This window comes from Pistacia vera, unplaced genomic scaffold (assembly GCF_008641045.1).
Source record: "Pistacia vera cultivar Batoury unplaced genomic scaffold, PisVer_v2 Contig36, whole genome shotgun sequence".
Classification (NCBI taxonomy): Eukaryota; Viridiplantae; Streptophyta; class Magnoliopsida; order Sapindales; family Anacardiaceae; genus Pistacia; species Pistacia vera.
In genome coordinates this window covers 766314-825587 of record NW_022196179.1, presented here as the reverse complement: position 1 = coordinate 825587, position 59274 = coordinate 766314, and the positions used below count along the sequence as shown (strand labels likewise).

General features: G+C 36.2%; 8 protein-coding genes, 1 long non-coding RNA gene and 1 pseudogene across 9 annotated transcripts; 5 read left to right on the top strand and 5 right to left on the bottom strand.

Moving 5' to 3' along the window:
- The first annotated feature begins 4612 nt into the window (after nt 1-4612).
- On the top strand, nt 4613-23601 carry LOC116139851 (annotated as a pseudogene).
- A 726-nt stretch (nt 23602-24327) lies between these two features.
- Nucleotides 24328-26060, top strand: LOC116139902 (6-phosphogluconate dehydrogenase, decarboxylating 3, chloroplastic). Its single transcript, XM_031425535.1, has one exon. It carries the CDS (start codon nt 24363-24365, stop codon nt 25851-25853), a length of 1491 nt encoding a protein of 496 aa, XP_031281395.1. The 5' UTR covers nt 24328-24362; the 3' UTR covers nt 25854-26060.
- Nucleotides 26061-27032: 972 nt separating this feature from the next.
- LOC116139887 lies at nt 27033-28367 on the bottom strand. The gene has a single exon (XM_031425520.1). It carries the CDS (start codon nt 27985-27987, stop codon nt 27118-27120), a length of 870 nt encoding a protein of 289 aa, XP_031281380.1. The 5' UTR covers nt 27988-28367; the 3' UTR covers nt 27033-27117.
- Nucleotides 28368-29048: 681 nt separating this feature from the next.
- Nucleotides 29049-32551, bottom strand: LOC116139888 (BTB/POZ domain-containing protein POB1-like). Its single transcript, XM_031425521.1, has 6 exons — nt 32226-32551; nt 31761-31913; nt 30967-31088; nt 30818-30881; nt 30403-30682; nt 29049-30034 (listed from the first exon to the last, which is right to left on the bottom strand). The coding sequence occupies exons 1-6, from the start codon at nt 32467-32469 to the stop codon at nt 29221-29223; spliced, it is 1677 nt and encodes a 558-aa protein (XP_031281381.1). The 5' UTR covers nt 32470-32551; the 3' UTR covers nt 29049-29220.
- Nucleotides 32552-40998: 8447 nt separating this feature from the next.
- Nucleotides 40999-42170, top strand: LOC116139960. The gene is made up of 2 exons (XR_004129534.1): nt 40999-41599; nt 41716-42170. It is a non-coding gene; the product is annotated as an uncharacterized LOC116139960 (long non-coding RNA).
- A 3957-nt stretch (nt 42171-46127) lies between these two features.
- On the top strand, nt 46128-48336 carry LOC116139850. The gene is made up of 7 exons (XM_031425493.1): nt 46128-46421; nt 46512-46678; nt 46763-46865; nt 47012-47128; nt 47214-47384; nt 47585-47708; nt 47783-48336. Exons 1-7 carry the CDS (start codon nt 46164-46166, stop codon nt 47920-47922), a joined length of 1080 nt encoding a protein of 359 aa, XP_031281353.1. The 5' UTR covers nt 46128-46163; the 3' UTR covers nt 47923-48336.
- Nucleotides 47947-48903, bottom strand: LOC116139939. Its single transcript, XM_031425583.1, has 3 exons — nt 48610-48903; nt 48097-48229; nt 47947-48003 (listed from the first exon to the last, which is right to left on the bottom strand). The coding sequence occupies exons 1-3, from the start codon at nt 48771-48773 to the stop codon at nt 47947-47949; spliced, it is 354 nt and encodes a 117-aa protein (XP_031281443.1). The 5' UTR covers nt 48774-48903.
- Nucleotides 48904-49083: 180 nt separating this feature from the next.
- On the top strand, nt 49084-50835 carry LOC116139849. Its single transcript, XM_031425492.1, has 7 exons — nt 49084-49310; nt 49371-49562; nt 49647-49749; nt 49897-50013; nt 50099-50269; nt 50470-50593; nt 50668-50835. The coding sequence occupies exons 1-7, from the start codon at nt 49084-49086 to the stop codon at nt 50805-50807; spliced, it is 1074 nt and encodes a 357-aa protein (XP_031281352.1). The 3' UTR covers nt 50808-50835.
- Nucleotides 50761-51783, bottom strand: LOC116139911. Its single transcript, XM_031425551.1, has 3 exons — nt 51495-51783; nt 50982-51114; nt 50761-50888 (listed from the first exon to the last, which is right to left on the bottom strand). The coding sequence occupies exons 1-3, from the start codon at nt 51656-51658 to the stop codon at nt 50832-50834; spliced, it is 354 nt and encodes a 117-aa protein (XP_031281411.1). The 5' UTR covers nt 51659-51783; the 3' UTR covers nt 50761-50831.
- Nucleotides 51784-52438: 655 nt separating this feature from the next.
- On the bottom strand, nt 52439-56418 carry LOC116139944 (uncharacterized protein At5g41620-like). Its single transcript, XM_031425587.1, has 3 exons — nt 55808-56418; nt 54830-54955; nt 52439-54237 (listed from the first exon to the last, which is right to left on the bottom strand). Exons 1-3 carry the CDS (start codon nt 56198-56200, stop codon nt 52735-52737), a joined length of 2022 nt encoding a protein of 673 aa, XP_031281447.1. The 5' UTR covers nt 56201-56418; the 3' UTR covers nt 52439-52734.
- Between the last annotated feature and the right edge of the window lie 2856 nt (nt 56419-59274).

Below are 59274 nucleotides of genomic sequence, written 5' to 3'. Positions count from 1 at the left end.
CATTGCTTATAGTGTGAACAAGTTGAGTCAATTTATGCAACAACCCTCTGAAGATCATTGGCAGTGAGTTAAAAGGGTCCTAAGGTATTTAAAGGGAACTTTGGAGTATAGCATTCTATACAACCCAGGGGGAAAGTGTGAAATCCAAGCCTACTCTGATGTAAATTGGGGCTGTGACACTAAGGATAGGAAGTCTACATGAGGCTATTGTATTATGTTGAATGGAAATCCAGTAGCATAGAGCTCAAGGAAACAGAAAGGGGTGTCCAGATCAAGCATTGAAAGTGAGTACAGAGCTCTTACTAAAACAGGAGCCAAAATAGCCTGGCTAACTTCCCTGCTCTCAGAACTAAAAATCTGCAATAATTCAACACCAAGAATCTGGTGATAATAGTAGCCCTCACTCTAAATCCTATCTTGCACGGGAAAACCAAACATATTGAGGTGGACATTCATTTTATAAGAGAAATGGTGAGTAATGGAGAAATTGAAGTCAGCTACATTCCATCAAAGGAATAGGTAACAGACATATTCACTAAGCCAAGTCGTAAGGACCACTTCGAATGGATGAGAAACAAACTTAAGGTCATACACAGAGACCTTAGTTTGAGGGGGAATGTGAAGAAGATGTACAATGAACAGATGGTAACACACTAGGGAGACAACATTGGTGACATGTGTCTCCATCCTCTAACTCCCTAATAAATTGGGATTCTTGTGGTCCTATGATTGTTGTCCTGTCATTCTCTTTTACTATTCATTCCCACCAAGTTTTGTAAATTGATTGTGAAACTTCTTGAATTTGTAACGTATATGTGTATAAATTAATTGTTTTGCAATAATGAAAAACAGCTTCCATTCAAGCTTAATATTCATTTGTCTCTCTTTGGATGCTCTTTCTCTTTTTTCTCACTGAAAGGGTATGCAAGAATAAAGGAGGGCAACAGGAGCATCAATCCCAGGCAGTGGATAGGAGCATCAATCCTAGGCAGTGGAGAATCAACAATAGACTCAAGAACCCAAGCAACTATTTGTGGCTTCAGAATGTGTAACTGGTTGTGATCAAAAGGTGTGGTTAATTAACAGTGGTTGCACCAACCATATATGTAACGCCCCGCTTGAGGTACGTACTTAAGATTTGCTGTATTACTTAAAAGTTCATTGATTCAGTTTCAATTGAGTTTGTATGTTGTCATGGTTGGTTGGTGAGTCTTTAATTGAAATGGTATGTTGAGTTGGTTGAATGGTTGCCTTGAAATTGGTTGAGTTTTGGTGAAGTTTGGAAATCCAATCTTCGCCGGGGCAAAAAAGAAGCTTCGTCGCAACGAGGAGGAGCTGCACCCACGGGTAGGTTCTACCCTGTTTCGTCGAGGCGACAGAAAGTTCTTCGCCGCGGCGACGAGCCTAATAAAAAGTTTCTTGAGTTTTCTAGAGAATTCTTCCTTTGGGGCACAATGACCATTCTACCACTAATTAGTGGGAATAGTGGGGAGTAAAATGTAAGGAAATTAAGTAGAGAATGTGTTGGTAATAAGGGTGTATTTGCAAAGAATCAAAGGATATGGATGGGATTTCTAAGGAAGAGCAAGGGCAAAATGGGAAATGATGGTTATAATATGAGCTAAAAAAGAGTTAAAGTGTAGAGAAACCCTTTATTCATTCATTTCCACCGCCTCTTCCATTGTCTAATTTCTCTCAATTTCTCCATCCAATCTTCTAAGATTTCTAAGGGGTTTAGGAGAGCTTTTGAGTAATTTTGAGTAGAGATTTCATCTAAAGCATCCTAAGGTAAGGATTCATGCTTTAGATATGAGTTTGCTTATAGTTATAGTGAAGTCTTATTTGGTTGTTATTGTTCTTGTTGTTGTTTTGAGTTGTAGAGAGGAGACAAGACAACAAAGGAAAGGAAAAGTGCTAGAGAAGTCACTTTTTCACAAGGTAAGTAAATCCAAACTAAATTGAGAGTTCAGAATTTATTTGAGTAGAGATTGTGTATGTATATGTATGTATTATGCTTGCTGAGAAATTGAGATGTCATGAATATTTATCTATGTTGATATGAATTTAATTGAGTTATGAGAAGTGTTGTGATTGCATAATGATGAGTTGAGTTTGATTGAAGTTGGAGGAAGTTTTGAGCAAACCCTATGGGAGTGTTTTGCCTTGATAGGAAATTATAGTGTATGAGGGAGTTTTCCTCCCATTTTGGATGATTAAAGAGAAGAGTAGAGTTATAGATAAGTAGAGCTTTGGTATGCACATGAGTTGTTTGAGGAAATGCCTAAGTGAAATCTGCCCTGTCACAGATGTGACTTTCTAAGTGAATTTTGGGCATCTTAAGGATTGAACTGGGCTGAGATCAAAACATAAAAGTTGTATCCCTGTTTTTAAGCTTTAAAACTAAACCAAAACCGTAGTAATCCGATGTGTATAACGCAAGTTATGCCCTTTTTAGTGCAACCTATGCAGAATGACTATTTTGATGCGATATTGCATTTGGCATTTCATAAGTGCATTAGTGAGCATGAGCTGTCCATATGTTTTTTTTTATGCACTTAAGAAGTAGCTTGAGACATAGTAGAGAATTTGAGTAAAAGCTACCTTAAGAGTAAAGAGAAAGAGAGAATGAGCACTAGAGAACAAAGAGAAAAGAGAATAGAGTAGGTTATACGATGGGGAACCCGTGAGTAATGGGTAGAGTTTCCCGCATGTACGCCGCATTGAGAGAGCGGCATGAGTATGAGAGAGAGAAAAGTGGTCTAGCCCGTGAGAGTGCATGTGGATGAGGGCTATACCAGAGAGAGAGATTATACACTCACATGGCCAAGGTTTCCGAATCCATGCATAACCGAGTCTGATCGGCTAGAATGAGTAGAAGTCAAGTAGAGTGGGGGTGAGTCCCGGTCGTGCCTCCGGTAAGATGAGGCCGTGATTACTAAAGAGAGTTAGTAGAAAAGAGTTATGAGAAAGAGAAAGTAGAGAGAAGTATAAATAGAGAGTAACTGAGAACTGTAAGGAAAGAATTAGAGAGAGATAGTTACGGGGATAGATGCGTAGAGGATTTACTTACTGAGCATTAGTTGTGCTCACCCTGTTGTTTTTCATGTTTTGCAGGGTCTAGGTGAGGACACGGTCGGATGGGCGTCAGCAAGCGAAGGGAAATGGCTACACTGTCCACCTTGTTTTGATGTTTTGTACATGATACAACTTTTTGTATTTAAGAATGTATATATTTAATAAAAGAAAAATTTGGGCCCAACCTTTTATACTACTTTATATGTATTTTATTATGTACATGTTTTATGAGAATTTGAGTATAAAGCAACTATTACAATATGTCACCAAACATGTCCAAATTTGTGAGCTTGGATTAAAACTACAAGTTCAAAGTCAAGGTGGGAAATGGTGAGCTGTTGGAGGTTAGAGGCAAGGGAAATGTTGTTGTCCAAACCAAGGCAGGTACCAAGATTATAACTAATATTTTGTTTGTTCTCGAGATTACTCAAAGTTTTTTACGTGTAGGCCAAATGCTTGAGAAGAATTATTCTCTGCATTTTGAAAAAGCATCATGTGTAATTGTAGAATGTGATGGGAATGAACTGATGAAAGTGAGGATGCAAGGAAAAAGTTTTCCTTTAGTGTGGGATAAGACTAGTTTTGAAGGCCATTTGGCTAAAATAGATGAGTCAAACTTATGGCATAGGAGATATAGGCATTTTCATTACCAAGCTCTTAAAGAATTAAGACTTAGGAACCTTGTTTAAAACCTGCTAGAGATAGAACAAGAGGAAGGGCTATGTAATACATGCCAAATTGGGAAGTTGAGTAGGCCATCTTTCTAGCAAAGAAGGCATGGAGAGCAAGTGAGAAACTTCAGCTTGTGCACATAGACGTGTGTGGACCTATGCAGCAAGCTTCCTTGAATGGAAGTAGGTATTTCATTCTCTTCATAGGTGACTTTTCCAGGCTGACATGGGTGTATTTCCTAAACCAGAATAGTGAGGTTGTTGATGTCTTCAAGAGATTCAAGCTACTTGTTGAAAACCAAACAGGTTTGACACTCAAATCTGTGAGGAGTGATAATAGGACTGAATATGCTTCAAATGAGTTTGAAGAGGTGTGTAGGGGAGTTGGGATAATGCATCTATTCAGCAATCCATACACTCCACGGAAAAATGGAGTCAATGAAAGAAAAAACAGGACTACAATGGAGATGGCCAGGTACATGTTGGCTAAGAAAAATCTACCTAAAGTCTTCTGGGCTGAAGCTGTCAACACTATCATTTATTTGTTGAATAGACTTCCAACAAAAGCTCTTGAGAATATGACACCTTATGAGGCCTGGTATGGTGTAAAACCAAGGGTGGATCACTTGAGGATATTTAGAAGTGTGTGTTATGTATATATCCCAGCAAACAAAAGAACCAAGTTAGATGAGAGGGCTAAAGTGGGAATCCTAATTGGGTACAACAGCCAATCAAAGGCATATAGGATGTACAATCCAATCAATAAGAAAATCCAAGTTAGTAGAGACGTCAAGGTGGATGAGTGTGCTGTTTGGAATTGCGAAAGAAATCAGGTTGAAGTTAAGCCAAGCTTTTAGCAAGATAGAATGCTTGAAAACCAGATTGAGGAAATGAATTCAGATGAAGTTGATGAAGTTCCAATCAGAGGCACAATACCATTATCTGAAATTTATGAAAGATGTAATGTGGTTGAGTTAGAACCAACAAGCTACAATGAGGCGATCAAATTTGATGTTTGGAGAGCTACAATGAAGGAGGAGTTTTCCTCAATAGAAAGAAATAGAACTTGGGAGCTGGTTGATAGGCCTATAGGCAAAAAAATGATTCAAGTCAAGTGGATTTTTAAGAGAAAATTGAACCCTGATGGGTTAGATAACAAGTACAAAGCAAGGTTTGTTGTGAAGGGCTTTGCACAACTATATGGGGTGGATTTCATGGATATCTTTGCAGCAATTGCTAGACATGACACCATTTGAATGCTTATTGCCCTTACTGCTCAATTCAAGCAGAAAATCTTCCAACTTGATGTAAAATCAGCTTTCCTAAATGGGTGGCTAGATGAAGAGATCTATGTTGAGCAGCCCTAAGGACATGAAGTTAAGGGGAAGGAAAATCAAGTTTATCTACTCAGAAAGGCCTTGTATGGCCTAAAGGAAGCTCCTAGAGCCTGGTACAACTAAATTAACGAGTATTTGGGTGACTTGGGGTATGAGAAGAGCCTAAATGAGCACATTCTTTATGTAAAGGTGTAGAGAGGTGAAGTAATGATAGTGTCTCTGTATGTGGATGATCTATTGGTCACCAAAAGCAATGTTAATTACCTATTAGAGTTCAAAGAGGCAATGCAAAAGGAATTTGATATGACTGACCTTAGGGAAATAAGCTACTTTCTTGGCATGGAAATATTTTAAGGCTCCAATGGTTTATTTGTATGCCAAAGGAAGTATGCAAATAAGGCTTTAAAAAAGTTTGGTATGGAGAATACCAAATCAGTGGACACACCATTGGTTCCAAGTCAAAACTTGAGTAAAAGTGATGGTGCAGAAGCAATTGATGAGGTTGTTTATGAAAGTTTATTTGGTTGCTTGTTGTATTCAATAGCAACCAGACCAGTCATCATGTACTCTACTAGCTTGCTGTCTGGGTTCATGAGCAAGCCAAGTGAAACACATTTCAGGGCAGCCATTAAGGTATATCAAGGGTACTACAGACTTGGGAATATGGTTTAAGAGGTCTGAAAATTTTAGTTTGAGAGGTTTTTTAGACAATGACTGGGTTGGTTTCATTGATGATATGAGGAGCACTTCAGGTTACGTATTCTTCTTGAATGCAGGAACCTTCAGTCGGATGTCTAAAAAGCAGGAGACTGTTGTACGATCCACAGCTAAAGTATAGTATATCTTTGTTACAGCTATTGTGAATCAGGCTATCTGGTTAAGGAAAATTTTGGATGATGTAAAGCTTAAACAGAGTAGTCCAATGGTTATCCTCTGTGATAATCAATCGACTATGGCAATAACAAAAAATCCTGTGTTGCATGGTCGAACCAAGCATTTTAGGATCAAGTATCATGCTGTAAGGGAGGCTGAACTAATTGGAGAAGTTAATTTAGTTCACTACAGAGGAGAGGACCAATTTGCAGATATTATGACTAAGGCTCTAAGCAAGTCCAAATTTGAAGAACTTAAGCTGAAGCTTGGTGTTTCTAGTAAAACATCAAGGAGGAGTGTTGATAGCAGTGATGTTTTACTGAAAACATGAAGATAAGTAGCAGGTTTGCAGGTTTTTGGCACCAGGTTTGAAGTTTGTAGGGCTGAATTTGAATGATGGAGCTATTAGATTTTTGAATTGTAATATGATGGCTTTAGGTGATAGCAACCGGTTGTTAAGGCTTTAGTACCAACATTAGTTTTGAATGAATGGTTAAGAATGTATTTTGTAAAATATTCTTATAATATTAAGTCGAACAGTTGATGATATTTTGTATAAATCACCCCTATTTTATGAATAAAAAACATAGCAAAAAGCTCAATTTAAATTTTCCCTCTCTACATCTCTCTCACGTCTGTTTTGGTCTCTCTCTTTCCTTAGTATTCTCTAGCCAAAAATCCTACAGAAAATTCTTGACGATAAAGATATCCCATAATTAAGGCCAGCAGATCAAGCATAGACATGCTACTCAATGTACATGGAGCAAATGAACAAATAGAAACAAAAAGGATCATCAGATCCCTCATCATTGTTTTCAATAATTCTGTTGTGCCAATGGAAAGCTATTTTAGTTTCTGGATTCTTCACTTTGATCAAGGTTCTAACACTCTCCATTGGCCCACTATTTCTTACTGCCTTCATTGCAGTTGCTTCAGGGAATTAATCCATTAAATACGAGGCTTATGCATTGACTTGAGATCTCTTCTTAGCCAAATTCTTAGAATCATTATCAGAGAGGCAATGGTACTTCCGCACCAGACTGATTGGAATCCAAGTAAGATCTTTGCTATCTGCAATAATATATCAGAAGCAACTCTGACTCTCAAATGCCTCTAAGCTGGCTCATTCTCCTGGCAAGATAGTGAACTATGTCATAGTCGATGCTTTCAAAATTGGTGAATTCCCATATCTGTTTCATCAAATATGGTCAACAAGCCTACAAATTTGTCTTGCATTAGTTATTGTGTACTATTCTATGGAATGGCTACTATTGCAGCTTTAATAGCCATCATATTGACTATGCTTGTAAGTTATCCATCGACTAGATTACATCACAAGTATCAAGCAAAGTTTATGGTGGCACAAGATAAGAGACTGGAGGCCATTATTGAGGCCCTTACAAATATGAAGGTTTTGAAGTTGTATGCGTGGGAGAGACATTTCACGAAGGTTATAGAAGGTCTAAGGAAATAAGAATTAAGTGGATATCGAGAGTTCTTTCACAAAAAGGGTACAATCTAGTTTTGTTTTGGTCACCTCCCATTGTAGTACCAATTGATACTTTTTGGACATGCTACCTACTTGGAATGCCTATTAATGCAAGTAATGTTTTCACATTTCTAGCAAGTTTACACATTGTTCAAGAGAAAATAAGGTTGATCCCTGAGGTAGCTAGAGTGTGTATTAAAGTAAATGTTTCATTTGATTAGATTGTTAAGTTCCTTGAGGCACCAAAGCTATAGAACACAAATATAAGGCAAAATTATAAGGGTGAAAATATTGATTGGTCCATTTTAATTAGATCCTTTTGGTTTTCCTGGAGAGTGCTAAGAAGGATAAAAATTCAGTAAAGAGAGAGAGACGGCTGGCTGAATATTGCTCTATTTTGCATTCAATAAACATGGGTGATTTATACAAGAACTAGTCTATTGTTTCACCTAATATTTTACAAATTTGAATTTGAACTAAGCACATTCAACTAATACACATACAAACATATCAAATACATTACTTAAATAGACCTAATTCACCTAAACACATCACTAACGTCATTCTAAATAGTGACAAAAAAAACTACTACTCCATGCACAGTAAAAGTTCAAACCTTGGTACCAAAAATTTGCAATTCTACTTTCAGTCAACTTCATCATTTCTAGCATGATATCACCATCTTTAATACTCCTCCTTGACATCATTGTTGGAAAAACTAAGTATGAGCCTTAGATATTCAAACTTGGCTTTGGATAAAGCCTTGTTCATGATGTCTGCAACTTGTTCTTAACCCCAACAATGCATCAACTCAGCTTCTCCATCTTGATCAACTTCCTTTACAGCATGAAACTTTATCTTTATATGTTTGGTTCAACCATGATGAACTGGGTTTTTAGCCATAGCTCTTGCCGATTGATTGTCACACAAAATTGCAGTGGAACTCCTCTGCTTCAGTCATAAATCACCAAGAATTTTTCTTAACTAAATGGCTTGATTCATAGCAACAACAGCTGAGATATACTCTGCCTCTGCTGTGGATTGAGCCATAGTTTCTTGTTTCTTAGAAAGCCAGCAAATAGCACCAGAATTCAGGAAGAAAACATACCTTGAAGTGCTTCTCATGTCATCCATGAAACCAGCCCAATCACTATCAAAATATCCTATTAATTTGAAGTTTTCTGACCTTCTAAAACACACTCCAAAATCAGTGCTTCCTTTTACGTATCTCAACACTCTTTTGGAAACTTTAAAATGGACTTCACTCGGTTGACTCATGAATCTGGAGAGAAAACTGGTAGCATACATAATATCTAGTTTGGTGGTTGTTAAATATAGCAAACAACCAATTAGGCTTCTATACAACCCTTCATCAATCTTCATTGCACCATCTTCTTTGGAGAGTTTCTTATTTGGAACCAAAGGAATGTCCACAGATTTGCAACTTTCTATACTGAATTTTCGTAGGACTTCATTGGCATACTTCTTTTGGTTGACTAAAATTCCACATGGAGTTTGATTAATCTCCATTCCGAGGAAGTAAGCCATCTCACCCAAATCAATCATTTCAAACTCAACATGCATAGCCTTCTTAAATTCTTCTCCTTGAGCAAGATTACTCCTTGTCACCAAAAGATCATCACATAAAGAGAGACAATAGTTACATCTTCATCTATCTCCCTTGCATATAAGGTGTGCTTATTTGGACTTCTTACAAAGTCCAAATTGATTAAGTGATTATTGATTCTACTATACCAGGCCCTTGGTGCCTATTTTAGGCTATATTAAACCTTCTTCAGGAGGTAAAGTTTGTCCTCTTTTCCTTTAATTTGAAACCCTTCAGGTTGGTCCACATAAATCTTCTCATTCAACCATCCATTTAGGAAGGTTGATTTAACATCCAACTGAAAAATTTTCCAACCAAATTGAGCTACCATAGCAAGCGATTATATCATACCTAGCTATCGATGCAAAGGTGTCCAAGAAATCAACTCCATATTGTTGAGCAAAGCCTTTGACAACCAACCTAGCTTTATGCTTATGAACTGAGCCATCTGGGCTGAGTTTTCTTTTCAAAATCCACTTAACTTGGATCACTTTCTATTCTCAGGTTTGTCCACAAGCTTCTAGGTCTGATTTTTCTCTATCATTGCTAACTCCTCCTACATAGCAACTCTCCAAGCTTCCGATTTTGCTGTTTCATAGAAGTTTGTTGGTTCAAGTGAGGCTATGTTGCATCTCTCATACACCTCAGCTAAAGGTCTGGTGCCTCTAACCGAGAACTCCTCTTTTGCATCACTCTCATTTTCTTCAAAAGTTTGATCGCTAGCAAGTCTTGTCACTTAAGACCTTACTTTTACATTAGCTTTGCTTTCTTCCCAATTCCACATGCCATCCTCATCTATTTTAACATCCTTGGAAATCAAAATATTCTTGGACTCTGGAATATACACCCGATAAGCTTTGGATTGGCTGCTATAACCAATGAAGATTCCAATCAAGGCCTTATCATCCAACTTAGTTCTTCTTGCGGCTGGGACTAAAACATAGCATAAACTCCCAAACATTTTGAGATTATCCAATGATGGCTTCACTCCATACCAGGCCTCATATGGAGTTTGATTAACTAAGGTCTTAGTGGGAAGTTTATTGAGCAAATGGACTGCAGTGTTGACAGCCTCTGCCCAAAAACACTTCGACAACTTCTTCTCAGCAACCATACATCTTGCCATCTCCATAACTAACATGTTCTTCCTCTCACTAACTCTATTTTGTTGTGGAGTATAGGGATTTCTGTATTGGTGCTTAATTCCTGCTTCTTTGCTAATTGTCTCAAACTCCTTTGAAGTATACTTAGTCCCATTGTCACTCCTCACTATTTTAATACTCAAACCAGTTTGGTTTTCAACTTGCAGCTTAAATCTCCCAAACACAGTAGCAACTTCACTCTTTTGTTTCAAAAAATGAACCCAACACATCCTAGACCAATCATCAATAAACAAGACAAAATACTTGCTCCTATTTAATGAAGGTGTTTGCTTAGGTCCACACACATCTGTGTGGATGAGTTGGAGTTTCTCAACAACCCTCCAAACTAGCTTTATGGGAAAGGGCTGCCTACTCAACTTGCTAAGTTTACAAGCAGAGCATACAGCCCTTGTTTCTTCAATTTCAGATAGATTTTGGACCAGGTTTTTGGTTTTAATTTCTCTAAGGCCATGGTAATGGAAATGGCCAAATCTCTTATGCCATTTTTTATATTCATCTACTCTAACATTATAGGCCTTAACTTTTGATTTTTCCCTTTTATTGGGGAAGCTTTTTCCCACCATTTTTACCCTCATGAGTTCACACCCTTCATTGTCTAGGATTTTGCAAGTTTGGTTTTGGAAATGCAGGACATGGTTCTTCTCTAACATTTGTCCTAACTAAACAAGCTTTGGCTTATTGTTGGTACATAAAGAACATTAGAGATTAGCTTAATACCTGATAGAGTTTGGACAACCACTTCGCCCTTTTTTTTTGATATCCATAAACTCACCATTTCCAATCTTAACACTTGACTGATATGTTTGATCCAGGCTAATAAAACTTTGCAAATTTGGCATCATATGGTTTGTGCACCTACTGTCAATTAACCAGGCCTCATTGCAAACTTGAGTTGCATAACAAGATGCCACAAATAGTTGCTCAGTCTCCTATCCTTGTTGTTGGTCTTCAACCATTTGAGCTTGCTGCAGGGAGTATTCTCTTTTGTTTTTGCAAACTCTCTTTATATGACTGAATTGCTTGTAGGCCCTACATTGAATTCCTGGCCTAAACTAGCACCTCTTCTCGAAATGGCCCTTCTTCTTGCAGTGAGAGCACGGTGGGTACTCTTTCATCCCACTTGATTTGTTCCACTGACTATTGGCCTTTTCCTTCCCCTTTTTATCTCTAGAATTCTTCTTATTGCCTCCCTGCATAAACTTGACTTTGTAGGCTACCATTATAGCACCCTTACTTGCATCTTCTTGTCTTAAGAGTCTCATCTGCTCTTGAGCTTGTAAAGCATGGACCAGCTTAGTGAGAGTGATTTGAGACAGGTCCTTAGAGTTCTCAAGAGAAGAGATTTTGGACTCAAACCTTTCAGGTATGCTCACCAACACTTTTTCTACTATTCTTTTATCTGTCAACTCCACCCTAAGTAGTCTAATTTTGTTAACCACACTCATCAACCTATCAACATACTCTCTCACCTTCTCAATTTCTTGCATTCTTAGCATTTCAAATTCCCTTCTCAAGTTCAACACTTGCATGCTTCTTGTTGTGTCCCTTCCCATAAACTCCTCTCTCAACTTATCCCATGCTTCCTTTGGTGTTTCACACGCCATAATCCTTGTAAAAACAAGTTCAGTTACGGCTGCATGGATGTGAGACAAAGCTCTCGGTGCCTTGGCAGCTTCTTTTTCATGTATCCTAATCTAATTCAGGGTGGGATTTGGTCCCAACTGAGTTGGTTGACGATTTTCCTCTACATACTACCACAAGCCTTATCCTCAGAGGAATTCCTTCATCTTGACAACCCACATGTGACATTGTTCACCACAGAAGATTGGAGGAATAAGGGAAGCCGTAGTTTATGCCATTGAAACAGGGTATTTGGAGTATTTGGAGTCTGACAGTGAAGATACGAAATAGGGGTTGAAAAGTTGAATAAGAAAGATGAGTGTATCAGACCCTTTAAGATCAATATGAGCTATGATACCAATTGTTGGTTTTTCTGGAGAGTGCTAAGTAAGATAAAAATTCAATAAAGAGAGAGGGATGGCTGGCTGAATGTTGCTTTGTTTTGCATTCAATAAACATGGGTGATTTATACAAGAACCAGTCTACGGTTTCACCTAATATTTTACAACTTTGAATTTGAACTAAGACATTCAACTAATACACATACAAACATATCAAATACATCACTTAACCAAACCTAATTCACCAAAACACATCACTAACATCATTCTAAACAGTGACAAAAAAACTATTGCTCCATGGATAACAAAAGTTCAAACTGTGGCACTAAAAACTTGCAATTCTACTTTCAGTCAACTTCATCATTTCCAGCATGATATCACCATCTTTAACAGATTCAACAAAATTTCGTGGGACACTAATTCTTCATCAAAGGTCACATTGGGGAAAATCAATTTGGCAGCTAAACTAAGAGAAAAGGTTGCTATTTGTGGAGAGGTCGGTTCAGGCAAATCAACGCTTCTAGCTGCAATTCTTGGAGAAGTTCCAAAAATTGATGGCACAACAAGTCCATGAATTAAACAAATCTTCCCTGGCACATTATTACATTTGTTCTTTCTTCAATAACAAAATTTGTGATATAATTGGAAGAAATCCATGGCTCGTATGATATTTTAATTTCTACATTATGGTTCCTTAAATTTAAATGCTTCCTAAATATGTATACATATTTAGATGTTTTCAATAAAATGTACATAATTCTTTCAAAAGTCTTAACAATGTATAGAAACTATAATTGAGAGTTAGATTTCTAATGGAAGCTTTTGATTGCGATATTCTAAGGTTAAAGTTTACAGAAAGATAGCATATGTTGCTCAGACTGCATGGATCGAAACAGGTACAATACAAGAAAACATTTTGTTTGGCTCTCCCATGGATCCAATCATATACCAAGATGTTCTTGAGAAATGTTGCCTCGCAAAAGACCTTGAAATGCTTGCATTTGGGGACCTAACTAAGGTGTTAATTTAAGTAATGGGCAGAAACAATGGGTTCAATTAGCTCGTGCATTGTATCAAGATGCAGATGTGTATCTCTTGGATGATCCCTTTAGCACTGTTGATGCACATACAGCAACCAGCCTATTTAATGTAACAATTATTTTTTTTTCATTCTTTGCAATCTATTCCACTAATAATACCACTCTTTATTTGGAGCTAATATGTGTGGTTACAGGAATATGTTATGGAAGCTCTATTAGGGAAGACTGTCTTACTTGTGACTCATCAACTGGACTTCCTACCAGCTTTCAATTCAATTTTGGTTAGCAACCACTGCACTATTTTTATTACTATACTTTTCTAAAACTTTGACAAAACTTGATACCAAACTTCAGGTGTCTCTACATATTTGTTTCGGTTACCTAAAGATATTGTTTTAGCCGTCAGTTCTTAGAAATCTTATTTTCATAGTAATTGATGTCTAGAGGGGAAATCCTACAAGCAAATACTTATGATCAGTAGTTGAATTCTTCCCAAGAATTTAGAGACCTTGTAAATGCACACAAAGATAATGCTGGCTCTGAAAGGCAACTTGAGGTTGTGTTGGGCATAAAACCTACAACTTCTGAAGGAGAGATCCAGAAAATTAAAATTACTAAAGAGTTAAAAACACCATTAGGTGATCAGCTGATTAAGAAAGAAGAAAGAGAAACTGGAGACACTGGTCTCAAGCCTTACATACAATATTTAAAGCATAAGAAGGGTTTTTTGTACTTCTCTTCGGCAGTAGTACTCCACCTCATATTCATAATTGTGCAATTGATATAAAGCTATTGGTTGATTGCTAACATGCAGAATTCTCTTGTAGGTAGAGCGATATTGATTGCAGTTTACTCAATCATTGGTTGTATCTTAGCAGCCCTTTTGCTCTTGAGATCTTATTCTCTAGTTATTTTAGGTTACAAGACATCAGAATTTATTTTCTCTTCTTTGTTGAGATCCCTTTTCCGAGCACCAATGTCCTTTTATGATTCAACACCTCTGGTAAGAATACTCAATCGGGTAAGAGTTTAAAGGCATTGCTCATTGCCATCTTTACTACAACTTACTGAACTTGCATTTGCATTTTTATTTTCTGTGACAGGTTTCCTTTGATATGAGTATTGTTGACCTTGATTTGGCTTTCAAGTTATCAATTGCAGTCGATTCAATTATGAATGCTTACTCTAGCTTCATAATATTGGGAATTCTTGCTTGGCCAGTCCTATTTGTCATAATACCCATGATTTATCTCACTATATTCTTTTAGGTATTACATACAACCAATCCCATTTTTCTATAAATAAATAAGAAAAACCGCCATAATTTGCCATCTCTAATTGATCTCTAAGCTCATAATATGCACATATTGGTTGGGTGTGGTATTACATATACAAAGGATTTTGTATCAAAGTTTCCTTTCTCCCTTCTTCTCAACTAATATTTTTGTTTTCATCTTTTTATCTGAAATAAAAGCGATACTACTTTGCTTTTACTAAAGAGTTTATGCGAATGAATGGGACGACAAAGTCTTCACTAGCTAGTTACCTTGCTGAATCCATTTTTAGAACCATGACAATCAGAGCTTTTGAGGATGAAAATCGATTCTTTTCAAAGAACCTACAATACATTGACATGAATGCAAGTACAAGCTTCCATAGTTATTCTGCAAATGAGTGGTTAGTCCAATGTCTGGAAATGATATGTGCTGTTGTTCTCTCATCCTCAACCCTTGCCATGACTTTTCTTCCTCTTGGACCTTCTGCCTCTGGTTAGTATTCATAAGTTTCAACAACAAACCATTTAACTGTGTTTTAATTTTTAGTTCAGATGAAGTTACATGCTAACAATGCCAATAATTTTTGTAGTATTGATTTTCAAAACTCAAGCTGAACACAATAGTTCCTGAAGGTGTTTTGGCCGGAGAATTCTAAGGAAACGAAAGAGAGAAACTGATATAGAGAGAAGGTTGATACTGATGTTCCACTAAACTTTGAATTTATACAGCAAAACAGCCCAAAATATCCACTATTACAACAACTTCTGCAGGGATATTTTACATATTTGAATTTAAACTTAAACATTCAACTAATACATGTACAAAGCCTTTCAATTACAAGTCTTAATCACACCTAAACATATCAGCAAAATACACCAAATTTAGCAGCTCAAACACGTTAGGCTACATTGCAAAAACATATAACATTTGGCGCCAAAATTTTTCAAACTCCTAACAGAAATTCAGTTGCATTTCCAGCAAAATATCACTGCATCAACACTACTCCTTGATATTTTTGCTGGAAACACCAAGTTTGAGCCTAAGATCTTCAAACTTGGCTTTGGACAATGCTTTGGTCATAATATCAACAATTTGATTTTCACCCCCTACAATGAATTAAACTAACTTCACCATTACATTTAGCTTCTCTCACAGCATGAAACTTTATCTTAATGTGCTTGGTTCTGCTATGAAATATAGGGTTTTTTGCCATGGCAACTGTGGATTCGTTGTCACACAAGATTAGAGTTGGACTTCCTTGGTTTTGCTTCAAGTCAGGAAGAATCTTCCTAAGCCATATGGCTTGGTTCATGGCTGTAGCAGTAGATATATACTCTGCTTTTGCTATGGACTAAGCCACAGTCTCTTGTTTCTTTGATAGCTGATGCGTGTTTTCATAAACATTCATATGTAGCAAGTGCACTAATCGCAAAAAGTAATAAAGTGATAAGTAGAGTATCGTTCCCATGAGGATAGTGTTACTAAGTACCAATTTCTCTAGTTTAAGTCCTAATTGAAGCAACAAGAAATTGGATTGATGGAAAATTAACAAACAAAATATAAATGAATGATAATGAAATTAAAGCAAAACCCAACAACTTAACTAATTAAACAATGCTAAAAAATGCTAGGGTGTTGATTTCACCGAGATACACTAACCCAATTCATAGAATCTATTAACCAAGTTCTAATTCCTTGATTGAAAATCGAATTCCCTAAGTTGTAAAACATACCTTCTCAATCTATATTTTCCTACTTATCTCTATTAAGCTTCCGCACCCAACAAAATGAAGATTAATAGTTTAAAGTCTTTTAAGCTTTATGGAATTCTATCTAGATTTCATAGATCGCGTTTATCTATCTCTAGCTTTCGCTCAATCTATGGTATTTATCCCAAGAGGCATAATCACAATCACTTCTCAGTCTCATTGTGAACAACATACATTTGAATGGTGATCAAGCATCCAAAAGTCATTAAGCAAAGAGATAAACACTCAATCATGAAATTAAAACTCAAAGTAAATCAATTCATATAAATTTGAATCATTGTATCAAGGTTACATCAAACCCTAGCTAAACAACTCAGTTCATACTCAAAAACAAAATAAAATAACAAAAACAAATTGAATCAAGGTTCATCATTGAAAAACAAGCAAAAGATGGAGAAATCTTCTCTAATTTGAAGCCGAAATCTTCAATAATCTTCTGCTTCTTAGAGCTGCCTTCCAAATGACGAACTAAGACCCTTTTCCCTTCCTTTTCATGCTAATTTATACCTCTCTCACTTAAGGATAAAAGCCTAGTAAGCTAAAACGCGTCGTTTTATTTTTCACATCTAATGCATTTTCACAGCGGCGAGAATCTTTCGGGCCAAATTTGAACATGATAGAATCTGAATCTGGAAAAGTGGTAAACATATGAATTGTATAACATTCACTTATATTTCTAATAGTTCAAGAATCAGCCCAATCTCAGGTCTACAGATCAAGTTATGGCCAAAATAATGAAGCACGTCCAAAGACCTTTTCTTCAGTTTCCAACGTACTATTCACAACTTCAAGCCAAGTTTTCACCCTCGTCCAGTCCGAATTAGGAAAAACCCAAAGATGAAAGTTGTAGCTCTGCTTCTTAGATTTCCAAAGCTTCTAAATTCATATCATTCCGAGTTTCCAAGCTCAAGTTATGCAATTTACGCTCAAAACTATCATTTATGCTCAAAATCATCGTTTAGGCCTGCAAAGAAAAATTAATAGAATTAGGTAGCAATTATGGCCCAAATTGTATGAGAAGTATCCTAAATCCTATCAAAATTCAATGCAAAATCATAGGGAAAAATAGGATTATCAATAGCCAACAAATTGCACCAGAGTTTATGTAAAACACATAACCAGATGTTCTCTTTAGGTCATCAAGAGATCCACCCCAATCACTGTCAGTATACCCCAGCAACTCCAGGTTTTCTAATTTTTTAAACCAAATACCAAGCATGGTGCTCCCTTTCACATACCTCAATACCCTCTTGGCTGCCCTGAAATGCAGCTCACTCGGATTGCTCATGAACCTAGAAAGATAATTGGAGGCAAACATGAGGTCAGGTCGTGTAGTTGTCAAGTATAGAAAGCATCCAATCAATCTTCTAAACAGCCCTCATCCAATCTCATTGCACCATCATCTTTACTGAACTTCAGTTTGGGAACCAATTGAGTGTCCATTGGTTTGCAATTCTCCATGCCAAATTTCTTAAGAACTTCATTTGCATACCTTTCTTGGCACACAAAATTCTCATCACTAGACTGATTTATCTCCATACCAAGGAAGTATGTCATTTCCCCTAAATCGGTCATCTCAAATTCACTTTGCATGGACTTCTTAAACTAATTCAGTTGTTCAACATTGCTCCCTGTAATCAGTAGATCATCTACATACAAAGAGACTACAATCAAGTCATCTTCAGCCTTCCTAACATAAAATGTATGCTTATTAGGACTTCTAGTATGTCCTAGGCTGCATAGATAGTCATTTATCTTGCTATACCAGGCTCTGAGAACCTGCTTCAGGCCATATAAAGCCTTCTTCAGTAAATACACCTTATCTTCTTTACCCTTGACTTGATAGCCTTTGGGTTTCTCCATAAATATCTCCTCATTCAGCCAGCCATTTAGGAATGCTAACTTAACATCAAGCTGGAAAATTGTCCAGCCAAATTGGGCTGCTAATGCAAGAAGTAACCTGATAGTGTCATGCCTGGCCACCGGAGCAAAAGTGTCTGAAAAATTCACTCTTTGCTATTGTGCAAACGCCTTAACCACTAGCCTTGCCTTGTGTTTGTAGACCAATCCATCAAGATTAAGTTTCTTCTTGAAGATTCACTTCACTTGGATCACTTTTCTATTCCAGGTCTGTCAACAAAGTTCCCAAGTGTTGTTCTTTTCTATCATTGATAGCTCCTCCTGCATTGCCTTTCTTCAGGCCTCTAACCTTGCAGCTTTAGTGTAGTTCCTTGGTTCAAGCACAATCATATTACTCTTTGCATACACATCAACCAAAGTTTTGGTCCCTCTAACTAAGAACTCTTCATCCTCTTCAGTTTATGCCTCATCAATCAGGTATTCAGTTGGCTGTTATGGTCTGAATTCTTCATCAATCTTCTTCTCTTCCTAGTTCCAGATTGCTCTCTCATCAACTTTTACATCTCTTGTAATTAGAATTCTCTTAGAGTTAGAAATGTAGAGCCTATAGCCCTTGGATTGACTGTTGTACCCTATAAAGATTCCCACTTCTGCTTTTGCATCTAACTTGGCCCTCTTGTTTGTTGTAACCATCACACAACAAATGCTCCCAAACACTTTGAGATTACTCACTATTGGTTTGACTCCACTCCAAGCTTCAAATGGAGTATGATTCTTGACAGCCTTGGTTGGGAGTCTATTAAGAATATAGACCCCTGTGTTGACAGCTTCAACCCAAAATATCTTTGACAACTTTTTCTCTACAATCATACACCTTGCCATCTCCATGAGTGTCCTATTCTTCCTTTCACTAACTCCATTTTGCTGTGGAGTATATGGAGTAGTAAATTGATGCTTGGTCCCTGCTTCTTTGCAAATTGAATTAAACTCATTTGATATGTATTCAATCCCATTGTCACTCCTTATAGCCTTGATACTCAGCCTTGTTTGATTCTCCACCACTAGCTTAAAACTCTTAAACACTGTAGCAACTTCATTTCTTTGCTTTAAAAAGTACACCCAAGTCATTCGTGTGAAATCATCAGTAAACAACACAAAACACCTGCTTCCACTCAAGGATTCTGCTTACATATGGCTGCATACATTAGTGTGGATCAACTGGAGTTTTTCAGTCGCTCTCCAAACCTGATCTGAAGGGAAAGGTGTCCTGCTGAGCTTACCAAGTTGGCAAGCATTGCAAAGGCTCTTCTTTTCTTCAATCTCAGGCAGGTCATTGACCATATTTTTGCTCTTAAGTTCTTTGAGGCCATTATAGTGGAAATGACCAAGCCTTTTGTGCCAAAGCTCAGACTCTTCTAGCCTACTAGTTAATGCAAGAGTTTCTGATTTTTTCCACTCAATCGGGAAGCTCTTTTCCAACATCTTCACATTCATCAATTCATTTCTCTCGCTATCTAATATAACACATGATTGATTTTGAAAATGTAGAGAATAATCCTTCTCTAACATTTGTCCAACACTAAGTAAGTTTTGACTGATTTCAGGTAAAGACATTAGGGATGATTTTAGTACTTGATTGTGTTTGGACAGCAACATCTCTTATGCCTTTGATCTCCACAAAGTCACCATTCCTTAGCTTAACTCTAAAGCTATATGACTTGTTCAGGTTGATGAATTTTTGCAGGTTTACAGCCATATGGTTAGTGCAGCCACTGTCAATTAGCCAAACTTCATTGCTGATCTGAGATGCATAGCAAGAGGCCATAAAGAGTTGTTCAGCCTTCAGACTTGTGGTTGATCTTCTCCAACTTGTGCTTGTTTTGGTGGCTGACTTCCCTTGTTCTTGCAAACCTTTTCTATGTGCCCAAACTGCTTCCAACCCCTGAATTGTATCCCTAGCCTGAACCAGCACCTCTTCTCGGAATGCCCTTTCTTTTTGCAATGAAAGCAAGGTGGATACTCCATCCCTCCTGGTTTTCCCCACTGACCATTACTTCTTTCTTTCCCCTTTTTATCTCTAGCATATCTCCTATTATTTCCTTGTACATGGTTACCTTTGTGAGTTGTCATCATTGCACCCTTTCTTATGTCTTCTTGCCTCAAGAGTCTTCTTTGCTCTTGAGCTTGCAAGGCATGAACTAATTTAGTAAGTATAATCTAAGACATGTCCTTTGAGTCCTCAAGAGAAGAAATTTTGGACTCAAACCTTTCGAGCAAACTCACCAAAACCTTTTTCGTAACTCTCTTATCTGTCAACTTCACTCTAAGCAACCTGATTTTGTTGACTACACTCACCAGCCTATCAACATACTCCTTCACCTTCTCTGATTCTTTCATCCTCAACATCTCAAACTCCCTTCTTAAGTTCAACACCTTTATATTCCTTGTTACGTCACTTCCCATGAATTCCCCTCTCAACTTGTCCCACACCTCCTTTGTAGTTTCACATGCCATTATCCTTGTGAATACAAGGTCTGTTACAATAGCATGAATATGGGACAACACTCTTGGAGCCTTAGCAAGTTCTTATTCAATGATTATGATCTGATTTAGAGTTGGATTTGGTCCCAACTGTGATGGTTGCCTATTCTCTTCTACATATTGCCACAAGCCTTAGCCCCAGAGGAAAGCCTTCATTTTTTATGCCCACATGTGACAGTGTTCACCATTAATAACTGGAGGTGACATCAAGGTTGATTGAGTAGCCATCGGTTCAGGTAAGTGGTCTAAAACAAGAGAGTTCTTGAAGACAAAGTGGAGTTCTTGGTGACGAAGTAAAAAGTTGATCGTTGAGGAAGAGTTTTTTAGGTTTTTAAGCTAGCTCTAATACTGTTTGAAGGTGTTTTGGCCCGAGAATTCTAAGGAAAAGAAAGAAGAAACTGAAATAGAGAGAAGGTTGATATTGATGTTCCATTAAACTTTGAATTTATACAGCAAAACAGCCCAAAATATCCACTATTACAACAACTTCTGCAAGGATATTTTACATATTTGAATTTAAACGTAAACATTCAACTAATACATGTACAAAGCCTTTCAATTACAAGTCTTAATCACACATAAACATATTAGCAAAATACACCAAATTCAATAGCTCAAACACGTCGAGTTGCACTGCAAAAACAGAGAACATTTGGTGCCAAAATTTTTCAAACTCCTAACCGAAATTCAGTTGCATTTCCAGCAAAATATCATTGCATCAACAGTTCCATTGAAGTATATAATTCTGAATCACACTAGTTAGGCTGGCAATACAATCCCTTGCCTTTTTTCAGCTTGTTTGAATATAGGCCTTCACTTGAACTCTTGAGTACTGACATCACCTTCTCTGTGAAATTTCTCCTGCACATTTGGTCATTTTCCTGAACATGAACTTACTTAACTAAAGCACATTTACTACCTCATTCGGACTACTTAAGATACACTACTCTTCTGAATCATCTATCATATTTCTGGGAAAGATGGATTATAACTAACAATTATGCTTATATTAATCATTTGATGGCAGGGTTTATTGGAACGGCATTGTCATGTGGCTTCGCACTGAATGTAATCCTCATCTTCTCCATCCAATTCCAATGCTCTGTAGCAAATTTAATCATTTCTGTTGAAAGACTAGAACAATATATGCATATTCCTAGCGAAGCTCCAGCATTCATAGAAGACAATCGACCACCTCTCAACTGGCCAACTTTTGGTAAAGTAGAGATCAATAATTTGAAGGTAAATATGTTCCCTCAAAAAGTAATGCCTATCTATCCTATGTCAAAAACTTGAATATTTCTGCAAAATTCTATATTACAAAGTAAATGTCAAGCAGGTCAGATATCAGCCAAATGCCCCACTTGTCCTTCAAGGGATAGGCTGCACAATCGAAAGAGGGCAAAAAATTGGGATTGTGGAGCGAACTGGTAGTGGAAAGACAACTCTTATCAATGTTTTGTTTCATTTGGTAGAACCAACAGAGGTAGAAATTAACATTGATGGCCTTAACATCTGCACTCTTAGTTTTCATGATATAAGATCACATCTCGGCATCATCCCACAAGAACCAACATATAAAAGTGTGAAGCTAACGTTTAAGTCTAACACTACCGTTTTGGTCCAAGCTTCATGCAATCCTGATGGTTGATTCAAGGTTCATCCTATGGCTGAAATTTCCTTGAAAAATCAAAGGTATAAAAGAGGGCAGCTCTCCAATTAAAGACACTATAAAAGAAAATCAGTTTCTCTCTTCTTCTTCGACTCTGTAACATTCTACCTTGCTGGGTTCTTTGGTTTACTTTAATTTTTGTAATCTTGGTGCAATCAATTGGGTTGTTGAGTGAAGGTGGTGTTTCCTTCACGGGTAGAAAAGCTTAAGGAGTCTTTCTCTTAGGTTTGAAGGTTACGGTAAAAGAGTTGAGTGACAGATTAGCAAAGTGAGTTGGGTCGTGTTTGAGATTCTGAAATTATACTCTATAAACGATATTGATCTTCTCAGTGCAGTGAGCCTCGGTGTTTCGGAGCTCAACGTGGACGTAGCTTGCTCAAATCTTGCGCAAGTAAACCACAGTAAACTCTTATGGGTGTTTGCTTGTTCTTGATTTCTTTTGTGATTAATTGGTTGATTAGTGTTTAGTTTAGTCTCAAAACGCAACACAACACTTTTTAGTGGATCTCTCAGATACAATCTTGACCCTTTATTAGAGCACACTGATCAGGAGATATGGGAGGTAAAGTTTCTTAGAATTATGTTGGTACATAAACATCTATATAGTGATCACATTCCCAAGTTCAACAAACTTGAACCTTTTTTTCTCATTTCTTTGTACAAGGTTCTTGGAAAGGGTCAATTGCAAGAGGTCATTCAAGAGAAAGAAGAGGGTATAAATTCCTTTGGTAAGAAATTAACTTCTTTGATCTCAGGCACAACATATGTCCATAATTTTTTTTTAAATCTGAATTAGAACTGGTAACCTATTCCTCTACTGATTGCAATTTTTCAAGATGGATCAAACTAGAGCACGGGACAATGACAATTATTTTGCTTGGGACACGCATTACTTAAGAGGAGTCGAATACTGGTGCTTGATGAAGCTACAACATCAATCGACAATGCAACAGACATTATACTTCAAAAAATTATATGAACTAAATTTGCAAAGTGCACTGTAATTACAGTAGCGTATAGAATTCCAACAGTGATGGATTGCAATGTAGTGCTAGCCATAAGTGATGGTGAGTTTGAGCTAAACAACCCCAATAGCAATTTCATATGTTATGTTATGTATGTATAATAACTAAACAGTAATTTTTGTGATGCGTTGAACCGAACAAGGAACTTGATGGAACATGATAAGCCATTGAAGTTGATGAATAAGGAGGGCTCACTATTTGGGCAGCTAGTCAAAGAACACTGGTCTCACACGCCAAATTGAATTGTCCTTTTGGAATACTAGATTAATACAAATGTGCTAGTTGAACTTGAAAGTTTTTAACTTGTCATGGTATTAAATGATAATAAATTGACAAATCTACGTTTACAACCCAATCTCACAATTTTCTCTTATAACCCTAAAGTGGTAGCTGATTATAACCCTAAAGTGTCAGCAGATTGGCACAGTCACATCAACTCCCAACACCTAAGACACTACGAGAATCAAAAGATTGTTCCTTCAGAAGGAACGACATTCCTTAAGGAACAGCGTTGTACATTGTTCCTTGAGGTGGGAAACAACCTTGTTCCTTCATAAGGAACAATCATCGTGAGAAACGATCATTCTTTCATAGGAAACTATTAAAATTATTTTATGCTTGGATGTGGTGTAGTCGACGTGGTAGTACCAACTCAGATAGGTTGTGGGCCTTGATACATTAGGATGCTTTTACATATAAAACGGTACGTTTTGAGTTCTTTAAAAAAAAAAAAAAAAACCACGGTATAAATTAAATAATACGCCGTAATGCATTGGGGCCATTTGATTGTCCCTCGAAATCATCGAGCCTCTGGGTTGGTGGTTAAGTCAGTGGCTTTTCGTTCCCTCGACGAGTCCGTCACTCCTCAACCGCCCCATTTTTCTTGCTTCCTTTTTTGTTTTATATAAATTCTTTGCAACTCCTCACCACTTCATTTCTCTTCCTTTCCCTCTCAAATCAATCTCAATCTCAATCCCTCCCAAATTTCTCTTCTTTTCTCTCCATGGAAGCCTCCACTGCTCTCTCTCGCATCGGGCTGGCGGGCCTCGCCGTTATGGGCCAAAACCTGGCCCTAAACGTCGCCGAGAAAGGCTTCCCAATCTCCGTCTACAACCGTACAACATCCAAGGTCGACGAGACTCTAGATCGGGCCCACCGTGAGGGTGAGCTCCCTTTGACCGGCCACTACTCCCCCCGTGACTTCGTTCTCTCCATCCAACGCCCCAGATCTATCATCATCTTAGTTAAAGCCGGTTCCCCCGTTGATCAGACCATCGCCGCGCTATCCGAACACATGGCTCCTGGCGACTCTATTATCGACGGTGGTAACGAGTGGTACCTAAACACCGAGCGTCGTATCGAAGAAGTTAGCCATAAGGGGTTACTTTATCTCGGCATGGGCGTGTCCGGCGGCGAAGAAGGCGCGCGTAACGGCCCATCGTTAATGCCTGGTGGGTCTTTCGAAGCGTACAATAACGTGAAAGATATTTTACAGAAAGTGGCTGCTCAAGTTGAGGACGGGCCGTGTGTTACCTACATAGGTGAGGGTGGTTCTGGTAATTTCGTGAAAATGGTTCATAACGGAATCGAGTACGGAGACATGCAGTTGATTTCTGAAGCTTACGACGTGTTGAAACACGTGGGAGGGTTAAGTAACAGCGAGTTGGCGGAGATATTTGCGGAATGGAACAGGGGCGAGTTAGAGAGTTTCTTGATTGAGATAACTGCGGATATTTTTAAAGTGAAGGATGAGTTGAGTAATGAGGGTGAGCTTGTGGATAAGATTTTGGATAAGACTGGAATGAAAGGGACGGGTAAGTGGACGGTGCAGCAAGCTGCGGAGCTCTCGGTGGCTGCCCCGACGATTGCGGCTTCGTTGGATTGCAGGTCCTTGAGTGGTTTAAAGGAGGAGAGAGAGAAAGCTTCTGAGGTTTTGAGAGAGGCGGGGTTAAAGGATGGAGTGCTAAATGTTGGAATAAATGTTGATAAGAAGAGGCTAATCGACGACGTTAGACAAGCTTTGTATGCTTCCAAGATTTGTAGCTACGCCCAGGGGATGAATTTGTTGAGGAGTAAGAGTAATGAGAAAGGTTGGAATTTGAATTTTGGTGAATTGGCTAGGATTTGGAAAGGTGGATGTATTATAAGAGCTGTGTTTTTGGATAGGATTAAGAAAGCTTACCAAAGGAATCCTAATTTGGCGAGTTTGGTTGTGGACCCGGAGTTTGCCAAGGAGATGGTGCAGAGGCAGGCAGCGTGGAGGAGAGTTGTGGGGATGGCAATTTCAGCCGGGATTAGCACGCCAGGAATGTGTGCTAGTCTTTCCTATTTTGATACATATAGGAGGGCAAGGCTGCCTGCAAATCTTGTTCAGGCTCAGAGGGACTTGTTTGGGGCTCATACTTATGAGAGGATTGATCGCCCCGGTGCATTCCATACTGAATGGACCAAACTTGCTGGCAAGAGTGGCACTGGTGTTGGTGCATTTAATTGAGCTCCTCCTGCTTGTTTATCTGTATTTTTGGTTCCTTGTTGAGTTGTATGTTTCAATTGGGTGTTGACAATGTTGGTATTTAAGTGAGGATTGTATGTCTCGTTGAGAATTCAATGCTAAGCATTATAAAGGCGTAGCAAAATCATTGTTTAGCCTCACAGTTTTTGCCAATAATAAGAAATGCATGCCTTCTTCATATGCAGTACACAAGATAGAATTCGCTCATGCCTTTTGTTAATTCTTAGCTTTCACCATCATGTTCCTGTCAGTTTATTTCAAAGGAAACTAATACTCATCCCTCTACTTACTTATGGATGTTAGAAATTTATGAAATATTGTATTTTCAATCTCTTTTATCATATAAGATATGTAAGTAGTTGGTTGAAAATTAGGTTTATATAGCAATGATAGTTAGCTTGGAAGTTTATGGAGCAGAAAGCTCTGTGTATCGGTCATTTGATTTCTTAATGCTGGAGCTCGAGTATATTCTTTGGGTGGACTTTTATGGTGGTTTGGTTGGCCAGTTACAAGTAATGGAAGAATTGGTATGATTCTTTTTAATCATAGGTATGTGTTAAATATATGATGCTATGTGTCATCAGAGGACATCTGATTGCGTTAAATATGACTTTGCTTGTATTCTTAGAGATCACATTTGGTTTAGCGTGTTATCACTCTTCCCTCTTAGTTACAGGATCTTATAGTGTTTCTAGTGCTTAATCATTTGACTCCTGATGCTCACTCTCTATCTTCGGTTTGCATACCTTTTGGCGTAATTTTGTCATAATTTATGACATTTAAAATCTGTTTCTTGAACTTCTGATGATGCCCATGGTTGAAATGGTATTAAAATGTGGAAGCTATGGTTGAAATGATATTTAAAATGTGGAAGCTATGGTTGAAATGATGTTTAAAATGTGGAAGCTATGTACAGAGCCTATAGTATATTTGCATGCACTTTTAGGTGAGTATGAATTATTTGACATACGCAGGCCAATTGGATTCCTGAATAATGAATATTACCTGGGCTCTTTGTGCAAGATGGATGCACCAAAATCTCTAGCTCTTGCGAGGCCTGTTAAATCCTCAAGTTCCCATAATGTTTCAAATTTTCGTTTTCAATTTTATAACTATCATTTATTGCTCATGCAAATCTGAATGCAAGTATCACATTGCTGTATAATATGTAGATAGTATATTGATGTGATAGAACAGAAAGAGCAGCATGAGGCTAAAACAAAATTTCATAATGTGGAAATAAGTACTATGGGAAACCTCCATCCTCGAGGGTTGGCTGAGTTCTTGTCACCGTTGCAGAGGGCATTTTGCTCCTACCAACCCATACGGTATCAAGTACGAAATCTTCATCAGCCTGTCTCTCCATTACTTGAATCTTCTTTGTCTTCAAAGCTTTCATTGACAAAATCCCAACGTAACCTATCAAAATCAACCCAGCAAATCCAAGCCCAAACCCAATCACCCACAAATACCACAGAGCATGCTTCTTCTTCAAATTCAATGGAACTACTATGGAGAAATGACCCTGATCTTGAGAGTAACATACATTAGGCTCACTCATTTCAGTCATGAGAAGAGTACCATTTGGGCTAAATGTTACACATTTCGCTTTTGAGACCCTTCCATCTGATAATGATGAATTGAAGAAACGAATCACTATAGGCTTTCCCATTGTATTGAGACTAAGCTTTCTTTTAGCCCGTATATTCCATGCATCAAAAACCATGAAACCAATCACAGGAGTGACGATTGAGTAACCTGGAACACTGTAGTAGTGGGAAGACCAATTGCCAAAGTCTTGGTAGACTATAGCCAGCCTTCTGGCATGAGGCTCTGTTATGGTTCTAGATGGGATATGAAAGTTGCTAAAATTAGCACCGATGTTCCATAACCTCCGGCTTCTGAGCCTTACAATTGAAACTCTCGTACCTGACAGATTAGCCGGGAGAATTGGTTTGTATAGAGCGCCCGAATGGTGAGGCCGGTGATGAACCAAAGTTTTGAAAGCAAAATCCTGAAGATATTCGTCCAAAGAATTGGTAGTGTAGTTTTTTGAGCTATCCACAAAGGGAAAGAAATATAAACAGGGAACCAACCAGATGATTTTGAAGCTCATGTTGAGGCTAAAAAGAGTGGCAAACCAAAATGTTTATACCCTGCTAATGAGAACAATGACAAACAAGACATGGAGTTGAAGTATCAGGAAAGTTGAGGAGAAGAGGCTACAAACGGCAACTTAGTTTGTGGTTTGTTGATGATGATAAATTTCTGGGCATGGCTGGAATGGGACCCTGTAAGAGAAAACTAAAGTTGTTTACATCCTGTAACGAGTTTTGCTGTTTGACTTGAGCCGTTGTGATCCCCATCACTCGTTGAGGTAACAGCGGCTTGATGCTTTAACCACTCCTGTTAATCATTCCCGTCAAAAAAGAAAGAGAGAAATTCCAGCCCATGAACTGCGGGATGCTAGCACTAAAAACGTGCGCTGATTGCTCTCTTCTCTTCACTGACTTACGGGAATAAGCTTTTTGTAGGTGTAGGGTCTCATGGGCACTTGTGTTGGAGTTATGACTAATAATTTCTCAAAGAAAGAAATACATATGAGAAGTATATGCATCATGTGGGCACCTTCTATGATTCTCTTGCACTAATGCATCCCAGAGCCTCTGCCTTATGATGATGCTTGTCTTTCATGAGCAATGTTCTTATGTTTCCTCTCATTTCATTACATGTGTTTAATTTTTAGTTCTTACAATTAAAATTTCCTTTTTTTCGACAACATTAAACTGCAAGCTTACTAATTCTCAGTACTTCCATTGAGGAATAAACATTTTATTTACAGTTTAATTTAAGATTTAGAGAACAATAAGACGAGCTTTGGATGCCTTGAATACGCATAGGTTTAGATTAGAGGTGGGCAGAAATTAGTGCCTTTGAAAAGTAGCCCTTTTGCACATGTTTGAACTCACAAACTTATGACACGGCTTAGCTCAAAAGAACAATTGTAATGCTTGTAACTTTGAAGCAAAAATTTGAAAGTCCAATGAAATTTGCCTCCAAATTTGCATAATTTGTTAACTCTCAACAGAAAGTTTGGGCTGCTTTCTTGTCCAAGTCATTTAGATCTATTATCAAGTCAGAAAATAAATAAATAAATACTATCAGATATATTCTAATCACAATACAATAATACATTTGTAAAATGATGAATTATTTTCTCTGAAATTTTAGTTTTTACAGTGCATAGCCCAAAAGCACCTATACCTGCTGATATTTTCTACAAAGGGCCGTTAGACAAGCAAAAGACCAATCGAACAGGTCTCTATACCCAACATTTTGTGAAAAATACTTATTGCCTGATGGTAAGTTCAGCCCTTAGATGAAGAACTCCATTAATAAAAAAAAGGCTGTCCTCCGCCATAAATGTTGTCCAGTGTACACCAAAAAGATTTCTATACCCAACAGCCTTCCCTCCTGTGAAAGTGTAATTCCCTTTGTATTTGCTCAAGTATTCTTCAGATGGCTTTGTTCTTGCAGCAAACTCATAGTCCACAGTAAATGAAACTGATCCTTTCTCTTGCATCCCCAAAAACAAACCAAAACAGTGAAACGAGCTTTGTTGGTCCATATTGCAGTGTGCTGATAGAAAAAAGCCCTGCCCACCAAGGTGAAATGCCTGTGAATAAACCCGTCCAGCTGGAAAGAGATGTGCACACTCTTCCCGCTTAAGGTCCAGGTACACAATACACTGCTGACGAGGCAATTCGAACTCCACCACCTTCACAGGACGATACTTGTAAGCCCGCTCCACAAAGCGACGATGGATTGCATTGGCCTCCTCTGCTGCAAGAGAGCGCTGCCGGTATGGTGTCTCAGCCTTGAAAAAGAGAGACTCAAGCACAAGCTTGGATGCAAAATCAGGATCAAAGTCATTGCAGGTTAAAACCTTCTTCAGCTTTCGACAGGTCATGTATGGAAAACGAATTAGTCGGCCGAGTCGAGAGCCAAGGACCTCTCGTCGTTCCTCCAATTTTGGATAATGAGTCCGAGCCCACTTCAGCACAAAATCATAAACAGCATCCTCTGAAGCTATCTGGAGATCATCACTGGATAATACTGCCTCAATACCAGCCAAGGGCAAGTGAAGAACCTCTTCCGAAAACCTGCAAAGAAAGACACTGTCTTTAACACTGATTCATAAATTACGAAGGTTTTAGTCAACTAAAACAAAGACATGAATAGCGCATGATTTTCCACTGATTTAACAAGTAAACGAGTGCCACAAGCAGCCCTTTAAACAAAATGTGGTCAAACAATTTGCTCCAATATTATCAAGCCAGCAAAGTAAGAGAAATTTTTGCCAGATAGTATATCTTCACCCATCACATCATATTGATGAACACAAATCAAAATTATCATTGTACCAAAAAAGAAAGAAATTCATATTCAAAGGCAAAAGAGACAACACATTTTTAACGATCAAGAAATTGCTCAAAGAAAGAAAAAGGATATGGATTGAAGAGGGGCTCACTTAGTTATGTCCTTGTATCGTGCAGCAAGAAATTGTTTTGCAGCATCTGTCAGTGGCTGCACAGCTTCAGCCATTAAAACACTGGAAGGGAGGTCCAGATACAGTAAAGCAGACTCACAGGTCATTGGCAAGTCCCTTAATAACCTGCTGCAGTATCTCATGCATGATGCAACCTCAAATTTGTCAGCAGCCATCAGCACGTCCAGCAAAGCAGTAGGAGTGATTGTTGATAAGGTTCTACTATACATGAAATTAAGGAGGTCCATAAGGGCTGCTTCTTCTGCTCAAGGGAAAACAAACAGAGAAGAGACTGAATTATAAATGTTTGTACCAAATTTTTACCAGAAAAGTTCAAAAAATATCTACATTAAGACAAACAAAAAGCATACAGAATTTCACATGTAATTGAATTTACCAGAGGCATGTATTCGCAGAGTTACATGTCGTTGCTCTGACTCTCTCATCCCATTAGAAAATAACTGCAAGAAGCGACAAAGAAGACAAGTCAATAAAGGGAGACACGGTACAATTACAGACAACAAAAAACAGGCCAAGACCACGCACCTTATAAAAAAAGGGACTCTTTGCAGCTAAAATAGGAGAGCTAATATGTACAGTCTTGACCCTAAGAACTGTTGAACAATCCATGCTCCATGATGCATCATTGCTCTGAGTGGCTTCCTCATCTAAAATACATTATATATACAATGAATACAAGATCCCACACAGTGCAATCGAGCAGTAACTAATACATTACAGAAGGTTTGGCCAATATTAAGATCCCAAATATTAATACGAAGGTGGTAAACCCAAAAAAATATGAGAATTAACACTGTTGATTCAGACTAATAATGAAAACAATAATACTACNCTCTTTGCAGCTAAAATAGGAGAGCTAATATGTACAGTCTTGACCCTAAGAACTGTTGAACAATCCATGCTCCATGATGCATCATTGCTCTGAGTGGCTTCCTCATCTAAAATACATTATATATACAATGAATACAAGATCCCACACAGTGCAATCGAGCAGTAACTAATACATTACAGAAGGTTTGGCCAATATTAAGATCCCAAATATTAATACGAAGGTGGTAAACCCAAAAAATATGAGAATTAACACTGTTGATTCAGACTAATAATGAAAACAATAATACCACACTCACAACCTTTTTATACAAACTTTCTCTCACAAACTTATGTGGCAAAAGATGATTGCGTGATTTTAAATTTAAAATAAACTTTCACTCAATCATTTTTTGCCACATAATTTTGTGAGACAAAGTTTGTATAAAAAGATTGTGCGTGTAGTATTACTCAAAAAATATTCGAAAGAACCTAAGAAACAAAGAATGTACCATCACAGTTCAAGTTCAATCCACCATCAACAGGTGATTCCTCAATCATTGCCACAGGTTCCTCATCCTGATTCTCATAGGCCACACCATCCTCGGTGTCTGGCATGATACAATGCAAAATCTGCTCCTCACGTTGCATGAAAAAATCCACGCCTAATGCAAAAAATAAGAAACCAGGTTCTAAAGAAGTGGAGACAAAATTCACAAGAGATTGATAACTAAATCATGCGTGCATGTCTCATATAATTATGCCATAAGCCAACTTAAACACAAAATTCAGAGTATTCGATTAACAGTCTGATTCTAGTACTCGGGAACATCAAACTAAGAGTTTTGCCAATCATTTGTTACCAAATTGAAATTCCATCAAACATAAATCAATCAATTTTATAATAAACGACAAGAAAATCAGACAACGATTAAAACTTTGAAATTTGAATATAAACAATAACGCACAAAACCTACCAGTGTCTTTCTTGATCTCTTCTCTCCGTCGTTTACGGTTGCGGACCCAATCGGCGATGGTGGAGAAACCATCGCCTTCGGATTTAGAATCAGGCAAATCAGGCACGATCTCGATCCTCAGGACCCGATCCGAGAAGTTGCTGTCGTTGAACGCGAATCCAAAATCCGAGTCGGGCGCACCCGGAGAGAAGTCTGAATCCATGATCGTTCGCGGGTCGAAGAGATCGACGTTCGATACTTTCATTCCCAACAATAAACCCTAGGCCCTGATTCAAAACTAAGCAAAATATTCTAAGCTTCCGAAAATGACAAATGTAAGACTTGGATAGTCATAGATTAGTAGGATAAAATTAATTTAAGGGTGACTTTAAAAAGTTTCTTTTTTTTTTTTATTATTATAGAAAACAAAAAGATTTATTGTATTGACTAATAAGGAATATTAATTAATTAACCAAATTTAGGGTTTAAATTAAATTAAATTTATGTATATCATTATACTATGTTATTCTTTTATCCATATTAAAATGGTTTTTTAAAAAAAAAAAACTGTGTTTTAGTGCACCATTTTGATTTTGACTTTAAAATTATTTAAAAAAAAAAACTTTGAATTAACGTAAATACACCCATTTGTGTAAGCCTTATACAAACCAATAAAGTTTACACAAGTCACAAACTATCAAAAAAGGGCAACCGAAGAAGTAAAATAAAACATTTCTACAGTCATAATATTAGGACTAACTAATTTTATTACTATAAAGAGGTTATAACTTAATAGATGTGTAATTACAAAAATTATAGTTTTGATTTCTTATTTTATAATTCATGTTTTAATAATACAGTATTATGATTTTAATTCACATTTTAGTAATATTAGGATTTCAATACAGTGTTTCAATTGCCTATTTTTGAAACGGATAAAAGATCATTTCTTAAAATCAATAAAAATAAGCGACATTGATGGAACTATAAATACAGTTGATGCATGGTCAATTGATGTAAAACCATAGATAATTGTTAATGGTTTTAAGTGCTGCAAAATTGGAACCATTAATGTTAATGAATTGTAAGTTACAAATGAAGTGGATGAGGAGAATAAAAGAGTCACCATAGAATTGAGTGATCAGATTCGACAAATTCACTACACTAATCGAATATATATTATTGTCTTCTTCGATTATCGAAATGAGCAACAAATCATATATACTTTAATCAAAGGAGAAATCATTGTTGCAATTAGACAAAAAGAGAAATGAAATAATCCTAAGGATAATAGTATGGAAATCCAGAAAGTCTTATGCCATGAAGCTCTAAAAATGCTTGAGAAATTAAAAATATTTTGGTTTCAACAAGAAGGTATCCATACTAACGAGCTATTATGTACTCGTAAGGTAAAATATGTGATAACAACTCTAAAACATAAATCATTGTCTCAAACAATTTTAAAGAAATATTTTATTTCATTTTAAACCTTTTAATTTTACATAACATATATTTTTTTTTGTAATATATATATAATTATTACTACGTAGAGGCAACTTTCTTGAAAGTGTGAATTAGAAAAATTATAACTTATTATAATGTAGAGTTTATTCTTGTTTATAACTATCCCAAATTGGGACTATAATTTTTTATAACTATATAGAGTTTATTCCTATATAGAGGTTTTACTGTATATATAAAATGTATAGATAGCTTTGAAGTGTTAATCTTTTTAGACCCGAAAAATATGAGTAAATTAATTAATTTTCATTTAATTATAAATGTATAATTGCTTTTAATAAATAAAATTTTGGGATTTAATATTAATTAACACACTAATGACTTTCGAACCAGGAGAGTAATGGGCTAAATTAGTTAAAATTGTGAAGGGCCAACCCGGCAAAATCTACAGAGTTAGAACATGGATGAGCCCATTTAATTTGGGCCAATATGGGCTGAGCCTAAAGTGAGAAAATTTAGTAGAAAGTAGGATTAAATTAAACTTTAGTAGTGTTGATGTATGCCGAATCTAAACATGGTAGGTGGGTTTCCAGAGGTATTGTCTATATCAGATCCAGACACATGGTTAGGCCATCCTTCTACTGGATCTAGTGGGTTCTGGAGGTATTGTCCTCTTTAGGCCCTAGGTCCGCACGATCTCAAAAGACGCATCTAGATGGTGTGAGTATTCTTGTACTATATAAGACTTTAATTTGGGTCAATATGGGCTGAGCCTGAAGTGAGAAAATTTAATAGAAAGTAGGATTAAATTAAACTTTAGTAGCGTTAACATATGCCAGATTGAGACATGATAAGTAGGTTCCCAGAGATATTGTCCGTATCGAATTCAAACACATGGTTAGGCCCTCCTTATACCAGATCTAGTGGGTTCTGAAGGTATTATTTGTTTTGGACCCCAAGATTTGTATAGTATTGTCCTGAAAAGACGTCTCTAGGTGGTGAGGGTTTCTTTGTGTTATACAAGCAACCAAAACTCTCGTCTCTTGACTGACATGAGACTTTGGCATCAATAAGTGGAATTAATTAAAATAAAACACAGAGTAATGGTTTTGATTCCCACATCTGATTTTTAATTCTAAATTTTATTGTGAAGTCTGCTTCAATAGGATATGAGGGTATTAAGCACGACCCAATTATATAAATGTGACTTTGCATAATCTCTAGATTTACGTCTAAATTCTTCTTGAACAATCCAAAGTGGTGAGCTTTTTCTTTGATATATATCTTATAACTAAAGCTTCATTTAACTTTTGATACGAATAATTCATCAAGTGTTGGCGTGTCTTCCTCATCCCCAAGTACAATGTTTGTTGATTAATCAAATCTTTTTTCTTAATTAATGCTAATTAAGGGTAATTAGTAAGGCCTTTTTAATGTGAATCTTTCTTTTGCTAAATTGATTCCTCACTTTAATTACTTATAATTACAAGTGGAAGAACAGTTCAAAGTTACAAAATTCTGTTTCCCTTTTGTTACAATAAGAAATTTAAGTACCAACTTTAATAGATCAACATGAAGTTTGTTAATATTTTGGAAACACTTTCTTTATTGCCGACTCCGGCATGAGGAATTGAAACCATGCGTTTGCTTGTGGAATATGAGTAGCCGAGGCATCTTAAAACAATTTTAATTTGATTTCTTGGATACAATAGCAACCAAATGAAGTCTTGTCACATTTAAGTATTAAGCAAATAAGGATTCCTTTGAGAGCAATGAAAACAAAGAGCAACAAACCACCATGGGATGACATATCGGTCAACTAGAATTATTGGATGTATTATTTAAAAGGTCTTAAGTTCGATTTACCTGAATTTCTAATAGGGGTGGCCATTGAGGGGATTTACTCGACTGTCAATTTCAAGATCCTAACAGATTAGTTGAAATATATATAAACTAACCTGAACACCTCGATCACCAAAAAAAACAAAAAAATGTTTTATTATATGTTCGGTGTTTATTTTTTATTTACAAAAACATGTGTACTCAAATTCAATTGATAGGTATATCTTAAGTGGACGCACTGGTATGAAGTTCTCTATTTTAATTAATTTAGGCCTTCCATCTTATGACAAGTCTTGCTATGCGTTAGAATTATGTAATTAAACTTAATTAGGTAATTAGCACACCTGATGAAATAGTTTTATTGATTTGATACATGTCAAATTAATAAATTCAAATAGAAAAAAAAAAAAAAAAAGAAAAAACTTTGAGAAGAAAGCACCATGACACCATGTCTACTACTTTTTCGAAAAAAGATAAAAACAAAAACCAACAAATAAAATTAGTCCCACTTCCAGGTAAGATGCATCATCATATGCTGGACTAAAATCAGCAATAATGCCAGAAATTAGCTGAGAAATTTGATTGAAAATCTGACTAAAGGTTGTGTTACAGCTACTAGAGAGAATATTAATAAATCTGATATTATTAACATTTAGTGAATAGTTAAAAGTTGCAACTGTAACTGAAGAAAGACAGAGGGAAAGAAAAATCCAGGAGAAAGGGGTGGCATAAATCCAATTTTGCAGATTGCAGAAGAAAGAATAATGAAAAGAGATCCCAAGGAGCATGCATGTGGCCGTGGGCAGGTAAGAGTGATTATGGCAATGCCCATTACGACAAAGAGATGGATATAAAAATTAAAAGAAAAATGATGATAATAAGTTGTAGATTATATATATATATGGTAGAAAAGAAAAAAATAATATTGACAGAAAAAGGAGAAAAAGCTAGCTGGTGAAGCATAAGGTCATTTCATGGGACAACCCCATTTGTCCAATAAAGCAAAGAAATGCCTTGCGTCGGTACTTGTCTTTCTGCTATATTGCTGACGGTTTTCTGTGATATTTTCTCCCTCTCTCTCTCTCTCTCTCGCCCGTCTATGAAGGGAGATGTCTCTGCATTATGTTTTCTAACTACATTTAATATTTTCTTCATTCAATTCTATGTTAGCCTTTTAGAATACAACAATATAAACATCTGTTTCCCCCCTCTTGTTTTTTAAAGAATTTTCTGTGTGTTAACTGGCAGCTTAATTTTTTTTTCTCTTTTTGGTCAAATAAAACATCGCTCAAGTTCCAAAACACTCACTGCCTTGATTAGAATTCTTGGAGCTCTAGTCTATCTGCATGCAGCTTTTCAGGGGATAATATTGTACCGTGCTTTGGATCGATTTTTCATAAAAAAATGGTCTAATCCAAGGGGTTTTTAGCTTATTATTAGACCGTTTACTTAGCTAATCGTCTAATAGTAATATGAGGTTATTTTAGCGGAGAAATGTTTTAACTCACCGTGCATTAATGTGCTGTAACTCGATGGCAATCAATAAGGGACAGAATAAACTATTACCGTCTAATCACGGGCCCATTTTCTTATATATATTTTTAGAAACTCTTGAGTAGCTTGTACGCATACACCCACACAGTGCTTTAACTAATGAGGTACAATTAATTTAGTGTAATTATGAAGAAGATTAACCGATTTTTCTTTTTCTTTTTTTCGGGTTTAATTCTAGAAAGATGTCATGCTGATGGTTGGCATTTGAAAGGATCATTGGATGCTAGATTCAAGTTTAATTAACAGGTAGAAGACTGCATACACAGATATCTCTGTGAACTGGAAGGAATATAGAGGGTATCTCGGCAGTCAAGTGCCAGGACAAATTATAGCTGAAGCCTGAAGGTGCAAGCTCATCACGCCAGTATGGCCATAAATTCCTTGTTGACTCATTAGATGTTAAAGTACAATTTCTAGAGAACTTTGCAAGGTGTGCCTGCCAAGGGATATTATTATCATCACCATGAAAAATCTAAGTTATTAGTTTAGAATCTTTAGATTATCAAGAAAAAACAAAGTAAATTAAATATATAAATTAGAGGTACGGGGACAACAAATCTGTAAAAAAACACACTCTCAAATAACAATGTTATCACTTTTGAGTAGAATATATTTCATCACCAAGCATCTTCTGGTATGATGCCATTGTAAAGCTTTTAACTCTGGCAACACCTCCTTGCCTCTCTCAAGTTGACCTTGTTCCTGTTTGAATGAAATTATTTATTCTTATTCCAGGAAACTGGAAAGGAAAAAAAATATTAGTTGTTTTTATTTTTTTCAAAAGTTGGCTAGATATTTAAACCATTAATAGCTAAAACTAATAAAAATTGCATCAAAAAAATTATAAAGACGGAGTGGCAAATGAGTCTGTTATTTTCCTTTCCTTGAGCCTTGTGTGTTGATGGCATATATTATTAATTAGTAATTGTATGTATTGTACCAAATCCAATGTAGGATTATGTAAACTTGAAAAGAGAAAAAGAAATAAAGATTGGAAATGATGTACAAGATTGATTAGATGGATGGATGGACAGATGAGAAGAAAAAGTTGTGATTGGACATGAAAGGTTGAGATGAGAAGGGTGAAGATGAGTTAGGGCTTAGGGTTAAAACACAGCAAGAGTAAGAAAGAGGGTACACCACTTTGATAGGCAGCCTTTGATGTTGACAAGACAGTATTTTCAGTGAGATGACTGAGAATCTGATGTGATCTTTCCCCACAAATTATATAATATTTCCTCCTCGCCATCATACTTTCATTGGCTCTTTGTGGTTCCCTCCACCCTCCATTGTCGTTTCACAATTCCTTCTCCTCTATAATTATTTAACGTAGTTTTGTGAATGCAATGCTTTTTGGACATGTTCTATAATTAGTTTACATTTCCTCAATTACGCTTCTTTTTGTATAAATAAGTCTCAAATATTTGCAAATGATAAGTTGGGATTATGTCAATGCGCATAAGTTTATCAATTGTATATTATATACCACAATTATATGTGTTCCAATGCTTCTTCTGCTTACATAAAAATTCCCATACTAAACCTCTTTCCTACACTTTGTCTCGTAGTGATAAGAAGATTATATCCCTAATTCTTCCAATAATAATCGTAGCAACATAGGATAAGAATAACCAAAAGATATGATAACTACAACCAATTTCAGCGATCTCCAAATTAACGAGAAGAAAGTATTATACCGGTTTCGGGAGGATGATAAGAGCCTACATCTAATGACTTCCCTTTTAAATAAAATAAAACTAGGCTCCTTCGTGTTATGTAAGACTAAAGCAAATCCCATGATAAAATCAAAGTGCAATCTCCAGCCACTCTTTAATTAATTACCTAAACCTTTAGTTAATGTATTTTAATAAATTTTTATGTATCCTTACGCGAATGTGCACCCTCGATCATCAATTTTGATAGTTATTGTAGGCAACTTTTTCTTGCCCAACTCATGCCCTGTCAAGCCAAAAACCACTACCATGTGTCTCTTCTCTCTTTATATATTTTCATTCTTTCAGTTTCAGGTATTTACTTTTACTTGAATAAGTACCTGAAACTAATTGTAGAAGGAAAACAAGTTAATTTCCAAGGAGTGCAATGGGCTTATGCATAAAGGAACATTGAGTTGAGAGATGTAGACATATCTAGCTGTGTTTGTCTGTATAGTTGTAGAAGACGTAGCACTAATTGTATCCATATGTTTTTGCCCTTTTCACATGATGACAAGTGCTTTAATTGCAGGTTAATTTTTTTTATATGTTGGGTTTTTCTTAAATCCAAATGCCGTTGGTTGGTACCTCTAATTACGATATTATTTAAGCAAACAGGTTGAAGCTTTACACGATTAATTATGCTTGCTGCCGATACATATTGAAATGAAACACGATTTGATGACGACACTGCGATTCTTAGCTAGCTTTAGGTTAAAGTTTGAATTAATAAAAGCTCTTTTTAGGCTATACAGTATACAATGAAGTGTGAACAAATATTAGCAAAGTATCTAGCATTATTTACAATGGCGGTAGCCAAAGAAAAGTTGGAATCTTGAAGCGAATTTGGAATCTAATCTATTATAATAATACTCTCTTAAAGTTTGTTCATGATCATCAAGAATTTGTAAACTGTTTAAACATCTTCTGAATGAAGATGATAATTTTAACTTAGATTAATTTAGTGGTTGTACTTACAAATTTGTTTTCAGACAAAGTTGAACTGTCATATCCGGCTTTAAAAAATTAACTATAATGTTATGCGCATGTGCTAGACAATAAAATTAATTAATAAGATGTTGTCATACTAAATTATGCTAATGGGAAAGTTAAATTTTTACAAAAGCAAAAAGGTTCCTAAAAACTTGTCAAATTAGGGTTGTTCCTATCCAATATAAGCTTGTTCAGCGTAAACGGAAATCCTAGGCATATATAGGTTTTTCCTGGAATCTCTAGGGTTTGATCACTGTTTTACCAACTTTTCATCAAGTTTTTTAGTTTAATAATTTCATCCCACTTAGCAAAGTAACACAGGACCTACGAATACGTAGAGGCCTATTTATAAAAACTGAAGTTAAATCCAATTTGAGAGGTGAAAGATATACAAAATATACATGTAAATCTTTACGTACGTATTCATACATTGAAGGAAAATAGATATATGAGCCCAAGATTGTCTTTGAAGACTAAACAAGTAGACTTGCGAACAAGGGCTTGGATGCAAGTACAGTTCATGGTTACTATATTATGGATTAAATATAATATAATTATATAAAAAATCTGGCATTATGCAAAGGAAGTGATGGGCTCTACATAATGCAAGGGATTGGTGGAGGCTTCTACATGGAAACAAGAAAAGAAAGTAGCCAAGAATATATGAATAACTCTCTTTTATTTAGTTTATTGTAAGAAATATTTTAAATAATTATTTGTGTCTCATCTCGTCTTTCTTTTAGCTGTATATAAAGCCATTCCTCCCACTCAGAGATCCATGAGATGCTTGTTTAAGCTACTGATACTAGAAGCTCTCCCCAGTCCCCTCTTTCTCCTGTTGACTCCTTTTCCTGAGATCTTAAAAGAAAAAAGAAAAAAAAAATTAATAAAAACACTTTCTTTCTCTCTCCTTCTACCTACTTTCATCGCTTGGACTTATGGTCCATGTATTTCGTCTTGTTTCTGTTTAACTATTCCCATTTTTCTGCCACTTCGATTGTGCTGTAATCTGAAGAAGAGAGTTAATTTCCATGGGGTTCTTTAGGGTTTCATGGGACATATGGGCTTGTTATTTTTATCTATACATGTGATACCAGCATAGATCTGTGTATCAGCCTTGCAATTAGGCAAAGATAAGTAGGCCAGGTTCATCAATTTTGTATATTATGCTTTTTGTTTTACGAGTGTTAATGTTTCATAGTCAAATTTTGTGGTTTTTTTATCTCTCAAAGTTTTCTTCAACTTTTCTTGTTATTTACAAGTTAGAGCCAAGAGAGCTTTCTTCAGTCCACTCATGGGTGGCAATAGGATTTAATTAGCTGCCGACTCATTCATCCAAATACTGAGTTTAAGGATCAACAAAAATACCCAGTAAATGAGTGAATGATGCGGGAGACAAATTGAATCTTAGGCTTCCTGTACTTGGACTGAAGGGAGCTCCCTTTGCTTTTAATCTTATCCATAACTCTTTTACATATCTTTAGATCTTTAATTTTTATTACTATATATATACATATTTTTCTTTACAAATAACGCACACTAAGCTAATTAAAGATTAATATGCATTATGGTTATCATATGCAAGTTATTCTTTCCAAATTTAAAGCACTTGGGACGCTGAGGTAATGACAACTACAGAGATAACCCTTATTCTTCAAGACTACTTATCCTTAACTTTGTGGTATTAGATTTCTATACATGTTCTTGTTTGTTTGGTGACCTGCTCAAGTTATGCATGTTTTTGGATTTATATTATTTTTCTCATGGTTTGCTATTTCTGTAGAGTTGAGAGAATATCAGAATACCCAGCAGATTTAACTAGGGTTGAGTGAGGTCAGTCATGTAATATTTGTTTTCTTCTTAAAACTGTATCGATACAAATAGGGTTTTTCCAAATTTTTCAGCTTTGATTGTTAGTCTAATTTACTGATCGGTTTATGTTCATGTAGTGGTTTGGTGCTTAAAACTTTGAAAGTGCAGCAGGGTGGGTTTAGGGTTTCATCAAAGGCAAAGCCGCAGTTATTGTTAAAGGATTGTTCTCTCAAAAAGGCAGCGCATGAGGGAGGGATAAGTTTGCAAGCAAGCTCACGCTCTACGACAACATCGTCTTGGGTTTTGCTCTCTTAGTGTAACAAGTTCCTAGACATGTCTCTCAGTCTACAATTACCGAAATATCCTCTCCATCGGTGCTTGGAAAATACTTCATAGTCTTTTCCTCTCTTCCTTGTACTTTTAATTTCTTCTGCCGCTTGAGCCTTGAGTTATCCATATACATAATCTTTTATATATGGACAATGTAATCCAGGTGTCTTGAGTCTGGAGGCGCAGATTGTTACTTAGGTTCCCGTAATCTTTGTATTTCTATTCTCTAATACGACTCACATATGATCATGATCTTAAAATCTTTTTCTGTGTTTTGTGTATGACCGACTTAAGAGTAAACGTATACCGACTTAAGAGCAAACGTATATACCGACTTCAAAGTTTTCACTGTAATTAATTTGTTCACAAGGATATAAACTACTCGATCCAAGACATACTCAGGATTCTGAGTAAGTCGGTTGATTAAAGTTATAAATTTACAATAAAATATATAATGAAATAAGAAGTATAAAAAAATTTATTTTTAGAAGTTGTATATATTAAAACATTAAATTTATAATTGTCTTCGATGTTTTGCATATTTTGAAAACGATATATAATTGTTTCATTATAATTCTATCAAATCTTTCTCAATATATATAATGAGATAATCATTTAATAATTAATCTCTTATTGGATTCTATAACGATTTTTTACAATCTTTATTGATATAAATGTTAGCTCTTTTAACACTTGTTGAATGTTAGCTTTTTTAACATTTGTTGCAATAGGTAATATAAAGTTAATTTCACGAAGAAAAAAACCAAATGATACTACTTTCTTTTTGGTTTGAACCAATTTTTCAGTAAGAGCATCAATTTTATTTAATGTCAAAAAATCATTATTAGAGTGCTTACTAAGAAACTATTACAACAAAATTGTTCTGCGAGAAAAAATAAAAGTTATCGTACGTAAAAGGTAGCATTTTTCTTTTAGCTTATTATTATAATCTACTAAAAAAAAGAGGTTTTGGTAACACTTTTTCATGTTATTAATAGTTATTTAAATTTTATTGTTGAGTATGATAATTTTAGCTAACATTTCGTAAATACAATAAATTGGTTTTTCGTGATATTCTTAAACTGTTATAACTTACTTTTTTTAAACATTTTTAAAATGTTATATAGATTTATAATGTTGTTCATAAATTTATTTTAACAATGTTAAAATATTATAAAATAATTATTAGTAAAAATATAATATGAGAAGAAATGAAGTACCGAGAAAAATAAAAAATGTTATAAAATAATTATTAGTAAAAATATAATATGAGAAGAAATGCAGTATCGAGAAAAATAAAAAAAGTCTTAATTAATAAGTCATTTTGTGAAGCCAAACATGAAATTAAATAGAGTTAAAATTATAAAATCTATAAAATATTAGTACTTCTTTTAAAAGTTAAAGTGGTTCATTTGAACCCAAAGCTCAGGTGGCTACGTGCCTCTCTACCCAAACAAAGCTTAATGAAAGCTAAAAGGTATTTTGGCAATGGCAATTCATCAACAGTGGGCTAATGATCCCATTCTCAATTTCTCTATTTATAGTTGAGTAATCTGATTGCGATCTGGAGTCTTGATCTGATTGTGATCTAGAGTCTTACAGCAAGCTGCGGGAGATGTATGCAATATGCACTATTAACTTTTGAACAGCAAACCTAACAATTTAATGGTAATATTTTAAAGCTTAATTAGCGTAAAGAAAATGTTATTTGTAAATTTTAAGCGGAATACATTACATTTTATGTCGTTTAAGTAGAGAATTCAGAATTTAATGACATATTACAGGTAAACTATTCCTCCGTTAATAACCAATCACCATTCTGAAAGAGAATGTCAACTTACTTTTGTTGATGAAGTATAATTCTCAGTAAATTATAGATATGCTGACTCTTGACGAAACAGTAGAATATAATTTGTATTACAAAAGTGGGTTCTTCCTCTTAAAAATATAAATATGATAAACACAAAGTTAGGGTTCTCTTCCTTGTTTCCCTAGCAAAAACGAGTGAATTAATGACAGGTGCCATACTTTTGTTGTAAATATTTATGGTTCTGTCCTCCAAACGAATCTCTGTGAGGAGAAAAAACAATTCAAGTCCCACCACAGATGTTTTTGTTTTATAGGTCTTTATATCAATCACACACTACTCTTTTTTACCTCTATAAGCTCAGAGACACTATGCTAAATATGGATACGAGCTTTTCCACCAAGTCTCTTTTCCACTTCTTCAAAATCCAACTGGCTCTTTCTGTGTCGTGATTCATCATATTGCACCATCTTTAAACAACACAAGTGCTATTTTTCTTTGGCATTTTGATGGATTTGGGAATTTTCCACGTGCCCCAACCCCGGTGGTCCCTATGAGGATTATGCAATAAATTTAGTTTAATCAATCTGAGATTTTAGCATGTTAAAAATTGAATTTGATGATATCTTTCCTTTATTCTCTGGGGCCTGGATGTTCCAATCCATTTGGAAAAGGCTTAGTGCAAATGCAGTGGATTAATTTCTTAATCACAATAGTCATATCCAACTTCATCTTCAAGATCAAAGACTAAATCTTTTCTTTTGTGGGATGTGTTTTTGTTTATAAAAACAAGATACGGAGATTAATTTCTTTTGGTGGCATATATTACATGATGTGACAATCACCAGATTTTTTGTTTAACTTTTGAAACTAAACAACAAAACTCAGGCTCATCCTTTTCTCTTGTAGATAAGTGAGAGACACGACTCTTATTAAATTTTATTTCTCTTGGATCATAACTCATTTCTAACTTAAAAACAATTTCCCTAGCTTGCTGTAACAGGTGATCTTTATCCATCAAGTGGCTGCTAATCAAACCCATATATGTGAAACTATCCAGCTGCCAAATACTTCAATTATTTATTTTCTTTTATATTTATGGAAATTCAGAATCATTCATGTTACCCCATTGAAGCATAATACCTAACTAGCAACTAAAGAAATAATTTCATGATCAGAGCTGCAAACTTTGACCATGGTGGTAGTGGTTTATTTACAAGTACTAATAATTAATCATCAGAGATACTGATAATCAGGCTTTTCTGGATAAAGGGAGACATTTGCATTTGGAGCCAACCAAAAAATGGTAAATTTATCCAAAGATATATAGGCTTGATAGCTGTAGAGTTAAGGGTTGCCTAAGCTATTCAATGTTCCAATAAATATATATAGTTATCCAAAATCCTGAGGAAAGTTAGTGTGCAAAGTGCCTTTGTCGACCCTCAATAATCGATACCACATTTTAAACATAATCTATTATCTAAACTGTTCTTCTAATTCAGTGCTTTAACCAATTAAGATTTGAAGAAAGGAAGAGAAAGTGAAGAGAAAAATCTCTGGTGCTTCTTTCCAATCGAGAATGCTTTCATTGTAGGCCGTCACAGACACTTTTCAAAGACCCTTCTTTCTATACTAGTTGTCATTAAAAGTTTGACATGTTTGCAGCTTTTCTTTTTTCAACAAAGCTAGTTATTACCAGTCTAATATTATTAATTCTTCAACATTTAAATACTAGAGAAAAACTGATATGGTATCCAACCACTTCGTCAAAAGGGATTGCTAAGTTGATTTTCACAGAATTAATATTGACTCTTACTTCAAATTAAGGTCTATGCTTTCACACTTAAACATTTTATTATTCTTTTTAGGGAATGAAAAGGAAAAGAAAACAAGCCTTAGTGGATTTCTCTGTTGAAGGCATGCACCTCGATGCACAAGATTAAACATTCAAACATTGATACACATCATGGGCAAATGAATAAAAAAGATGACTGAATTTATTTTCAACCCTCAGATCATTTTATTGACCCTGTGGTCCAAAAACTTGATTTTCGCAATTTTACTTTTACAACTATGTCTGGAACAAAATGTCTTTGCAGAGTTAGCCCCAAGTCCCCAACCAAGCCACTTGTAAATGTTCCTACAGATATAGCATTCTTAAATATATATAGTTCATAGGACCAATTAAAATCATATGATTGCATACTTTTTAATGGTGTAAAAGGTTGAATAAGCTTATTAAAATGTGATTTGTCACTTTCAAACAAAGAGATAACTCAAATATAGCAGTCCATTTCTAAGTTTTATAGGGACGTGTAACTGCAAGTTGCAACTCTAATTGAAACAAAGCTTTGATATGTATGTGGCTAAGATAAGGATAAGGTATTTGAGTTTAGCCCATATAAGAAGTTGACTAATATAGCTATAGAGCTTTGTAGGGAAGGAAATATGGTGGAGATATTTGAAGTTGGACCCTGTGAAAATGCCTATCAGATGGGATTTCTGATAGGTCAAAGGTTCTCTAATTTGATAAGAAGCAGGTTAGCTAGAGACCTTATCCTTCAAAACCAGCTTCTTCAATTTGCTGGAACCCCAGAGTCACGTTCTTTCATTGAGGCAATTTCAGAAAATAATCGAAACAAGTTTCCAAGATACTGGGATGAGCTTTTAGGGACTGCAGCAGGATGTGGTGTGCCTGTTCTTGAGGTAAAGTTGATAACAATTAAGGCCTAACTGTGTGTTGTTTATGTCATATCATACTGGTATTTTAGTCGCGTTATAGTTGTTCGTGTGCAGATTATACTTATCAACTTCAGGAAGGAGATTCTTCCATTCATATCAAAGACTGAGATCAGTTCAAATGTTGATACCGCAGATGACTGTTCTGATGTTCTTGTTGTAAACGATTCAATGGCCATTGCTGCTCACAATGAGGACGCAAATGCTGCTCTAGTTGGCCACACGTACGTTATAATTTCATCTTTTTGCAGTTTGGTATATGCAATGTAGCAGGCGTCTGTCGAATGTAATGTTTTCATATTTTGCAGATATGTGATAAAATGTGAACTGTCAAATGGACTATCTTTCATGGCTTATACGTACGCTGGGGAGCTCCCAAGCTGCGCCTTCGGTTTCAAAAGTCATGGTTTGGTAAATTATAAGGAATAAACAAGATTAGGTTTGAAATAAATGAAAAAATGATAATGTTTTGCAGTGAATGGATGATAATGTAAGTGTTCTGTAATATCTCTTACTTGCAGAGTCTAAAACATTTTCTTTTCATATCCCTAACTTAGGCATTCACGCTGAACTCAGTACCCCCAGCTGAAGATGAAATTGTGGCAGCCGGCATAGGGCGGAATTTTATCTCACGGGATCTCCTGGAAGCCACAAGCATTGACGACGCATTAACTGTAAGAACTTACCAGTCTTTCACTTCTCACCTTTTGGAATTCAAGTTGAACATTGTAGGTCTTATAGCTTGATTTTTCTCTTCAGAGAATACGTTCATCAGAAGTTTCTGTGGGACATAGTTATAACCTAATAGACATAAAGACACGCCAAATTTTGAATGTCGAAACGGCATCAAGGAACCGGGTTTCAGTTCATAATATTGGACCAACACCATTTTTCCATGCAAACATGTATCTCCATCTGGAGGTTCAGCAGGTAAATTATATGATGCATTGAACGGCTGCATCAAGGCAGGAGCATCACACTACAGCACTTGGGAATTATAAAAAATTGTGGTGTAGAAGCCTCTACGCCCAGATGCAGACTCATCAAATAGTTTCACATAGAATTTCTCAATCAATTCAATCTTTCAGCTTTCGTTAAAAATGAACTAAACTTGTGAGTTTTCAACAAAGGTACAAGATGAGAATTCAATAAGCAGGCAAAAAAGAGCAACTGTGCTACCAAAAAGATCGAAGGATGATTTCCTATCACTTCTTGGAGATACTAATCATCCAGAATATCCGATCTACATGATAGGTAATTTGAAGGATAATTTCAACAGCTTCTCGTTGAAATATTATCTTGCTTACCATATGAGACCTTATTTTCAGGTCCAAAACTCTACACATTATGTACGGCAGTAATCAATCTGGATGAACAAATACTAACGATAATTGAAGGGAATCCGAAGAAAGGAGAAGTTTCTCATGTTTTCTCTATGTCCTCGGAAGATTTTAAGATTGCTCAATAAAAAAGCTCTAGCAGAATGCGTTAGCTATGCAGGTTCATATAGGCCTAACACATGACCATCGACACACCGCATGGCTGCAACCTGATGACAAGCAAATAGTTTTACAATTTGAGATCATTATCGAACTCGAGGAAGAGTCTTGGTGAAGATTTCTGTAGAAATAAAGCTCAATACCTTTCCATGAATCTCATATTTGATGGGACCGTCTAGCTCAGCTCCTAGTGCCATTAATTTTGTGATTGTACTATTAATGTCTGTCACTGTGAACGATAGTAAAGATGAATATCCCTTCTGCGTGACATGGTCACTGTAAACTGGGTTAGAAACCAGCATTTCCAATTAGAATCAAAACACAGACTCCATTCGCTGAAATGCTGAATCAATTAGACTGATTATTGCATTCCTTATTGTATTTATATACATTGAATTTGCTTTTAAATCTTAAAAATTAGCTCGATTATCAAGTTGAATGAAAATGCAGCCAAATTACAACTACTTCCCCACCAAAAGGAAGCTCATGACAGGGAACTTCACCAGAAAAAAACTACTATATTAAGTTAGTAAAATTCTCTACCTTATCAATAGCGAGAACATTTATAGAATGTAAATTATGTTAATGCAATGCAGTTTATAATATATGGTTTCTTGTAGACAAATTATCAAACAGAAGCAAGGCAGAGAAAAAACCTCGGGGATTGCATGAGGGCGAGCTTGAGGGGACCAGACTGAAGTTCTGCCCAACGGAGAGTGCAGATATTAACAGTAAAGTCAAGTCCCTCCGAGTAGAACCGAGCTGCTCTTGGGACGTCTTTGTGTAGTTGCAGTATCCACCTGAACGACGCCGCTGCCATCTCGTCTCCACTTTCCCTTCAAGCCTCACTTTTGAATGTGATTTCTCTCTGAGTCAGTGGGAGTGAGATAGCTGAGGTGAACATGATTGAGCCCAATAATTCAAACGCTCCGGTCATAAATGGCCCATTGACAATCACTTAGCAGATTGGGCCCAAAAACAAAATATTGGGTTCGTTTGTTTCCCTGTTTCTACACTATCCTATTCCAATTTTTTTTGGCAAATTACATCCTTCAATCAATTTGTAACCTTTTAATTTAATCTAATTCCCATTAATTATTTCTGGCGTGTATACAAAATGGAATTTGTAAATGACGTTTAATCGAGAAGAGAGGCAACTTTGGATCTCTAATTTGATAAGAAGCAGGTTAGCTAGAGACCTTATCCTTCAAAACCAGCTTCTTCAATTTGCTGGAGCCCCCGAGTCACGTTCTTTCATTGAGGCAATTTCAGAAAATAATCGAAACAAGTTTCCAAGATACTGGGATGAGCTTTTGGGGACTGCAGCAGGATGTGGTGTGACTGTTCTTGAGGTAAAGTTGATAACAATTAAGGCCTAACTGTGTGTTGTTTATGTCATATCATATTGGTATTTTAGTCGCGTTATAGTTGTTCGTGTGCAGATTATACTTATCAACTTCAGGAAGGAGATTCTTCCATTCATATCAAAGACTGAGATCAGTTCAAATGTTGATACCGCAGATGACTGTTCTGATGTTCTTGTTGTAAACGATTCAATGGCCATTGCTGCTCACAATGAGGACGCAAATGCTGCTCTAGTTGGCCACACGTACGTTATAATTTCATCTTTTTGCAGTTTGGTATATGCAATGTAGCAGGCGTCTGTCGAATGTAATGTTTTCATATTTTGCAGATATGTGATAAAATGTGAACTGTCAAATGGACTATCCTTCATGGCTTATACGTACGCTGGGGAGCTCCCAAGCTGCGCCTTCGGTTTCAACAGTCATGGTTTGGTAAATTATAAGGAATAAACAAGATTAGGTTTGAAATAAATGAAAAAAATGATAATGTTTTGCAGTGAATGGATGATAATGTAAGTGTTCTGTAAAATCTCTTACTTGCAGAGTCTAAAACATTTTCTTTTCATATCCCTAACTTAGGCATTCACGCTGAACTCAGTACCCCCAGCTGAAGATGAAATTGTGGCAGCCGGCATAGGGCGGAATTTTATCTCACGGGATCTCCTGGAAGCCACAAGCATTGACGACGCATTAACTGTAAGAACTTACCAGTCTTTCACTTCTCACCTTTTGGAATTCAAGTTGAACATTGAAGGTCTTATAGCTTGATTTTTCTCTTCAGAGAATACGTTCATCAGAAGTTTCTGTGGGACATAGTTATAACCTAATAGACATAAAGACACGCCAAATTTTGAATGTCGAAACGGCATCAAGGAACCGGGTTTCAGTTCATAATATTGGACCAACACCATTTTTCCATGCAAACATGTATCTCCATCTGGAGGTTCAGCAGGTAAATTATATGATGCATTGAACGGCTGCATCAAGGCAGGAGCATCACACTACAGCACTTGGGAATTATAAAAAATTGTGGTGTAGAAGCCTCTACGCCCAGATGCAGACTCATCAAATAGTTTCACATAGAATTTCTCAATCAATTCGATCTTTCAGCTTTCGTTAAAAATGAACTAAACTTGTGAGTTTTCAACAAAGGTACAAGATGAGAATTCAATAAGCAGGCAAAAAAGAGCAACTGTGCTACCAAAAAGATCGAAGGACGATTTCCTATCACTTCTTGGAGATACTAATCATCCAGAATATCCGATCTACATGATAGGTAATTTGAAGGATAATTTCAACAGCTTCTCGTTGAAATATTATCTTGCTTACCATATGAGACCTTATTTTCAGGTCCAAAACTCTACACATTATGTACGGCAGTAATCAATCTGGATGAACAAATACTAACGATAATTGAAGGGAATCCGAAGAAAGGAGAAGTTTCTCATGTTTTCTCTATGTCCTCGGAAGATTTTAAGATTGCTCAATAAAAAAGCTCTAGCAGACTGCGTTAGCTATGCAGGTTCATATAGGCCTAACACATGACCATCGACACACCGCATGGCTGCAACCTGATGACAAGCAAATAGATTTACAATTTGAGATCATTATCGAACTCGAGGAAGAGTCTTGGTGAAGATTTCTGTAGAAATAAAGCTCAATACCTTTCCATGAATCTCATATTTGATGGGACCGTCTAGCTCAGCTCCTAGTGCCATTAATTTTGTGAATGTACTATTAATGTCTGTCACTGTGAACGATAGTAAAGATGAATATCCCTTCTGCGTGACATGGTCACTGTAAACTGGGTTAGAAACCAGCATTTCCAATTAGAATCAAAACACAGACTCCATTCGCTGAAATGCTGAATCAATTAGACTGATTATTGCATTCCTTATTGTATTTATATACATTGAATTTGCCTTTAAATCTTAAAAATTAGCTCGATTATCAAGTTGAATGAAAATGCAGCCAAATTACAACTACTTCCCCACCAAAAGGAAGCTCATGACAGGGAACTTCACCAGAAAAAAACTACTATATTAAGTTAGTAAAATTCTCTACCTTATCAATAGCGAGAACATTTATAGAATGTAAATTATGTTAATGCAATGCAGTTTATAATATATGGTTTCTTGTAGACAAATTATCAAACAGAAGCAAGGCAGAGAAAAAACCTCGGGGATTGCATGAGGGCGAGCTTGAGGGGACCAGACTGAAGTTCTGCCCAACGGAGAGTGCAGATATTAACAGTAAAGTCAAGTCCCTCCGAGTAGAGCCGAGCTGCTCTTGGGACGTCTTTGTGTAGTTGCAGTATCCACCTGAACGACGCCGCTGCCATCTCGTCTCCACTTTCCCTTCAAGCCTCACTTTTGAATGTGATTTCTCTCTGAGTCAGTGGGAGTGAGATAGCTGAGGTGAACATGATTGAGCCCAATAATTCAAACGCTCCGGTCATAAATGGCCCATTGACAATCACTTAGCAGATTGGGCCCAAAAACAAAATATTGGGTACGTTTGTTTCCCTGTTTTTACACTATCCTATTCCTATTTTTTTTCCAAATTACATCCTTCAATCAATTTGTAACCTTTTAATTTAATCTAATTCCCATTAATTATTTCTGACGTGTATACAAAATGGAATTTGTAAATGACGTTTAATCGAGAAGAGAGGCAACTTTGGAAACTCAAACCAAAAGAAATATACAATTGAAATCACAATCAAAGGTCCAAACCTGGAAACCAGTAAATTAATGCTCATGGTTTTGTCATGATGAAAGTCATTTCATAAACTACAATTAAGTGGTTAACGGTCAATCATGACTCTCAAGTGTATTATTCAAGAGATCTTAAATTTGATCAATCTTGATTATTAATAGAGGTGATCACTGACTCTTAAGTATATTATTCAAGAGGTTTTAAATTTGATCAATCTTGATTGTTAATAGGGGTGATCACTGAGGTACCGTCAACTTCAAGGCCCCGAAAGATTAATTGAAGTTTGCACAAACTATTCAGACATCCCCAATCACCAAAGAAACAAAAAAAGCCACTTCATAGAGAAATGCAATGCACCTATCATTAAGGCATTTCACATCAAGTTTGAACTTTGAAGACGGCAGCTGACAACAAACTTCAAATGAATACACAAAAGGCTTAATTACCCAAAATTGTAATGCATCTCGCAATTCATCTTCATCCATTCTGCAGCTATGTAACGATATTACACTTATTTACAGACTTGAAATTCCAAATTTACTTAAGACAAAAGTACAGCTATGTTTAAGAAACCGCCGCATTCAAGTTTATATAGAGCTGTGGCCGATATTCACAAAACAAAAGCCTTTCAAAGTTCAACTAGGCAGATCCCGTAAGCCTGATGTATCTTCTTTGCATCTAGCTGCATTTTTCAATAGCCTAAGACGAACCTTTAAAAACTTTAAATCGCGAACGTTGGCCCTTTGACCTTGCTTCAAGAAGCTTTGTCTTCAAAGTATTGTCCTTCAACACTTGAGGCAATTTTGTAGAAGATTCTGAAATGTCGATATCTGGGGGTGTAAGTTTCGACATCCACTGGCGTACTGGACTAGCCTGATTCCTCCGTGCAGGATAGCTGCAAGAAGCCTCACCGGAGTTATTCTCGGGATGTATACTCTGCATCCCACCTTCTGAAAATAAAATATGATTTCTTATTAAATTATCTATCATATAGTTTGAGTTTGATCCATGGAGCTCATCATGTTCATTCTTTCTTTCATGACTGTCATCTTCAATAGCTCCACGATTTTCGGATTTATTTGCCATGCTAGATTCAATTGGTTCGCTATCTACCATTTCAGGCCCTTTATTACCATTACTTGAGATGGCCCAAGCCATCTGTTCTTCAAACTTAACTTGCAAACTGGATGGGTTTCGACCCCTTATTCTTTCACGAGAAACGATATTTTTCTTCATTTGGTTATGTTTCATCATTTCATTAGTACGACCATCTACATCTTCACCTCCATGCAACTTCATGTCACCATTGCTTTGTTTGTTCAATTCAAAACAATTTGAATCACTGCCTGCAGAATCTTCCTCATCTCCAACAGCTTGAGGTGCACTCACAGCCTCATTTAGAGGGACGGATTCAAGAGAGTTACGTCTATCCCTAGGCAGTATATTATCATTTCTCTTAGAAGAAGCTGACCGTTTGGCCTGAAGAAAAGTCTCTATTTCAAAACCCAACTTGTCCACTATTGATTGCTTCTCAGGAAAACCACCATGAGCCTCTTCTAGCTTCATCTGCATCCGTTCATCAATCCACGATTCAGATATATGGAGAATCAAACGATCACAATCAGCCTTACCAGCCCAATCCTTGTCAGATTTCTGTTTCAAAGCATGCACCTCCTGTTCATAGTCTTTTATGCCCAAAGCAAATTCATCACAAAGGTCTTCCAAAAGTGTCCTTGATTTTTTCTCTCTTTCTAGATCTTTTAAAGCATTAGAAAAGGAAGACTTCACCTCTGATAGCTCCCGACCTAACTTCCTGTGTATGCTCTCTGACCGTTTTCTTAATTTCCTCTCATCCTCTAGCTCATCCCTCACAGACTGTACAGCAGCATGAATACGATCCTGCTCCTTACTCTTCCTAACTAGCTTATCCTCTGTAATTTGCTTCACCAGATCATCTATTTCATGCCGATCTACCTGCTGATCTCGAAGCAACTCTTTGATCCTCACACGGGAATGGTCTAGCTCTGTCTTCAATGCCTTTATCAATGCTACATTTGAAGCATGCTGTTCCTCCAAGCTCCAGATTCGATTTAATACTTTTAGTAATTCTGTGGATGTTTTAAGATTATACCGCGACTCACCAACTCTTCCTTTAAATTCTATAGAACTGGTGGGAGTGACTGCAGGATTATAGGGTGCCATCTACAGGAGAAAAGTACGTGAGACTATGCCAAAGCTTCAATAAAGCAAAAAGATTACTATCCTAGCTCTGTCTTATTTCTTTCATTGTTTTTTCACATGTACAAATATATTCAGTACAAATGTCAATGAAAGAAAGAAGCCATATTTGTGAGCCTGAGGGATGTGCTAATAGAATACAAAACAAAAGCTCTGCCATGGCTGAAAATTATGAATCATAATCTCGGCAATGTTAACATTACAAATTTCTTTGCAATAATGTCTGTGTGATAACACAAGTAAAGCACTTTAATCACCATGGCCTATCATCCAAACATATCGTTTATCATCATATTTCTAACGCTACAGAAGACACAACTAACAAGAATGCAAAAACGAGGGGCTCAGGCTGGAAGTTGTAGCAGTCTAAACAGTATGGTCCCATGCAAGAACAATTCGTGCAAATATTCATCAAAATCACTCTGCCTCATTCCACTCAAAAAGAAAAAGAGCAACATATTCTCTCAAGCAAAACCTAGTGTTTGCATTGAAGTAAAATCAAACATGTGCTGAAATAATTAAAGAAAAGAACTTGAAGAAATGATATCATACATACCTCCAAGGAACTACCATAACTTGCGGGAGATACAGGCGGCAAGGCACGATTACTTCTTTCAATCGATCGATGATGCTGAATCAGTGATTGAGCAATATGCCTCCTTAAACTGCTTGCACTTTCTGGCTGGTGTAAGAAACAACAGAAAGATCAATGGCAGAAGAGAACATTCCTACCTAAACTAACATAAGATTTATGTTCTTTAGGGACAGCCCAAGACTTAAAAAGCAGCCCCACTTTGAATGGGTTGAAATTAATATACTTCAGCACCCGTTTGGTCACAGTATGGAACTCTTAGTGCTTACTACAAGAAACTTCTACAAAATTTAAACTTCACTTTATGCGTTAAGGACCGCCATCACTTAATGGGAGTTCAAAACATACTTAGACCAATTCAGTGGTTAAAAGTTATGGAGCAGTAATATTCACTTTTCAAGCAACAACTGCACTTCTATAACCCTTAATGAAAGAAAAAAAAAGCCTCTAACTTAACAGAGTGAGGTTCCCAGGAAACAACATATATCATAGCCGAATTGATTTCCATTGCTTCTTTTTGTGACCAAATCATGATAATTAGTGAACGGGCTCAAAAGAGACAATAGAGAGCATAAGATAAAAATCACATTGTTCTATAGCATCAAATTTTATAAGAACCACAAAAACATTAGAATACATAGTTAAACCAATATCAAAAGGTTATAAATGCCAGAAAAAATCAGTAGAATCAAAATAACCTAGAATGGAAGGGAAAAACCCCCCTTCAAATAAAATACTTTACATGCGAACTAGTTAATAAAAGAAATCCCCATTATAATGACCAGTAACTCAGCAACCTGAATTCAACAAACTAATCCCCAAACATCAAATAATCAATCAGCATAAGACTAAAAGTAGAACCCAAACAAACTCAGAAATCAAAATGAACTGATTAATCAATTGCAGATACACAATCAAGTAGTGACAGAAACAGACATGTACCTGTTCAGGAGAACTAGGAGAAGGGTCAGCCAAGAAGTGAGACAAGTCGAAAGCCTTGTCCTTGTAAAGCTGGTGTGGACGGTGGCGGCGCATTTTAGAGTCACTACTGACACCATTGAAGTTAACACCCCGGTGCATTTTAGAGAGAGGAAAGTAGTGATGGAATTCCCAGAGAGCGGCCGCTAGTTTTCTTGCAGAAAGATGAGTGTTTTCTTTAATGGTGCTATCATGCGCCTGCGCCTGCGCCTCAAGAGAAGGCCAAAGTCTCCAAGTAGACGCTGTTGGAGTACTTGGGCCCCCTCTTTTGGCCACCAAGACCCCTCTTCTCAACTTTTCCCCCAAATTTTCCTCCTTTTCTGCTACCCCATGTCCACTTTTTTCTACTCTTTTCATTTTTTTTTTTTTTTCTCTCTCTCTACCTAAACTTCGAGATCGTTTTCCTTTTTATCATTTCTTTTTTCTTTTTTTTTTTTTTTTTAAATTTCGAATTGGGATTTGGTAAAGTTTATGATGATGGTCTTTTGGCTGGTCAGTCAGTCTGGAATTTTAATCTTTTTGTTGCTGTCTGAGACTCTGAGCTGAGTTGAGTTGAGTTGAGCTCGTGCCTTCACACTCTCTTATGATTTGTAATGATCTTCATCTCATGGCAAAAGTGAAAAGGTTTCAAGAGAAGTTGTTCGATTACCTGTCAAGCATTTAGTTTACATCACCCGCCAAAGTGTCATTCATTCATTGTACAGACTACCGACTCTTTAGGAAAACAACAAACTGTAAAAAATGTTTTTACCGAGAGTGCTTTGAAAATTCTTCAAGGGTTTTCTTTCATTTTCCATGAATATGCTGTAATTCTTATGACATTACCATGCGAGAAAATTACTGAGCTTGAGTGGCAGCTCCAAAAGCAGACAGGAGAATAGCCAAATCCATCGCATCAAAACTGATGAAATATTGCTTCATTTCTGATAAATCTTTTACGTGGCGTGCAAAAATTACCGTAGATGTTCTTATGGCTAATGTATATATAATTAAATTAATTATTTATTTTTTGCAGGTGAATCTGCAATGTAGTTTCTGAAGGATCATAGATACGTGTAATAATTTCTTGGATTCTGAAGAGGGTAAATCCACAGTGTAAGAACATTTGCACGAGGGGGCCACGTAGTGTTCAGTGTTTGCCAGGCACCAGTTTGGAAGCCAAATAACACATTAGTCCCTATGTTTGGCTTATTGGGTCCAGAAAATTTAAAATAAACTATCAATCCTATTAGTCAGCTAAATAACAACATAGTCCCTATGTGAATCTTCGCAGCTAAATGAGACATGTGGCATGGAAGTAGTGGTGATTGTCTACATATTGGAGAAAGTGATTTCTGGTTGCAGGGTGAGGACCGAATCAGTGAAGAGTTTGGATGAGTAGCCAAACATTGAAGGAGCCGAAATTTTGTTTAAGTGGGAGCAAGTAAAAAAATTAAAACCTTAAAAAATCGTGTATATCTATTTCAGTTTACACACACTTCAACTAATATGTGGTAGGTGACCACTAAGTGGAACTCGAACACAAAATCTCTGAGTAACCTATGGTTTTGTCATTCGAGTACAAATCAAGTGGTTTAAACAAAAATCGTATATTGATCATGTAAATAAAAAGAGTAATACTACACAAACAAAATTAAAATTCTAATTTTGTATTCCAACCATAGATTAATACTATTATTTGAAAATAGATAAAGATAATTTAATTAAGAGAGAAATAAAAATTAATTTTATTTCGGAATTATAAATCACAATTTTTTGTTTTGCTAATGTAGTCTATATTCAAAATTAAGAAGAAGAAAAAAAGAGTAAGGTTAAAATATGCTATGGGTTTGAGAGAAGAAGGAAAACTTTTTTCCCTAGTAGGATTCAAGTTACTAAAGCCAATCCTCAGGGATGAAAATAAACTTCTCCCTATTTGGGTTGGGCATAAGATGTACGGCACATTAAGGTAGAAGTAATGATACATAAACTGAAATATTGTACTGAATTCATGCATCGAATCCTGACTATTGATTAATTTTAATTTAATATTAATTCATAATCAAAATTTTATCACGTCATTCAATGCATAAAATTAGTGTATAATTTTCGATGACTGCATCATTTCCGTTAAAGCTAGACTAGACCGCCTGGAGGATGGCTTGGCTTCCGATTTGCGTCTTTAGATTCTCTGGATCCAACAGTCTTATTTTTTTCTTTTCGTGAATGGCATGAATCGTTCTCCACACACAATCTTGAAAGTACAACAAACAAAATAAAAACAATAAACAATTATAAAAGATGGCCCAAAATGTTGTCTGCCATCAGAACATTCTGATCTAACCATTACTCGGCCATGGTGCACCAGCCCCAGGCCTTTTAAAAGAGTCCAATGTCTCCAGTGAACTGGCTACTGTTTAACAAGTTCAAAATTTTGGTGTTCGAGGAGTTCAAGTTTGTGGGTCATTGGATTCGTACAGTTGACACTTATGTCATTAATGTCATCCTCTGTAGAAGAAGAGCATTTAATTTCAATTATGGTAACCCTTACTGGCCTGAGGTTTCCATCTATTTCAATGGCGGGGACCAGACCAAATGGGCATTCAAAAGCTCTAATAAAAATGGAAAAAATCCATGAAATTATAAAAAATTAGGTTAGAAAAATAATAAAAATAATACTACACATATAACATTACGTTATAAAAAATGATTAGGTAAAACTTAAATGTTATATAAAAATGTTGCATGTGTAATATTACTTAAAGTTAGTAGGCAAGTGAGAGGAAACTAAAATGAATAGAGCCGAGTGCAATGGCACACGATTCTAATTGTCTTAGTTGAGTTAATTTCTTCTTTCTTCCCAAATCTCACGTTTAAGGATGCGTAGACTAAAATGGTGAATCTAATACTCTTCGGTCACTGCATCCATGATGATGAGAGAACATTCAGAACCTGAAAAGAGGTTAAAGAAGAAGAAGTGGGAACATGGACAACTGTGAGGTTCCATCAAATTAGTAGGGTTTACAAGTTTTTTCTTTCAACACGCACGTAGAAACATCGAAGAGTTAATGGTCAGAAAATAGATCAATATAAGAATATTATAAGAAATTATTCATCTTAAGTAACTGAAAACGTGATTTCACAAACGTGATTTCATGCATGATATAATACAAAGAAACTTCGAGATCTGAAAATTCCTGCGAATTCTTTGATCAGCAAGTTCGATGCTGATACCAGTTTAAAAATTTGTCATCAACTAGTTGTTTATAATTAATGATAAAGATCCACTGCATAGTTAGTAAATACGGATACAGTAAAAAAACGGTATGGGAATTTTACGGGTATGATACGACAAACGGTGAAAAATTCGGCCTTAAAATTCGGATACGGGAAAAATACGGTATGGGTATATACGGGTTTAATATGGTATATTTCAATAATACGTTTTGAAA

Coding starts and splice junctions, on each gene's coding strand:
- LOC116139902 (XM_031425535.1), top strand. CDS start 24,363: ATGGAAGCCTCCACTGCTCTCTCTCGCATCGGGCTGGCGGGCCTCGCC.
- LOC116139887 (XM_031425520.1), bottom strand. CDS start 27,987: ATGAGCTTCAAAATCATCTGGTTGGTTCCCTGTTTATATTTCTTTCCC.
- LOC116139888 (XM_031425521.1), bottom strand. CDS start 32,469: ATGAAAGTATCGAACGTCGATCTCTTCGACCCGCGAACGATCATGGAT. Junction 31,914..32,225: donor AGAGATCAAGAAAGACACTG/GTAGGTTTTGTG, acceptor TTTTTGCATTAG/GCGTGGATTTTTTCATGCAA. Junction 30,882..30,966: donor AGAGTCCCTTTTTTTATAAG/GTGCGTGGTCTT, acceptor CGCTTCTTGCAG/TTATTTTCTAATGGGATGAG.
- LOC116139850 (XM_031425493.1), top strand. CDS start 46,164: ATGGTGGAGATATTTGAAGTTGGACCCTGTGAAAATGCCTATCAGATG. Junction 47,385..47,584: donor TCCATCTGGAGGTTCAGCAG/GTAAATTATATG, acceptor TTTTCAACAAAG/GTACAAGATGAGAATTCAAT. Junction 47,709..47,782: donor ATATCCGATCTACATGATAG/GTAATTTGAAGG, acceptor CCTTATTTTCAG/GTCCAAAACTCTACACATTA.
- LOC116139939 (XM_031425583.1), bottom strand. CDS start 48,773: ATGGCAGCGGCGTCGTTCAGGTGGATACTGCAACTACACAAAGACGTC. Junction 48,230..48,609: donor GCCCTCATGCAATCCCCGAG/GTTTTTTCTCTG, acceptor CCCAGTTTACAG/TGACCATGTCACGCAGAAGG. Junction 48,004..48,096: donor AATATGAGATTCATGGAAAG/GTATTGAGCTTT, acceptor GCTTGTCATCAG/GTTGCAGCCATGCGGTGTGT.
- LOC116139849 (XM_031425492.1), top strand. CDS start 49,084: ATGACGTTTAATCGAGAAGAGAGGCAACTTTGGATCTCTAATTTGATA. Junction 49,563..49,646: donor GCTGCTCTAGTTGGCCACAC/GTACGTTATAAT, acceptor CATATTTTGCAG/ATATGTGATAAAATGTGAAC. Junction 50,594..50,667: donor ATATCCGATCTACATGATAG/GTAATTTGAAGG, acceptor CCTTATTTTCAG/GTCCAAAACTCTACACATTA.
- LOC116139911 (XM_031425551.1), bottom strand. CDS start 51,658: ATGGCAGCGGCGTCGTTCAGGTGGATACTGCAACTACACAAAGACGTC. Junction 51,115..51,494: donor GCCCTCATGCAATCCCCGAG/GTTTTTTCTCTG, acceptor CCCAGTTTACAG/TGACCATGTCACGCAGAAGG. Junction 50,889..50,981: donor AATATGAGATTCATGGAAAG/GTATTGAGCTTT, acceptor GCTTGTCATCAG/GTTGCAGCCATGCGGTGTGT.
- LOC116139944 (XM_031425587.1), bottom strand. CDS start 56,200: ATGAAAAGAGTAGAAAAAAGTGGACATGGGGTAGCAGAAAAGGAGGAA. Junction 54,956..55,807: donor CTCCTAGTTCTCCTGAACAG/GTACATGTCTGT, acceptor TTCTTACACCAG/CCAGAAAGTGCAAGCAGTTT. Junction 54,238..54,829: donor GTTATGGTAGTTCCTTGGAG/GTATGTATGATA, acceptor TTTCTCCTGTAG/ATGGCACCCTATAATCCTGC.